The sequence below is a fragment of the Jaculus jaculus genome, chromosome X (genome assembly GCF_020740685.1).
Source record: "Jaculus jaculus isolate mJacJac1 chromosome X, mJacJac1.mat.Y.cur, whole genome shotgun sequence".
Lineage (NCBI taxonomy): Eukaryota > Metazoa > Chordata > Mammalia > Rodentia > Dipodidae > Jaculus > Jaculus jaculus.
In genome coordinates, this window is record NC_059125.1 from 126,091,269 (window position 1) to 126,163,357 (window position 72,089).

Consider the following 72,089-nt stretch of genomic DNA (forward strand, 5'->3'; position numbering starts at 1 on the left):
ACAGTGGGTAATGATACCTACACAAGACCTGCATAATAGGAAGGAAAAAACATAATGGCATCAAAATTTAAGAGATTCAATGGAGGGGGGATTTGGAAGAAGGAAAGGGAGGGTGATGGGAGGTGATTATGACCATCAAACAATTTTAAAGCCGGGCGTGGTAGCATGTGCTTTTAATCCCACCACTGGGGAGACAGAAATAGGAGGACTGCCATGAGTTTGAGGTCACCCTGAGACTACATAGTGATTTCCAGGTCACTCTGGGCTAGAGTGAGACCCTAACTGTGAAACCAATAATAATAAGAATAATAACAATAAATAAGCCTGGTGCGGTGATGCATGCCTTTACCCCTAGCACTCAGGAGGCAGAGATAGGAGGTCGCTGTGAGTTCGAGGCCACCCTGAGAATACATAGTGAATTCCAGATCTGCCTGAGCTAGTGTGGGACCCTATTTTGGAACCCCCCCAAAAGAAAAAAAGAAAAGAAGACAAAAATTAATAGAAAAAAAAATTAAGCCATTTTCAGGACTAGAGGGATGGTTTAGCAGTTAAGGTGCTTGCCTGCAAAGCCTAAGGACCCATGTTTGACTCTCCAGATCCCACATAAACCAGAAACACAAAGATGAGGCAAGCGCAAGGTTACACATGCCCACTAGGTGGTGCATCTGGAGTTTGAGTGCAGTAGCTGAGGCCTTGGTGTGGCAATTCTCTCTCTCTCAAATAAAAATAAATAAATTTTAAGTTATTTCCAGTTGAACTCCAATTATGTTTACACATACACATACCAAGAAAAGACTAGACAGAGATATAACAAAACATTAACAGTGAGTGATATCTTGGGTGACAAGTCCCATGGGAGATTTTTTAACTGTCTTATTTTCCCAATTATAAGCAATGAGTATGAATTATTTTGATTTTTAATAAGCACATTTTAAAAGCATGATGGGAGGAAAACATTTTCTCCCCAAGCCCTTCAAATATTTCAAGTTAGAAAGGAAATTCTGAGATGACTTGATCAAGTGGTTCTTAACCCTAGGAACCCCATTGCTTCCTTGCTATTTACACTATGTTGTAATGTACCTTTTCCCACACCGAAACGAATTTCAGAGACAATACAACCTACTTAAAATTCCACGTAACATGATGTGCATTCTTTAATACCCATTAATTGTTTATTGGTCCCATTGTCCCTTCACCCCTCAGGGATACTGAAACCCACAGAAGTTCAAATAAAATGGTATATAGTATCAGCATAGAAAATTATGTACACCCTTCTGTGTACTTTAAGTCATTTCTAGAATACTTGTGATGATTAACACAATGTAAATCCGATGTGAATAATTGTTATGCTGCATTGTTTGAGGAATGACACAAAAAATCTGTATGTGCTCAGTAGAGATGAAATGTTTTTACAATACTTTCCACCCAAGGTTAGTTGAATCTGTGGATATGGGGCTCATGGATATTCAGGGCCAACTGTCCTAACTATACCAGAAAGTGAAAAAAATTAAAAAGAGTAATTTATATGATAACATATGCTTTAATATAGAAGTACCTGGTGGGGGGCTGGAGAGATGGCTTAGAGGTTAAGGCACTTGCCTATAAAGCCAAAGGACCCAGGTTCAATTCCTCAGTACCCATGTAAGCCAGATGCGCAGGGTGACGCATGCTTCTGAAGTTTGTTTGTAGCAGCTAGAAGCCCTGGAGAGCCCATTCTCTCTCTCTCTCTCTCTCTCTCTCTCTCTCTCTCTAATAAATAACTTAAATTAAAAATATATTTCAAAAGAAATACCTGGTGAGAAAGATTATACTAAAACACATACAAAGTATGAGATGTCTCACCAATTATCTGTACCCTTACTGTTAAATCAAACCACTATATACAGACTCATACAGGTAGGTTGTGTTAGCAACTTACATACTCATGAACTGCACTACTGCCAGTGACATGAATAACTCGTGCTAAGTTTTTGAACAAAATAAAATACCATCTTTCCCCAATTTACATAAGTGTTGCATTCCTGCAAATTCAGTGTATATTGACACCATAAAATCATTTTGTGTTTGTGAAATTATTAGGAACAGTTTTTTGTTGTTTTTTTTATGTTTCTTCCACCTTTTATATTGTATAGGGCATTTAAAAGTTTTACAGGTGCATATTTATATTTCCCATCTGCCCTTCATATTTATCCAAAACCTAAAATCCTTGAAGACTTTCTTTGACTTGGACTTGCATACTTTAAAACTAATGATAATCAGTGTTTCAGCCTTAGAGGCTATTTTTAAATCCTATTGCCTGACTACAGCAAGAGATTCCTAGAATGTATTCTCTAAAGTGCCGCAAATGCCTTTGGAATTACTGGAAACATAGTTCTTCTATAGTAGTACCAAGACATGAGAACAAATTATTTTTTTTAAAAAGTCTACTGTGATCCCTTGGTGATTTTCCCTAGCCTGGCCCCAGCTTCAGGAGGATAAAACGAACTGAGCTGGAAGAAAGGACTAACAGGGCCAGGCCACAGAAAGCAAGAGGGAGGCTAGGTTGCTAGGTTACCACTCGAACCAATCCAAGTGGTCCCAGAGAGGTACCATATACAGGACAGGTCCTTCTCTCTGGCTCACTAAGTTAAGGACTCTCTCAAAGAAAGGGGGGGTCAAAAGGTGGGGGAGGGGGCGATTACTCACACTAGGCACAAGAAATGAGGCAGAGAAGCACAAAGAAACAGACAGCCCTGTATTTCTAAAACCATTAAAGTCCTCCTTCATTAATGGGCTTCTCCTCGAAAGAAAGATTTCTTTATTAAGAAATTCCAGAGTGAAAAACTCCCAACACATACACATATGTAGGCTCACACAAAAGTGCAGAGGTTTACATATTAAATTGCATTTAAGTTAGAAAATAGATTTAAAAACAAAATACTTTTCCCCCAACAAGGTAAAGAGATTTGGTCAGTAGGAAATGGGGCCTCAGGGGTAAAGGCAGGATGGTCAGGATGGGAAAATGGAATTTAGCTGCTATAGAACTCAACCCCACTCCTGGGGAAGACTGCAAAGGGTAGGGGAATGATGATCTCAGCTAGAGGTAAGAGGGAACCAGAGCGCCCCCCCCCCCAAAAAAAAAAAACATAAATTTTCCCTACCTTCAGAGTTTATATATATCACAGCCAACCATCCTGGCTTGAGGAAGTGGGGTGGGTACACAAGGAGGCATGAGAAATGGAGAGGAAGGGGAGAGTTGGAGGGAGTATCAGCCATTGAAAAGATCAAGCAACATAAGGCCTCTTTCCCTAGGGAAAGATCAATTCTCAGACTATATGAGAGTCCCAGTTGGTACAGGGTATGAATGGGACAGGTTTTCAGGCCAAGGTATTAAACACAGAAATTAATAAGACCACTCATTTTGCACTAGAGAACAGAGACTTCCATTCTGATCCTCCCCATCAGAAAGCGAATGCTCTTCTGACTCCCCTAAGTGACAGCAGGAGAGTCCCCTGAGGTAAGTTGAGGAGGGAAAGAGACTCCTCCTGGCCCAGGAGAGAAGATGAGCTGCTGAGCACTGACTAAAAGGGGTGGGGGGAATCCCAGGAAGGACAGCTTGATGGGGAAAAAAAAAAAAACTAGTTATTTCCACATGGTCAAAAATTGCCCTCATTTTTTTTTTTTTGAAGTAACTAAAATCTAACTGCAAGAAGCAAACTAAGAGTGTCAGCAAAGGAATGGGAAAGGAGAAAGCAAATAGAAGAGGTGTCTGAGTCAATCTCTCTCCCAGTAGCTGTCTCCCTCAGGAATGCTCAACTCAAATCCTACAGCAAGCAAAACAGAAATGAGGAGAAAATCTGGGAAAAGCCAAATATCAGTAACTGGGAAGTGTGTGATAGGAATTGGTCAGGAGTCTTGGATACAGACCATCTGCTAAGAAATACCTGGTATCATTTGTAAAAAGACCACTAAATGAGGGCTGGAGAGATGGCTTAGCAGTTAAGTGCTTGCCTGTGAAGCCTAAGGACCCCGGTTCGAGGTTCGGTTCCCCAGGTCCCATGTTAGCCAGATGCACAAGGGGGTGCACGCGTCTGGAGTTCGTTTGCAGAGGCTGGAAGCCCTGGCGCGCCCATTCTCTCTCTCCTTCTATCTGTCTTTCTCTCTGTGTCTGTCGCTCTCAAATAAATAAATAAAAAATTTAAAAAAAAAAGATCACTAAATTAAATATTTCTAAGGGGAGTCTCTGGCAAGCCTGCTTTAATACCACTGTCCATCCATTAAAAAGAATATCCTAATAAAGAACTTGTTCTTAAGGAAATACAATCCTTCTACCCTCCCGATCTTGTTCACACTGTATACTGCTAGAAAGTCTTGTCTTCCCAGTCCAGAATAAGATAAGCTTCAGCCCAGAATGTAAGCTAGATCAACAGAGAGTTTGAATTTGAGAGCCATCTCTTCACCCCAAGGTACACTGGAAAGAAAATGGAAGTATGGGCAGTAACAAGCAACCCTTTTCACCCTCATCCCCCACCCAACACACAAACACATCCACATCCCCACAGTGGTACTTGAAATGGAAGGGGAAGGAGGAAGCAGGCAGTTTGCATTAGACACAGTTTAATTGCCTTCAAATAGATTAAAAGTTCTGGTTCACACACCCTCCCCCATCCCCATAAGTCATCCAGACAGGACCCTGGCTTAGAAAGAGAAAAACACAGGTGCTCTAGGAAATATAGCCACATATAATACATAAATCATCTTCCCTGAAATAGTGCAGGTCCTGAGCAGATCTGACTGGGGGCTACAGCCCACCCCCAGGGTAAAGTGGCTCTGGGACTCTGCCGGTGGAAGTGCTGGAAGAGTGGGGCTTGAAGGAAGCCCCTGGTGTGGTTACCATTGCCCGAGTTGGGCCGAGGCCTCGTAGTGGGATACCCGGGAGGGCAGCAGTGCTGGGCTTTCCCTCACTCAGCCGAGGCTTAATGGAAGTACTGGTTAACCTTTTTTTTTTTTTTTACTTTTTTTTTCTTTTCTCTTTTTTTGGTGGGGGAGGGTACATAGAGGGAGAGGAGAGGTGAGCCTCTCTGTGCCTTGGTTTCCCCATTTGTGCAGTCAGGTCCTCTGAGGGCCTCACACAAGGAGTCTGAGGGAGTAGTGTTTAAGTGAGCACTGAGGCATCCTCTGAGGAAAAGGAACCACCAAAGTGCAGACTTTTATTACTGCCATCCCTGCTCCTAATGGGAGCAGGAGTCAAAAGAAGAAAATTAAAATGAGCTCATGAGAAAGGAGGGGAGATGAGACAGAGAGTATGAAGGGCTATGCTGTTGGCATCTCATCAATGCTTATTGAGAATAACACAGGCATTGAAAAGTTTCTGAAGAATCTACAAGAAATGTAAATTGTTACCTCTACTAGGACTACTTACATATATCTACTAAGGAAAGAGTGGGACTTGGATGTTAAGAGAGTTGACAAGGGAGAAAGGAGGAACTACACGAATACATACAAGTGAAAGGTACCTGCCCTATTCCTAAAAGGATTGGCTGGCAAGGCTGGCACTTTGTAGCCAGAGGAATCCTCCAACCTCACGCTCCAATCTTCTTCAATTCTGAAGGAGCCAAGAAATCAGTTAGGATTCCCTGGCCAGAGGTCTATATGTCTGCCTCTGGACTGGGGACATGCAGCAGCTGAAAAGGACTTGAGCCAGTCGCAAGAAATCTTTAGCCCCAGAATAGGAGCAACGGCCCTCAGCAGGAGAGCTGGGATCTGGAGGAGAGAGCCGAGTCCAAAGAGACGTTGTGGCTGAAACCATGAGAAACCAGTGCCACGCCCCAAGAGACCCATTTTTCCAGTTGCTAGAGGTGACTGACATCTTCTGCCACTGCCTTGAGTCCAGAATTTAAAAAAAAAAAAAAAAAAAAAAAAAAAAAAAAAAAAGCTTGCAGCAAGAAAATGCCAGTGTGCAATTGGATGAATTAAAAAAAAAAAAAAAAACAACGATAGTAACTAAGGGACAGCTTATTTGCTCTCTGTCTCAGGTTTATCTTCTCCCCTGAAGTCTCTCATAGCCCTAATTCAACACAAACAAAAGTCTCTTCCATAGTTAAGCTACTTCTCAACTTCAGCTTCCTGCTGTGGTGGCTCTGGGGGCTCTGGAGGTGGCATCTCTTCTGGAGTGCTGGTGTCCTCCGGCATCTCAGAGTTCATATGTTCTGCTGGAGCCTGAGGGAAAAAATGGATATCAGATTCAACACAAAACTCTCTCTCTTTCTCAAAATCTAAATGCAGATAATCCAGACCTGAATTCTTCCTTGGAAGCCCTCGACAACAGTCACATTAAAGATGTGCAGTCATGGGCTGGAGAGATGGCTTAGCAGTTAAGCACTTGCCAGTGAAACCTAAGGACCCCGGTTCGAGGTTTGATTCCCCAGGACCCACGTTAGCCAGATGCACAAGGGGGCGCATGCGTCTGGAGTTCGTTTGCAGTGGCTGGAGGGCCTGGTGTACCCATTCTCTCTCTCTGTCTCTCTCTCTGCCTCTTTCTCTCTGTGTCTGTTGCTGTAAACTAACTAAATAAAATTTTTTTTAAAAAGATGTGCAGTCACTGCTACCAAATTCCGACCCAACACCAGGCTATCCCCTTCTCAGCAGAAGGCAACTGAAGCTTATTTGAGATCTATGCTTAACTGTTTTTTATGAGCAGGTGTTTCCATTATTATTCATGATAATAGAGGTCACAGATAATTACAGACATGCACACCCATCACAACACAGTATTATAATATACTTGTCTAACAAGGCCTGACCCAATAGTTTTCAAACCTATTTCTATTATAACACAGTTTATTAGAATCGTGATTTCAAATCAAAGAAGGTGTGGCATCAGATGATATATATGGTTTAAAATGTCCAGTAAGTGATTCAACTGAGCATTACTAACCTACATTATTATAATTTAGGACAAGACTCATGAGAAAAATGATACGCAAAAATGATGACAATAAAAAAGAAAAATAAAGCCGGGCGTGGTGGCGCACGCCTTTAATCACAGCACTCAGGAGGCAGAGGTAGGAGGATCACCGTGAGTTCAAAGCCACCCTGAGACTACATAGTGAATTCTAGGTCAGCCCGGGCTAGAGTGTGACCATACCTCGAAAAAAAGAAAAAGAAAAGAAAAATAAATGATGGGTTTGGTAAGCACCTCAGTCAGTAAATTGCCATGAACACCTGGGTTCAACCCCCAGAACCTATATTTAAAAAGCCAGGTGTGGTGGCATATGCTTGTTATGTCAGTGCTGGGGAGACAGAGACAGAAGAACTACCAGGGCTCATAGCTATCCAGTCTAACCTACTTGGCAAGCTCAAAGACAATGAAAGACTATCTGGAAAAAGTGAATGGCACTTGAGAAATAACACTCAAGGTTGGACTCTGACTACCACATGCATGTACACATACATGTACATACATGCGCCCACATACACATACATACACACACAAAATGATGAGAATGATAATAAACATGAATGTGCTGTACTCTTAAAAAGTAAATTAAGCCGGGCGTGGTGGTGCACGCCTTTAATCCCAGCACTCAGGAGACAAAGGTAGGAGGATAGCCGTGAGCTCAAGGCCACCCTGAGACTGCATAGTGAGTTCTAGGTCAGCCTGGACTAGAGTGAAACCCTACCTCAAAAAATCAAAAAAAAAAGAAAAAAAAATTGACAAAAGAGAATAATAATATAGAGTATGCACATGAAAGCAGGATTTTATTTTAAAACAAAGTCCAAGCCTATTAAAAATTGATTAAAATTAATACATAAATTTGGCACAAGATTTTAGGATACAAGGTTAATAGACAAAGATCAGCTGTGTTTCTATACACTCCCACTGAACAAACCAAATAGGAAATTAGGAAACAACTTGGTTTTACAATATCAAAAATGTAACAAAAGTATAAAGCTTATACTTTGAAAACTACAACATGTTGTAGAAAAAAATCAATCAATAAAAACACAGTTTATGTTTCCTGGTGAAGGTTCTCTTTCTAACTGGCTGCCCTCTCATTATATCATCACCTTGCAGGCAGGCAGGGATACCTGAGATCAAACCCAGGGCCTCAAGCTACACTAAAAAAAAATGTCAATGACTCAGAAAACTGAGTCATGTTAGGATAGCAATATGTCTCCCAATTGATCTACAGATTCAATGCAATCTCTATGAAAATTCCAGCCAACATTTTTGTAGACACTGATAAACTGTTCTTAAGATTCATACATGAATTTGAGGGGTCCAAAATAACCAAAACAATCAAGAAAAAGAAGATTAAAGGGCTTGAATGTTCTGTTTGCAATAGTATGGGCATAAGAAGAGACATATTGATCAATAGAATAGAATTTAGAGTCCAGAAACAAATTCACATTTATGATCAGTTGATTTTCAACAAATATGCCAAGATAATTCAACAGAAAAAAAGAATGAAGAGCCTTTTCAACAAATGGCACAAGGACAACTGGATATCTACAAGCAAAAATTTATAAATATATAGGGGCTTGGGAGATTTCTCAGTGGTTAAAGGCTCTTGCTGGCACACCTACTGAACTGAGATGGATTTCCCAATACCTTTGTAAAGTTGGATGCAAGATTGCACCTGCCCCTGTACTCCCAATATGCCTATGGCAATGGGAAGGAAAGTCAGAAGAATCAGGAAGCTTGTGGCCAGCTAGACTAGGGAAACAACAAAGGAGACCCCATCTCAAAACAGAAAAGGATTAATGACCTCAAGATGTGCACCACAGCACACATACACAGAGAGACACAAAATTTAAAAATTATAAATTAATAAAATTTAGAGTAATAAAAATTAACTAAAAATGGATCAAAAAACAAAGAGCTAAAACTATAAAACCCTTACAAAATAGGCATGAATCTTCATTACTTTGGATGAAAATTTTTTAATAATAGTACAAAAAGCACAAGCAACAAAAGACGTAGAAATAAATTTCAATACATAAAAATTTAGAACACAGGGCTAGAGAGATGGCTCAGTGGTTTAAGCACTTGCTTGCAAAGCCTAATAAACTGGGATCAGTTCCCCAGTACTCATGTAAAAAAGCCAGAGGCACAAAGTGGTAAAATGCATCTGGAATTTGTTTGCAATGTCTAGAATCCCTGGTGTACCCATAATCTCTCTCTCTCTCTCTCTCTATCTCTCTATGTGTGTGTGGGGGGGGGTATGTGTATCTCTGTTTGCAAATAAATAAATAAAATATTTTTTGAAAAAAATTAGAACATAGCCATGTGTAATGGCATATGCCTTTAATCCCAGCACTTGGGAGGCAAAGGTAGGAGGATCCCCATGAGTTTGAGGCCACCCTGAGACTACATAGTGATTTTCAGGTAAATCTGGACTAGAGTGAGACCCTACCTCGAAAAACCAAATATATATAGACCCTGGTACAAGGCTTGATTCCCCAGTACCAACGTAACCCAGATGCGCAAAGTGGCACCTGCATCTGGAGTTCATTTGCAGTGGCTGGAGGCCCTGGTGCACCTATTCTCTCTCTCTTTTTTTCTCTCTCTCCATCTTTCTCTGTCTGTCTCTCTCAAATAAATAAAGAAAAATAAGCCAGGCACGGTGGTGCACGCCTTTAATCCCAGCACTTGGGAGGCAGAGGTAGGAGGATTGCTGTGAGTCCAAGGGCACCCTGACACTACATAGTGAATTCCAGGTCAGCCTCGACTAGAGTGAAACCCTTCCTCAAAAACTGAAAAATAAATAAATAAATAAATAATTTTTTTAAAAGAAAAATAAATAATTTTTAAAAAGAGATGAGGCTAATCAAAATTTAAAAGGACATAAATAAATCATATACGAGCCAGGCGTGGTGGTGCATGCCTTTAATCCCAGTACTTGGGAGGCAGAGGTAGGAGGATCGCCGCAAGTTCGAGGCCACCCTGAGACTACATAGTGAATTCCAGGTCAGCCTGGGCTAGAGTGAGACCCTACCTCAAAAAAAAAAAATCATATGGAAATCTACTTTTCTGGAAAATGGAACACTCAGGAGCCATAGATTGTTACTAGAAAATTTTCAGTGCCAGGGATGGGATACCTTCCAGTGAGTTGTTGGTCAGGGCAGTCCCTGATGCCCCAAAAACATTACAGGCCATTCCGAGGCTCTCAGTTTCCCACCAGGAATAGATGGTAAGACCCTATTACTGAAGACTCCACATACTTAGGCTACAAGGCCACTGAGAAATCCTGCTGGAACTGAGTTGATAACCTCCTCCATGTAGACCAACTGACAGAAACCTGGAAGAAGCCATTCTGCATGCAGTTCAGTGGGAGAAAGAGAAATCACCAGTGAAGATACTCAACAGTGGACACTGCAAGCCTTATATTTGGCCAGCCAGGCCAATGAGCCAATGGGTGCAATAGTGGCATGTCTGTCATGTTAGAAACCAACTGCCCTCTAATTGGACTGGAGGCCCGCTCCATGGGAAGGAATACATCCCTAATACTGAAAACCTAAAAGTGGGGTAGTCATGAGCCCTAGGGGTATAATGTCTGCTGCTGTCTGGCTAAATGTATATACTATGTTCATTAAACTGCCCAGTTAGCACTTCTCTTAATGTTCATGCCCATATATTAATGCTACTCTCACTTTTGGTAGAAAACCTTCTCTTTTCAGATGGCAGTGACCTTGGGATGACCCAGAAGGCATCATGGCACTGGGAAGAAGTGACAGGAGTGCTCATCACTGAAATATCTCTATCACACCTTCCAAGGCTCAGGGTCCATTGCAGAAGAGGTGGCAGAAAGAATGTAAGAGCCAAAGGAAGGGTAGGACTCCTTACACCATGCTCTCCCAAGACACAACATGGCCTGGATATCCATGACATCACAGTGCCTGACACTACCTACACAAGACCATCATAAGAGGAGGAAAAGATCATGACATCAAAATAAAAGAGAGACTGATAGGAGAGGATATGCTAGAGAATGGAATTTAAAAAGGGAAAATGAGGCAAGGTAGGGAATTACCATGGGATATTGTTTATAATCACGGAAGCTTCTAATAAAAATAATAATAAAATAAAAAATATTGAGAACTAGAAAAAAGAGATAGAAACAGCTAAATGTACAAATGAACAAATTATAGTATATTCATATAATGTGATAGTATTCAGCTATATAACGGAATGAAGTAATGGCCCAGGCTACAACAAGGATGAGTCTTAAAAATATTATACTGATGGCTGAGGATGGTGCTCACTGGTAAAGTACTTGCCAAGCGTGCAGGTTCTATCCCCAGGCAATAAATTATATACATATGTATAAAATTTGGGTGTATATATACATATGCATGCACACACACAGATGTAAAATAAGGCAGTCATAAAATACCATATCATTATATGATTTCATTTATGTAAAAGGTATAGAAGAGGCAAATTGTTTGCACAAGAAAGTGGATTTGTAATCACACTAAGATGGAGTTTACAGATCTGAGCGGAAAGGGTATGCAAGCAAGGCTTTTTAAAGGGCAGGATAATGAAATGCTTTTAATTGTATTGTGATGAGAAAATTTAAAAAAAGAAAAACTCTTCCACCAAAGTAACCATGTCAAGCTGGGCCTGGTGGTGCATGCCTTTAATCCCAGCACTCCGGATGCTGAGGTAGGGGGACTGCCATGAGTCAGACCAGCCTGGGCTACAGAGTGAGCTCCATGTCAGCTTGGGCTAGAATGTGACCATGCTTCAAAACAACCCCCACCACAGAAATCCAAAGTAACCACAACACTAACTCTAGCAGGGTCCCCTGGTTTCATCTTTGCTCTAATGACATTTTATGCTTCCCTCATCAAGCTACTTTCCACACACTGAGCAACGACATGTTTTCTTGTTCCTTGTCCCTCATGACAATAAGCTCCTTCAAGGTAAGGACATCATTTGCTTTGCTCAATGGTGTACTCCCAGAACCTAGAAAAGTGACTGGCACAGAGTACCTGCTCAACATATGTCAATGAAATGAATAACCCTTAATCTACTACTTCAAGGGCACGACGAACTGAAGGAAGAAGCAGAGACAAGGACGCTGTGGAAATTAGGACCGAAAACTGTACAATCATATTTCTAAGCTCTAAAGGTAGCCTGCAAGGATCAGCCATAAGTCAAGTGCTTACTGGGCTCTGTGGCAAGAGGCTGCTACTGGTCTCTTGAGTACTGGGAGGTCGGCTTCCACTTTCCTCCAGTGGCAAAATACCCCTTCGATCCAGCACACTGAGAGAGACAGGAGAGTTAATCAAGAACTTTGCAATCACCCCTCTTCCAATTCAGCTCACTGAACCTTGCTATGTTCATTAGGGAACATAAACACGTCCTTCGGCAGTCTATCCTATGTGATTTCAGCACATGTCTCCTAGCTCACATTCACTTTTTTTCTTTCACAAACCAGTGAATGTCACATTAACCAGGGAACAAGTAAATAAAATAGCAACAAAAGATTGGGCTGGAGAGGTGGCTTAGCAGTTAAGGCACTTGCTGGCAAAGCCAAAGGACCCAGGTTCTATTCCCCAGTACCCACATAAAAGCCACATGCACAAGATGGCACATGTATCTGGAGTTCATTTACAGTGGCTAGAGACCCTGGCATGCCCATTCTCTCTATCTGCCTCTTTTTCTCTCTTAAAGATTTTTTAAAAGAAAGAATAAAATATCATCTCTTCAAAATAACCAGCCTATGTGACATGCCCTTAAAAGATCTTTGATACCAATTAGCTCCATTTAGAAGAATGCCTCAGAACAGATAATGGGATGGGTTGAGCTGTTCTTCACAGGATATTTTAGTCCCTTGAGTACCTAGGGGGCAAGGGACCACAAAGCACTTCACAGCAGTTCTTCACAATGTTGCCATGGCTGTAGGGATTCTGCACACGATTCTTCCCTGTCCACGATCCTTTGATCTACAGGATAAAAGACAAAGTTTACATTAAAAAATTATGCTGAAGAAATACATGCAGCATGGGATGATGAGAAGTTGAATGAAGCAGATAGTAGCAATGATTGTTACAACATGAATGTACTAAATGTCCCTGAGCTGTATTCCGGGCATGGTGACACATGCCTTAACCCAACACTTGAGAGGCAGAGGTAGGAGGATTGCTGTGAGTTCAAGGCCACTTTAGGACTACAGGATGAGTTCCAGGTGCTAGTGTGGACCCTACAAAAAATGATTATGATATTGAGCATGGTGGTATAACCCTGTAATCCCAGAACTTGGGCAACCAAAGTAGGAGGACTGAGTTTGATGCCAATTTGAGCTACATAGTGAGACTCTGTCTCAAATTTCCCCTAAAATAAATTAATTAAATAAAAGTTAAAAATTAGCTAAGATGGTATGTTTTATACCATATATATATATATATATATATATATATATATATATACACACACACACACACACACACATATATATATACACACACATACACACACATATATATACATATATATGTGTATATATATATATATATATATGTATATGTATACGTATATATAATCAAAATTAATAGGAAATATAGGGGCTGGGGAAACAGATTAGTTGGTCAGGTGTATTCTGCAAAAGCATGAGAACCTGAGTTCTGATTTCCAACACTGATGTAACAAGCTGGCTAGGCTAGCACATGCCTGCACTCCCAGTACTAGGGAGGTGGAGACAGGAGGAATTTTGGGGCTTGCTGGCCAATCATTCTAGAAGAATCAGTAAGTTCTAGGTTCAGTAAAAGATCTTGTCTCAAAAAAAAAAAAAAAACAGGTGGGGAGAGATAAAGGAAGCTACTCAACATCAACCCCTGACCTCCACACATATGCTCACACTCACACATACGTATGTGGACCCATTTGTAAGTACATAATGCCCACATGAACATGCATACACACATGCACATAGACCAAACATGCATATACATGCAAAAATACATACATATACAAAAACGTTTATAAGAAAAAACAGATAAATATGTACTATTTGTAATAAAAACACCATACACATAGCCGGGCATGGTGGTGCATGTCTTTAATCCCAGCACTCAGGAGGCAGAAGTAAGAGGATAGCCATGAGTTCAAGGCCACCCTGAGACTACATAGTGAATTCCAGGTCAGCCTGGGCTAGTGTGAGCCCCTACCTCAGAAAAAAAAACACCATACACACACACATACACACACACAGATTGAGACAAGTCTCTAACACTTTAAATCACACCATTAAAATGATAATATCTAGAAAGTACAGAGATTTTATTTATTTGTTTGCTTGTTTTCTCACCTGTATTTTCTTTTTTTTAATATATTTTTTAAATTTTTTATTTATTTATTTGAGAGCAACAGACACAGAGAGAAAGACAGATAGAGGGAGAGAGAGAGAATGGGCACGCCAGGGCTTCCAGCCTCTGCAAACGAACTCCAGACATGTGCGCCCCCTTGTGCATCTGGCTAATGTGGGACCTGGGGAACTGAGCCTCGAACCGGGGTCCTTAGGCTTCACAGGCAAGCACTTAACCGCTAAGCCATCTCTCTATCCCTCACCTGTATTTTCATATATATTACTTGGCAACTTTAAAAAATATTTTTATTATTTATTTATTTGGGGGGATAAAATAGAGAGAGAGAATAGGCACACCAGGGCCTCCAGCCACTGCAAACGAACTCCAGATGCATGTGCCACCTTGTGCATCTGGCTTACGTGGGACCTGGAGAATTGAGCCTCAAACTGGGGTCCTCAGGCTTCACAAGCAAGTGCTTAACCACTAAGCCATTTCTCCAACTCTACTTGGCAACTTTTTCAAAACAAGAATTTATTCAGTGCAACTGTCCTCCTTGGATTCCAAATACAAAAGCATCAACTACCCATTTTCGTTGTGTGCTGTTTGTTTTTTTGAGATAGGGTCTTGTATGGAGCCCAAGCTGGCCTCAAACTCACTATGTAGCCCAGGCTATCTCTGAAATTGAGATCTTCCTGCCTCAGTTACTCAAGCAAGTAAGTGTGTGCCAACACATTAGGCCTTCAACTAACCTATAAGGACCTATGATTATGAAAAGGTCAAACACTGCCCACTCAACTTTTCAGCCTCTTCCTAATACCCTATAGGCACTCTGCTCCAAACCTGGTGTCTGCTTGTCTTCCACACCTTCTTTGTTTGTTTGTTTTTTTCGAGGAAGGGTTTCATTCTAGTCCAGGCTGACCTGAAACTATGTAGTCTCAAGGTAGCCTGGAACTCATGATGATCCTCCTACCTCTGCCTCCCAAGTGCTAGGATTAAAGGTGTGTGCCACCATGCCCAGATACACCCTTCTGATTTAATAATTGCCCACACCAAGTTTCTGCCTGTGTCCACCTTCCAGGCCATGGAGATTTTGTTCTCTAGCAGGTAATAAGAAAAATGGGCTTTGGAGAGAAGAGTGTGTGCTGAGAAGAGAAAGTTGACTCACGTCTTCATTGGTTGTCTGGTTGAGAGCCACGAGGAAAGTGTGAAATCCAGTCAGTCCCACAACAGACCACAGTGTGAAGAAGCAAATGAGAACTTCTAGAACAGTGAGATTACGTTAAGGAATGTGGAGGAAGTCACACCAGGAAACTGGATGCCTCAGTCCACATGCATGGCACCAGTCATATCATATTTTCTACTTGGAACAAATATCACAGAAAACCAAATACTCATATATAACAATAGATGGATCCTAAGCTCACTGGATAGATACTTTATGAAAGGTGAAGGATTTCTGTTTATTCAGCATGGCTACATCTCTAGCATTTCTAATATATTTAAGAGTGTGGGCCTGTTTGTCAATGGCTTTCTGAATGGCACGTTAAGGAAGGAGCCAAAGCTACCCAATGTTGGTCATCACTGCTAATAGAAATCCCGTGCCCAAAAATAAACTTTGTAAATAAAAAGTTAATGGGCAAAAAACAGTATGTGGTTTATCCAAAACTCTTCTAAATCTCCTTTTCAAAATGATATTTGGAAAACTATATAGTGGGAGAAATGCAGGGATTTAAAAAAAAAGAAAGTGCTAGAAAGTAGTTTAAGACAGCTTTGAAGGGACATACTGCCAGGGGAGGATATGTTCCAGGAGTTTCTTTCAATGTCTCCAGAAAGCCAATTTTCAAAGATTCTGTGAAATTGGGAGGAGGAATAGAGAGAAAAAGTTAGTGACTTTAGTCAAAACTACAAAGTACCGTAGTGTCTCCCCACTTCCTTCCCTCCCTACCCCGCTATTCTTTGACAAGAAAGAAGCTCCTGCTGGGGCAAGGGTGAAAGATTCTCACCCCCAAGCTGGCAGACTTGTAACTGAATTTACATTTACGATGCAGGGCCAAGCACCAGACTAGAGTCAGGCTAAGTCAAGCAGTGGGTTCCCTTCCCTGTTCCCCAGCTTCCCAGTAGGATGTTTAAGGGAATTATAACTGATAAAAGAACCTAGAAATAGGAAGAATCCTCTCCTCACCTGGAACACTCCCTTACCCAGGAAGATGACTTGATCAAGACTACTCACTTAACTCTACATCCCACCTGTCCTTAGCTTGTGTATGGTGTGCGTACATGTGCGTGCACACGTGTGTGGGTGTGCATTTTCTATCTCTCAAGTACACCATGAGCCATGAGCTACTAAAGGCATTTCTGTGATAGTATCTCTTATACCACCTTGCTCAAGAGAGGATTCACAGAGGCAAAATATATTCCTAACGTTTTGCATCAACCACCCGTACAGTGGATCTGGACCAGTAATACCAGTAATTACACCCCAGTATACAGCAGACGGCCAGAAAGAAGGCCAGCATGCTCCGTAAATACCTACACATGTGAGCTGATTGAAAGAAACTCAAGCGGATAGCAGCACTCATTTCTTTCTTTCCTTTTTTTTTTTTTTTTTTTTTTTTTTGAGCTAGGGTCTCACTCTAGCCCAAACTGATCTGGAACTCAGTATATATATAGTCCCAGGGTGGCCCCGAACTCATGCCAATCCTACCTCTGCCTCCCAAGTGCTGGGATTAAAGGCATGCACCACATCTGGCTAGTAGCACTCATTTCTAACTGCTTCTCAGATGCCTTCCTAATGGCAAAAGGGTCACCAGAAACCTAACGGGTCCCCTAAGCTGCCTTCAAGTCTTTTCCTGTCCCACTCCCACTCCCACAACAGACACATCCTTGCATACTCACTGAGGGCCACGTAGACGATGTTGAAGGCGAAGACATAAATTGTGAGGAGGGAGAGAGAAAGAATGAAGAGGTAGAAGTAGCGGTAGTTCCTCTTTCCAACACAGTTCCCCACCCAGGGGCAGTGATGGTCGAAGCGCTCTGTGCGAGAAAGAATCCAATGGCAGACCTCCAGACAGGAATAGCCCCACCACCCACAAAATACCTAATCCAGAGACCCAGGGGGCATCACCCAAGTCAGTTGAAAATAAACCCAGTTGTCATTCTTTATCCAAACATTTTCACATTTGATCCTCATAACTACCCTGGAAGTCAGACAACAGGACTACTCTTGTGGTCATTTTACAGATGGAGAAACTAAGGCTCTGAGGAGTCAAGTGACCACTCTGCCAATCAAGTGCTAAGGCATTGCTTTTCCAAATACAAACCTTAGCAGGTGGGTCTACTAAAGCCAGGCATAGGTGAAAATAACCAAGGGAATTTTGAAAAGTAAGTAGTGTGATTTTTCTTGACCCTTATTTATTTAAAATATAAATCTATGCCAGGCATGGTGGCACATTGTTTAACTGCACTGGGCGGGGGGGAGGGGCAGAGGTAGGAGGATCGCTGTGTGTTTGAGGCCAACCTGACACTACATAGTGAATTCCAGGTCAGCCTGGGATACAGTGAGATGCTACCTCAAAAAGCCAATGTGTGTGTCACACACACACACACACACACACACAATATCTTAAATTTTGATGGCATAGCTTAATGGAACAGAAAGAAGACAGAAACACACTCAAGTTGAACACATAACAATTTCAAGACAACTTTATAAGAAGTAGTATACTTTCATGAACTATTATGAGACAGTTAGGAAAATAAGGTTACACTTTCTCCTCACAATACTTGTCCAGATAGATTAAGAATTATAGGTAAGAACAAACTGAGATCACCAAATACCTACAAAGAATAGATATACTTTTAATTTTTTAATTTATTCATTTATTTGAGAGAGAGATAATATGGGCACACTTGGGCCTCTTGATGCTGCAAATGAACTCCACATGAGTACTGGGTAATTAAATCTGGCCAGCAGACTTTGGAAGCAAGTGCCTTTACTGCTGAGCCATCTCCCCAACCCCAAGAATAGATATACATGTATTCTCTGTAGGGAGAAATATAAAGAATTGTTTTTCTTTTTATTTTCTTTTTTGGTGTTTTGAGGTAGGGTCTCACTCTAGCCCAGGCTGACCTGAAACTCACTATGTAATCTCAGGGTGGCCTCGAACTCACTGCAATCCTCCTACCTCTGCCTCCTAATTGCTGGGATTAAAGACATGCAACACGAGGCTGGAGAGATTGCTCAGTGGTTAAGTCACTTGCCTGTGAAGCCTAAGGACTGAGGTTTGATTCCCCAGTACCCACGTAAGCCAGAAGGACCCATGCATCCAGAGTTCGATTGCAGTGGCTAGAGGCCCTGGTGTGCCCGTTCTCTCTCCCTCTTTCTCTCAAATAAACAAAAATTTTTAAAGGCATGCAACACCACACCCAGCTACTGGAGAAAGATTTTCAAAGCACAAAAGTAGCAGAAGAAAACACCAAGGACAAAGGAAAACCAATTTGACTGTATGAACTTAAAAAATATTTTTTTTAGGGCCTGCAGAGATGGCTTAGTGGTTAAGCGCTTGCCTGTGAAGCCTAAGGACCCCAGTTCAAGGCTCAGTTCCACAGGACCCACATTAGCCAGATGCACAAGGAGGCGCACACGTCTGGAATTCATTTGCAGTGGCTGGAGGCCATGGCGCGCCCATTCTCTCTCTCTCTCTCTCTCTCTGTCTCCTCTCTGTCACTCTCAAATAAATAAATAAATAAAAATATTTTTTTAAAACCAGGCGTGGTGGCACACGCATTTAATCCCAGCACTCAGGACGCAGAGGTAGGAGGATGGCTGTGAGTTTGAGGCCACCCTGAGACTACATAGTGAATTCCAGGTAAGCCTGCACTAGAGTGAGACTCTACCTCAAAACAACAACAGTGAAAATACACATACGTGTGCGTACACGCACACACACACACACACACACACACACACACACACATATATAATTAAAAATACTAGGGAGCAAACTGGATGTCGTGCCAAGTGCCTTTAATCCCAGCACGCAGGAAGCAGATGTAGGAAGATCGCTGTGAATTCAAGGCCAGCCTGGTACTACAGAGTGAGTTCCAGGTTATCATGGGCTACAGTAAGACCCTATCTCAAAAAAAAAAAAAAACACTAGGGAGCTTTAGCCTACTCTTGACTTCTCATGGGCAGGAGCTCATTATACTCTCTCCTCTTTCCTTCTCTTAAACTAATAAAATCTCTCTAAACCTTTAAAAAATACTACACTGGGGCTGGGGAGATTATTTAGTGACTAAAGGGATTCCCAGCAACCACAAAAATGTGGGGTGGGGGCTGGAGAGATGGCTTAGTGGTTAAGACACATGCCTGAGAAGCCTAAGGACCCAGGTTCGATTCTCCAGGTCCCATATAAGCCAGATGCACATGGTGGTGCATGCGTCTGGAGTTCGTTTGCAGTGGCTAGAGGCCCTGGCGGGCCCACTCTCTCTCTCTCCCACACCCCTTCTCTGTCTCTAATAAATAAATAAATAAAAATAAATATTTTTTAAAAATTGAAAAAAAGTGGGGTGGGTATGCAGGCCCACCTATAATCCCAGCACTTGATGCCTGAGGCAAACTGGCTAGCTACACTACCACAGCCTGAGTGCTGGTGTTATAGGTGTGAGCCACCATACCCTGCAGCACTCCTTTTTTATGACTGAAGAATAAATATCACAATGTATTGACAATGTTTGTCTATTTGCCTACTGATGGGCGCTTGGGTTGTTCCCACCTTTTGGCTATTGTGATTAATGATGCTAATAACAGACATTTTGCGGGGGGGGGGGGATTGAGATAGGGTCTCACTCTAGCCCAGGCTGACCTGAAATTCACTATGTAGTCTCAGGTGGCCTGGAACTCACGGAAATCCTCCTACCTCTGCCTCTCAAGTGCTGGGATTAAAGGCATGTGCCACCACGCCCAGCTCAACAACAGGCATTTTTGTTTGTTTTGGACGTGGGGTCTCACTCTAGTCCAGCCTGACCTGGAACTCACCCTGCAACTCCAGACTTGCCTCAAATTCATGGTGATCCTCCTACCCCAGCCTCCCCAGTACTGGGATTAAAGGTGTGTGCCATCACGCCTGGCTCTACAAGCATGTTTTTTTGTTGTTGTTTGTTTGTTCATTTTTTTTTTGTTTGTCTCCCTCTAGCCCAAGCTGACCTGGAATTCACTCTGTATTCTCAGGGTGGCCTCAAACTCATAGCGATCCTCCTACCTCTGCCTCCCAAGTGCTGGGATTAAAGGTGTGAGCCACCACGCCTGGCTCTACAGGCATGTTTTGAATCCTCTTTTTGTTTTAAATTCTTATGACCACTTTTATGGGGTAAATTATACACACCTGGCTTGTTCATATATCGAAACCCTAGCCTCCAACATGGCTATATTTAGAGATAGGGCCAGTAAAATTAATATTAAAGTTAAGTTAGGATAGTGCTCTAATTCAACAGGATTGGTATCCCACTAAGAACAGTATGAAATACCAAGAATGTGTGAGTACAGAAAAAAGCCACCATGCCTGGCTTTTTTAAAGTATGTTTTTAAACTTTATATATATATTTTTTTATTTGAGAGAGAGAAACAGGAGAGAGAGGGAGAGAAAGAATGGGTGTGCCAGAACCTCCAGCCACTGCAAATGAACTCCAGACTCATGCGCCCCCATTGCATCTGGCTTACATAGATCCTGGGGAATTGAACCGAGGTCCTTTGGCTTCGCAGGCAAATGCCTTAACTGCTAAGCCATTTCTCCAGACCATGCCTGACTTTTAATGGGTGCTGAGGACCCAAACTCAGATACTTATATGAACATGACAAACACTTTATCCACTGATTCATTTTCCCAGCCCTCAAAAAAGAAACTTCTTGCTGGGCGAGGTGGCTAATGCCTTAAATCCCAGCACTCGGGAGGCAGAGGTAGGAGGATCGCCATGAGTTTGAGGCCACCCTGAGACTCCATAGTGAATTCCAGGTCAGCCTGGGCTACAGGGAAACCCTATCTTGAAAAACCAAAATAAAAAAAAAAATTATCGGGCTGGAGAGATGGCTTAGCGGTTAAGCGCTTGCCTGTGAAGCCTAAGGACCCCGGTTCGAGGCTCGGTTCCCCAGGTCCCACATTAGCCAGATGCACAAGGGGGTGCATGCGTCTGGAGTTTGTTTGCAGAGGCTGGAAGCCCTGGCGTGCCCATTCTCTCTCTCCCTCTATCTGTCTTTCTCTCTGTGTCTGTCGCTCTCAAATAAATAAATAATTAATTAAAAAAAAATTATCAAGGATCCCCAGAACCCACATAAAGCAGACATGGTATCCAGAGTCTGTAATCCTAGCATGCCTACAGCAAGATGTAAAGAAGGCCTAAGCAGCAGGAAACAAAATAGACGATCAAGGCTAACACCTGAGGCTGTCCTCCGACCTCCACATACACACAGTAGCACATGTGTACCTGCACTCACATATACAAATAATACACAAAACACACACGTGCACACATACATACACACATACACACACAAATAAAATTAAATAAATAAAAAAAGTTTGAGGGCTGGAGAGATGGCTTAGCAGTTAGACACTTGCCTGTGAAGCCTAAGGACCCCAGTTCGAGGCTCGATTCCCCAGGACCCACGTTAGCCAGATGCACAAGGGGGTGCACGCATCTGGAGTTCGTTTGCAGTGGCTGGAAGCCCTGGCGCGCCCATTCTCTCTCTCTGTCTCTGCCTCTGTCTTTCTCTGTGTGTCTGCCACTCTTAAATATATGAATAAAAATGAATAAAAAAAGTATTTGAAAAAAAATTTTTTTGAGACAGGGTTTTTCCTATGTATCCTAGACTGGCAATGAACTCACAATCTTCCTTTCTCAGCCTTCCCAGTGCTGGGATTACAGAAGTATGTGACCACACCTGACTGAGTTTAATATTTTTTTATTATTTATTTATTTATTTGAGAGTGACAGACACAGAGAGAAAGACACATAGAGGGAGAGAGAGAGAATGGGCGCGCCAGGGCTTCCAGCCTCTGCAAGCGAACTCCAGATGCGTGCGCCCCCTTGTGCATCTGGCTAACGTGGGACCTGGGGAACCGAGCCTCGAACCGAGGTCCTTAGGCTTCACAGGCAAGCGCTTAACCGCTAAGCCATCTCTCCAGCCCAAGTTTAATAATTTTTAAAGTATTTTTTAAGGCAGAGACTCACTATCCCAGGCTAATCTAGAACTCACTCTGTAGCCCCACGCTGGCCTCAAACTCACAGTGATCCTCCTACCTCAGCTTCCCCAAGTATTGGAACTAGAGGCATGCACCACCATGCCTAGCTGAGCTTAACAATTTTGATTGCAGTATTATAATATTAAATAAAATGAAATAGTGAATACCTTCTAATGACAGGAGACCCTTTTTTAATTTTTTTTTTATATGAGAGACAGAAAGAATGGGCACGCCAAGGCCTTTGGCCACTGCAAAACAAACTCCAGATGCATGTGCCACCTTGTGCATCTGGCTTATGTGGGTCCTGGGGAGTTGAACCTGGGTTCTTTGGCTTCACAGGCAAATATCCTAATCACTAAGTCATCTCTCCATCCCAGGAGACTCTTAAATAAACTAGAATATAACTTTATAATAGGTTATATGGTCATTAAAATAATATGTTGACAATGTTTTAAATTTTTAAGTTTATTTGTGTATGTGTGTGCATGCACATACCCATGCACATTTGTTTTTTTTTTTTGTTGTTTTTGTTTTTGTTTTTCCAGGTAGGGTCTCACTCTGGTCCAGGCTGACCTGGAATTAACTCTGTAGTCTCAGGGTGGCCTTGAACTCAAGGCGATCCTCCTACCTCTGCCTCCCAAGTGCTGGGATTAAAGGCATGCGCCACCACGCCCGGCTTCCATGCACATTTGTACTCCAGAGTCTCTTGCTACTACAAACCCCATCTGGCTTTATGTGGGTGACTTGGGACTTGAATCAAGGTTGAAAGGCTTTGGAAACAAGTGCCTTTAATCACTGAGCTACCTCCCCAGCCCCTGAAAATTTTTTAAAGATACAGATAAAGCCGAGTATGGTGGCATACATCTTTAATCCCTGAGTTTAGAAGACAGAGGTAAGAGGATTGCCATAAATTCAGGGCCACCCTGAGACTGCAAAGTAGACTCCAGGTCAACCTGAGCTAGAGTAAGACTCTACCTCAAAAACCCACAAAAGTCAAAAATTTTTTTAAAAAAAGTAAAAATTAAGATACAGACAAAAAGGGAGCTGGGGAGATAGCTCAATGGGTAAAATACTTGTCTCATGAGTATGAAGACCCATTTTTTTTTTTTTTTTGGTATTTCGAGGGAGGGTCTCACTCTAGCCCAGGCTGACCTGGAATTCACTATGGAGTCTCAGGGTGGCCTCGAACTCATTGCGATACTCCTACCTCTGCCTCCCGAGTGCTGGGATTAAAGGCGTGCGCCACCACGCCCAGCTCAGGACCCATGTTTAATATCCAGAATCTTCGTAAAATGCTGTGCATGACTGTGTGGGTATACAATCACAGCACTAAGGAGGTAGAGAAAATAGGATCATCCCCTGGGACTATCCTGTCCAACTAGTCTAGCCTAACTGATGAGCTCCAGGTCAGTGAATCATCCTACCTCAAAAAGAGGTGGGTGGTGTGCCTGAAGAATGCCACCAAAGGTTGTCCTTTGGTATCCACACACATGCACACATGTGCATGCACACACACACACACACCACACATATACATACACCATATACACACAGATCCACAACTTGTAGGAAAAAGCTCAAGATAAAATTTTAAATGGAGGACTGGAGAGATGGCTTAGTGGTTAAGCGCTTGCCTGTGAAGCCTAAGGACCCCAGTTCAAGGCTCGATTCCCCAGGACCCACGTTACCCAGATGCACAAGGGGGCACACGCATCTGGAGTTCATTTGCAGTGGCTGGAAGCCCTGGCGCGCCCATTCTCTCTCTCTGCCTCTTTCTCTCTCTGTCTGTTGCTCTCAAATAAATAAAAATAAATAAACAAAAAATTAAAAAAAAAATTTAAATGGCAAAAGTAATATCAAAATGTCATCATCAGAAGCTGGAGAGATGGCTCAGTGGATGACAGCGACTGCTGTACAAGTATGAGGACCTTTTGGATACCCAGAAGCCACATAAAAAGCCAGACATTGCCAATGTCCTCCCCGGGCCTTAGCATGAGTCACACACATGCATACACTACACACATACACACCAAATAAACTGTTTAAATTCTTTAAAGAAAACTCATCATCTGTTGTAACCAGGATGAAAATCAGTTCTGAGGTTCCCCAAAGAACTAAAAATAGAACTACCATATGACTCAGCTATACCACTCCTGGGCATATACCCAAAGGAATCTAAGTCAGCATATCACAGAGAACCTCTCATATCACATTTACTGCTGCACTATCCACAACATCCAAATTATGGAAGCAGTCTAGATGTCTAGCAACAAATTAATACAATGGAATTTAATCAGCCATAAAGAAAAATGAAGCCATGGCATTTGCAGGAAAGTGGACAGAACTAGAGATCATTATGTTAAGCAAGATGAGCTAGACTCAGAAAGACACATTTTCTCCCATATGTAGAATATAGATTCAGATGGGAATGTAAAATTATGTAGCCACCATGGAGGACAAGTTGGTAGTTCCTCAGAAGCTTAACAGAGAAGTAAGAAGTATCATTCATATGAACGTATATATTGAAAACAGAAGAGGGACTATTTGGGAGAACAAAGGGCATTAGCAGGAGTGAGGATGATATGAAGGGTAAATATGAGTAAAGTGTAATATATACGTATGAAAATGTCATGATGAAACCCAGTATTTTTAGAGTAAAAATTAATCAAGGGCTAGAAATGTAACCTAGTGGGAGAGTGCTAAGCTACCGTCTACAAGGCCTTGAGTTCAACCCCAGGACTGTAAAAATTATTGATAAGTTTTTGATGAGTAAAAAACTAAAGACTCTTGTCATGTGTGCACATATTTGATAAAGGAAGGGGACAGTAAAATGAAGAGTGGGTTTAAGAATTTAAGTTTGTTTTTAAAAAATATTTTATTTATTTATTTGAGAGAGAGAAAGAGAAGCAAAGAGAGAGAGAAGGGAGAAAGAATGAGAAGGTGTGTCAGGCCCATAGCTACGGAAAATGAATTCCATACATATGTGCCACCTTTTGCATCTGCATTTACATGGGTGTTGGGGAATTGAACCTGGGTCCTCTGGCTTTACTGGCAAGCATCTTAACTGCTAAGCCACCTCTCCCAGCCCAAGATACTGTGTTTTATTTAAACTTTTTTAAATGTTTTATTTATTTATTTGAGAGAGCGAATGGGCACACCAAGGCCTCTAGCCACTGCAAACAAACTCCAAATGCTTGTGCCACCCTGCATATCTGGCTTATTGGGTACAGGGTAATTGAACCTGGGTCCTTTGGCTTTGCAAGCAAGCACCTTAACCACTAATCCATCTTCCCAACCTTTTTAAAAATATTTTATTTTATTTAAATTTTTGTACTCATTTTCTAACATAAGCATATGTTATTTTAATTATTTTTTTCATTTTATTTATTCATGTGAAACAGAGTGGTACAGGTGAAAGAGAGAATGGGCATGCCAGGGCTTCCAGCCACTGCGAACCAACTCCAGACACATGCACCACCTTGTGTATCTGGCTTTATGTGGGTGCTGGGGAATTGAACTAGGGTCTTTGGGCTTTGCAGGCAAGTGCCTTAACCACTTGGCAATCTTTCCAGCCCTTAATTATTTTTTTAAAAAAATGAAAAAGAAGGCTGGGAGATAGCTCAGTGGGTAAGAGTACTTTCTTCACAGGCATGAGGACCTGAATTCAATCCCCAGCACCCAAATAAAAAGCAAGAAATGGATATGCAAACCTGCAACCCCAGCAATGAGGGAGGCAGACACAAACAGAGATCCAGGTTCACTGATTGACTCTGTGTCAGACAAATATGGTGGAAGAATAACTAAGGAACCAACTGACAGATTCCTCTGGCCTCTGTATTCACGTACACAGGGTGCATGCAACTGCACGTACACACATGCATACATCACACGTACATACACCAATTTTTTTAAATAAATAAATAAATAAGAAGAAATCAGGGCTGGAAAGAAAGCTTAGTGGTTAAAGATGCTTGCTTGCAAAGCCTGACAGCCCTGGTTTGATTCCCTAGTATCCACATAAAGCCAGATGCACAGAGTTGTGCATATGCCTGGAGCTGTTTGCAATAGCAAGAGATCCGGGCTGGGGAAATGGCTTAGCGGTTAAGGCATTTGCCTGAGAAGCCTAAGGACCCTGGTTCAACTCCCCAGGACCCACGTAAACCAGATGCACAAGGGGGCGCATGCGTCTGGCGTTCGTTTGCAGTGGCTGGAGACCCTGGTGCACCCATTCTCTCTCTCTCTGTCTCTACCTGCCTTTTTCTGTATATCTCTCTCTCTCAAATAAATAAATGAAAATAAATATTTAAAAAAAAAAAAGAGATCCTGGCACACCTGTTCTCTCTTTCTCCCCACCCACAAATAAATAAATTAATTAATATTTTAATCCCATTTTAATATTTATTACTGATTATTAATAGGGATAAAAATATTTTATACTAATCTGACTTTGCTAATTTCTGAACTGCCCATATTTCTAGTTAGATATATATACTTTTAAAAATCAATTTGCGGGCTGGAGAGATGGCTTACCGGTTAAGTGTTTGCCTGTGAAGCCTAAGGACCCCGGTTGGAGGCTCGGTTCCCCAGGTCCCACGTTAGCCAGATGCACAAGGGGGCGCACGCGTCTGGAGTTCGTTTGCAGAGGCTGGAAGCCCTGGCGCGCCCATTCTCTCTCTCTCCCTCTATCTGTCTTTCTCTCTGTGTCTGTCGCTCTCAAATAAATAAATAAATAAATAAACAAATAAATAAAAATTTTAAAAAAATCAATTTGCAATTGGGCATGGTGGCACATGCCTTTATTTTAGTTGTTTTTTTTTTTTTTTTTGGTTTTGTCTTGTTTTGTTGTTTTTGTTTTTTTCATGTAGGGTCTCATAGCTCAGGCTGACCTGGAATTCACTGTGTAGTCTTTTAGTCTCAGGGTGGCCTCGAATTTACGGCAATCCTCCTACCTCTGCCTCCCGAGTGCTGGGATTAAAGGCGTGTGCCACCACGCCCGGCAGCACATGCCTTTAATCTAAGCTCAGGAGGCTAAGGTAGAAAGATCACTATGAATTCAAGGCCAGCCTGGGCTACATATAGAGTATGTTCTAAGTCAGCCTGAGCTACAGTGAAATCCTGCTTCAAAACACACACAATAAAATAAAAATCAATTTGCATGAGTTCTTTACACTTAAGAATATTAATAGGCCGGGCGTGGTGACGCACGCCTTTAATCCCAGCACTTGGGAGGCAGAGGTAGGAGGATCGCCATGAGTTCAAGGCCACCCTGAGACTACAGAGTTAATTCCAGGTCAGCCTGGACCAGAGTGAGACCTTGCCTCAAAAAAAAAAAAAAAAAAAAAGAATATTAATAGGAGGGCTGGAGAGAAAGCTTAGCAGTTAAGCTTTTGCTTGTGAAGCCTGAGGACCCCGGTTCGAGGCTTGATTCCCCAGGACCCATGTAAGCCAGATGCACAAGGGGGCGCATGCATCTGGAGTTCGTTTGCAGTGGCTGGAGGCCCTAGTGTACCCATTCTCTCTCTCTCTATCTATCTATCTGCCTCTTTCTCTCTGTGTCTGTCTCTCTCAAATAAATAAATAAAAATAAACAAAAACTATTATTAGGGCTGGAGAGATGGCTTAGCGGTTACGCGCTTGCCTGTGAAGCCTAAGGACCCCGGTTCGAGGCTCGGTTCCCCAGGTCCCACGTTAGCCAGATGCACAAGGGGGCGCACGCGTCTGGAGTTCGTTTGCAGAGGCTGGAAGCCCTGGCGCGCCCATTCTCTCTCTCTTCCTCTATCTGTCTTTCTCTCTGTGTCTGTCGCTCTCAAATAAATAAATTTTAAAAAAAAAACTATTATTAAAAAAGAATATTAATAGGAGAGGAAATTCTTTTTAAATGGTTGATTTATTTATGAGAGAGAGAGAACATGAATGTGCCAAGGCTAGGTGCATGCACCACTTTATGCATCTTTTACATGGGTACTGGGAAATCAAACTCAGGCTGGCAGGCTTTGCAAGCAAGCATCTTTAAACACTAAGGCATCTCTTCAGCCTGAAATTCTTTTAAAAAATATTTTGTTTATTTATTCATTTATTTGAAAAAGAGAAAACGTGACTTGGCATGCCAGGGCCTCTAGCCACTGCAAATGTACTCCACATGCATGTGCCACCTTGTGCATGTGGCTTTACATGGGCACTAGGGGATTGAACCTGGGCCCTTTGGCCTTGCATGCAAGCACCTTAACCACTGAGCAATCTCTCTAGCTCCTGAAATTATTAATGAAACCTTCACATCAGGCTTCTTTAAAATACCATTTCCTAATCTATTTAAAGTGAGTTTTTATTCATAAAATCTTACCTACATATATCAATTTTGGTCATATAGAACAAGATATATCTCCTCAACTTTAGTTTAAAGAATTAAATAGTAAGTGGAAAACAAGATCCTTGGGCATGGTACCTGGCATACAGAATGCTAGAATTATGGCCAATGATAATATCAGCAACATAACACATACACCTATTGAGAAGCACACTGGCTGCCAATGAATGACCTTTATCAGAGTTCACAATACAGTAGAAAGTGTATACAATGAAACTGCAAATGTGAAGACCCAATATAGACTGTACTCCTATGCAACCACACTTTTAGCAGCAACAAAGACAGAAGAAAACACGGGCATGGACATCAGACCTGTTTCAGCATCAACTCATGCCAATTATAGGAACTTACAAAGGTACTTCACTATTTTTTCATCTGTAAAATGGGGATAGACTTATTTGAGGAGCTGCTATGAACCTTAAATGAGAGAGGGGGAAAGCATTGAGCAGTGTCTAGAGTATGTACTAGGAATGTAATGAATGCTAACATAGTTCTTTTGGGGAACAAACTTTTGTCATAGGCCTTCTTCAATACTGCCCTCTAGTGGACTACGATATTCTCCCCCATGTAAGGTGGGCCCCTTACATGGAGGAAAAGTGAGATTTCTAAAACAGTTGTATTTGCACATTTACCAAAGAGGTTTTAGACTAGAATACATTTAAATTATGATTTGAGCTACACGGTACGGTTGTGTGCCACCGGATCTTCTTTCCTAACTAAATCTAACTTCATTCCCATCTGTTATCTCACCTCCATTGACTTTTCCCAAAATTGGTGACAACTCTGACCCCCTTATCCAACCCAGCCTTTCCATAAGTCAACATGCCCTTGGTTTTACTCACCCACACAGTTGTCACAGATGCTGCAATGGGAAGCCCGGGGTGGCCGGAAGATCTTGCATGTATAACAGTATTTCAGTTTCACAATCTGGTTGTTTATCTGGAAATTCTTGATACGAGGGGGTGGTCTCTGGCCCTGAGGTACTGCACCATTGGTAGCTTCTGCAAATCAGTAAAATTCATTTCTAGTCATATTTGAGCCCAAAGTCTCAGCAGCTCGCCAAAAGCAATGGGGGTCATGAAAGGTTCCTTTGGCCCACTCTTCTACAAGTGAAAACTTTCAGACAAAATTTTCAGCTTCATACAGCATCCCTCCAAATTCGATTAAATGTCATACAGTTCTTTTATGCACAAGTGAATTAAGTTGTTCATTTTTTAAAGCAGATAACAAAAAGAAATATTCAAAAAAGAACAATGCCACGCCAGGTGTGGTGGTGCACACCTTTAACCCTAGCACTCGGGAAGCAGAGGTAGGAGGATCGCCATGAGTTCAAGGACACCCTGAGACAACAGAGTTCAAAAGTATAAATCCCAAATTAGATGGCCCACAAGCTTCCATGATTCATCTGTCTTTGCCTCCCATCTCACCACAGGAAGGCTGGGATTAGACATACACTACTGCTTCCAGCTTTATGTGAGTTCTAGGGATCTGAACACAGATCCTCATTGTTACATGGAAAGCATTTTATCCACTGAGCCATCTCACTAGCCCCACAAAAAGTCTTTTTTAATAGTGAAAAGTACCAGACATGGTGGCACACACCTGTTATCCTAGCACTTTGGAGATAGAGGCAGGAAAATTACAAGATCAAAGCTAGCCCTGGCTACATAGTGAGTTAGAGGCTCTGCCTAGATGACATAAGAACTTATTCTCAAGAGATTTAAAAAAAAGCATGGGAGGTGGGAATATGCTCAAAATACATTATATGCTAATATAGAAATATCTTTATGACCATGTAAAATGAATATATGTCAATTAAAAATATTATCAAAAACTAATTTTTTAAGTGAAAAATTAAAAGTAACTTCAATATCACAATAGAAGACTGGTTAAATCAATTATGATGCATGCACAAAATGGAATATTACCAAGCCATTTAAAATAATATAAGCAGGGCTGGACAGATGGCTCAGCAGTTAAGGTGCTTGCCTGCAAAGCCAAAAGACCCAGGTTCGATTCCCCAGGACCCACATAAGCCAGATGCACAAGGCGGCACATTCATCTGGAGCTCGTTTGCAATGGCCGAAGGTCCTGGTGTGCCCATTCTCTATCTATCTATCTATCTATCTATCTATCTATCTATCTATCTATCTGCCTCTTTCTTGCTCTCTCTTTCTCCCTCTCTCAAATAAAATAAATAAAATTTTTTAAAACATAGTTCAAAAAATAAAAATAGTGTAGGCAAATGAATGATGACACAGGAAAATATAACAGATCACAAAGTGAAAATGTATGCTAAGAAGCTTAGAATTGGAATGATAACTACTAAAATAAGAACAATACAAGCTTGCAAAAATAGATAACATAAAATATAAGTAAGGAAAGATAAAATCACTAACAGTCTTTCACCTCAGAGATGGTCATACATTTAGTGTATTTTCTTCTAATATTCTCTTAACACATAAACATTTATTACTTTTGAGAATGTAAGACCACATAATTATAATGATTTTGAAACATTTTAGTTATTTATTTGAGAGAGAAAAAGAAACAGATAGAGAATGGATGCACTAGGGCCTTTAGCCACTGAAAATGAACTCCAGAAGCTTGTGTCACCTTGTGTAACTGGTTTTACGAGGGTCCTGAGGAATCAAACCTGGCTCCTTTGGCTTTGCAGGCAAGCACCTTAACCACTAAGCCATCTCCCCAACCCTTTTGAAAAAAATTTATTTTTTGTTTTAGAGAAAGAAGCATATATAGGGCTGGAGAGATGGCTTAGCGGTTAAGCGCTTGCCTGTGAAACCTAAAGACCCCGGTTCGAGGCTCGATTTCCCCAGGACCCACGTTAGCCAGATGCAGAAGGGGGCGCACATGTCTGGAGTTCATTTGCAGTGGCTGGAGGCCCTGGCGCGCCCATTCTCTCTCTCACTCTCTATCTGCCTCTTTCTCTGTCTGTCACTCTCAAATAAATAAATTAAAATTAAAAAAATAAAAAAGAAGCATATATAGAGAGATAATTATAATTGTGTTCTAGGTGTTATTTACTTAATATACTATGAACACTTACTCATGCTTGTTAATATTTTCTAAAACAGCATTATGAACAATGTTCTATGATAGGTATGTACTTTGGTTTATTTAAGCATTGCATATTATTAATCACTTAAAATGTCTCAGGATTTTACTATTTAAATGGCATTGTATGAAAAAAACTTAATTATCGACAAAACCTAAAATCCCCTTTAATCACTCAATCTGTCCCTTTTCCCTTCTCCAAGAATATATTCATGTGTTAAAATTAATTTCTGAACCAGAAAGAAAAGTATATTGAAGTCTAAGAAGTAATGTAAAAAGTTGCTAGCATTAAAATAGCTATATTCATATTAAAGAGAAAAAGAGGAAACAAAGGCTACACTAAAAACCCTTCTATAGTAATTTGTTTTAAATATCTGCTTGTTTCCTCTAGCTAAACAAACTCTTAGAGATGCTTTATTGCTAGGTCAAAGGGTAGGGCTCCTTAAAGCCTGTATGCTCAGTGCCAAATGGCTTCCCAGACAGATTGCATGAATTTGCATCCCTGCCCATCCACAGCATATGAAAGTTCCTGGCTCATTGCGCCCTCACCACACAGTCTATAATAATTCTAAAAACAGAGTATTTTTCAATTCACTTTGATTTTAAAAATATCTGCCATATGGAACATTTTTCCTTTTTTGTGGAGTGGGATAAGTGCTGTGAAATCAAACAATAACAGTGCTCCACAAATCTGAAGAAGATGGGGATAGCTATCCGTCAGAGGATGATAAAAGTACCAGCATGCCACCTTAATGGTTCTGTCCATCTGCTTTACATCAGACACAGAGTTCATGGTTCGCTCCCCCAGGAGATGCTATGGGGCAAAGGAATTACATGACTTCTTTATACCCATCCACCCATAGCATCTCCAATACAGGGCTGAATATAAACTGACAGAAACTTGCTGACATAAATATAATATTAACTCAAAAATATACTCTTCTACAGAGAGCACTGTGTTAAATGCAGAGGGCACACTATAACAGCTGGAGTCTGGCCCCTATGCTTAGTGATGGGGCAGAAAACAGTGAACCTTGTTGACAAGCTGCCAGGAGATGCCCAAGACAAGTAAGGTACTGCCTTGACACTCAGTCTCCAGGTGTGAATAGAAAACAAGTCTAAAAAAACAAGCCAGGACTGGAGAGATGGCTTGATGGTTAAGGCACTTGCCTGTGAAAGCTAAGGACCTAAATTCAATTCCCCCCAGATGCACAAGGTGGTTCATGAGTCTGGAGTTCATTTGGAGTGGCAGGAGACCCTGGTGTGCCAAATCTCTATATATATATAATAAATAAAAATAAAATATTTAAAAAAAGAACAAGCCAGATGGAGAAAACAATAGTACTCATGACTCTTCCCTCACTATCTTGCCCTCAAATATCCGAGGTTAAGTAAGTACCCAGCTCTCCTCTGGACTCTGCTGAGCCAACACACTGTGCTTCTGCCTTCTTTCACCTATTTTCACATTCACCCTACCCGAATATAGTTTTAGTTCACATGTGTGCAAACCGATTTCTCCTTGGATAAATTTTCCCCAAAAAAAGAAATATACTAACTAGGGAAAAACAGCTTGAAAGAAACTCAAGGGCTGGAGAGATGGCTTAACAGTTAAGGCACTTGCCTACAAAGTTTAAGAAGCCAGGTTCGATTCCCCAGTACCCAAGTAAGCCAGATACAGAAGGTGGTGAATATGTCTGGAGTTCATTTGCAATGGCTCGAGGCCCTCATGCATCCATTCATACTCTCACTCTCTTACTCTCAAATAAATAAATATTTTTTAATTTTTATTTATTTGAGAGAGAAAGAGAGAGATAGTAAGAGAAAGAATGGTGCCCCATTCTGTGTGAGAAGGAAAATACTTAGTATCAGAGGCCAGTAAGTTAAAAAGGAGATATAAAGGGAAGAGAAAGGAAGGGAGGAGGGTACTTAATAGGTTGGTATTGTATATATGTAACTACAATGATTGAGAGGGGGAGGTAATATGATGGAGAATGGAATTTCAAAGGGGAAAGTGTGGGAGGGAGGAAGGGTATTACCATGGGATATTTTGTATAATCATGGAAAATGTTAATAAAAATTGTGAAAAGAAGAAAAAAAAAAGAATGGTGCCCCAGGGCCTCCAGCTACTGCAAATGAACTCTAAATGCATGTGCCACCTTGGGCATCTGGCTTATGTGGATACTGAGGAATTGAACCTGGGCCCTTAGGCTTTACAGGCAAGCACCTTAATCTCTAAACCATCTCTCTAGTCCCAATATTTTTTTATTAAAAAAAAAAAGCACAAAAGCATAGAAGTCTTTAGAGTAGCCTCAAAAAATTAAAGGCTAGCAAGAGATAGGCATTTACCAACATAGCTACTCAGTCTTACAAGTTCTGGGTCACAGGGTGTGGGATATAGCCCAGTGGTAGAGTACTTACCTAGCATGACCAAGACCATGGATTCAATCCCCAGTACTCAGGGCTGGGGAACAAAGCAAGTACTGAGTCCCTTTTACTACTCTGATATGTACACTGACCCAAGCTACTCAGTTAACAGTCATCAGAACTGTTTTCAAAGCTACTGCTGCTGGTCTGGTGAGTTTCCACTTGCTCCTAGTACTTGCATCATGCACTTCTTTCCAACTGCGAAATCCCATAATATCCTCTCTCCAGCCCTGGAAGGATCTTCTTAGATTCATGAAGCCATCATGGCTCCTGGTGGTGTCATATTTCAGTCATTGCCTCAAAGATTTCTTACCCTGACCTGCAGACTACACAATCTCGAGCCTGCAATTGCTTCATTACCTTTGAATTCTGCGTAGTTCTTGGCACCATGGGTACCCCTTCTCACCTGGCATGATGCCTTTGGTCGAGGAATGCAGGAAATATTTCAGCCAGTCTATGAAACCCTGAAATTGTATCCAAACTTGTAGGCATGTGCATGTAAATAAGAACATTTTATGGGAGCCAGGCATGGTGGCACATGCCTTTAATTCCAGCACCCGGGAGGCAGAGGTAAGAGAATCACCATGAGTTCGAGGCCATACAGTGTGAATTCCAGGTCAGCCTGGGCTAGAGTGACATCCTACCTCAAAAAAATAAATAAATAAAAGAAGGCTGGAGAGATGGCTTAGCAGTTAAGGTGCCTGCCTACAAAGCCTAAGGATCCAGGTTCGATTCTCCAGGTCTCACATTAGCCAGATGCACATTGTGGCACATGCATCTGGAGTTCGCTTGCAGTGGCTAGAGGCCCTGGTGCACCCATATCTCTCTCTCTCTCCCTCTGTATCTAATAAATAAATTCATAAAATGATGAAAAAAATGTAAAAAGAATATTTTATGGGGAGAAAGTTTATAGCTTTCATCAACAAAGCAAATATGCCTCTCCTCCAAAAGTGAGAAGCCATCCTCTTGGAGAACAATTCACCCAGACCTTGATAACAAATCCAACCAACATGGGGGGCAGGCGGAAAACCAACGCATGTGGCTTTATAAGCTTGCTCTACTTGCCTTACTAAATTCAGAATGGTCACGCAGGATCTTAGAGAGAAAAAGGCTAGGAGAGTAGGCTGTGAATTTACAAATTCTATGATGATGACTCTCCTCACTACTGAACAGGGCCACCCACTGCACAGCAGTTTTCCAGCTGGTTAGGAGACTTACCTATCTCCATTTCTATGAAAGCTGCTTCGTCTGGTAGGGCCCGAGGAATCACGCCAGGGTCGCTGAAACTGGTTCTCAACAGAGTGGCCATGGAGAAAAGAAAGAGCATGGCAGCAAACACAGGAATAGCAGGAGACAGCTGAACCGCCAGGTAGCGACACCTGAAGAAAGCAAGTAATTCAACATTGCTGTATACTCTACCCATCTCCGGTTGTTAGAAGTACATCAGTCTGGTCTCCACAACAAAATCAACAGCGCCTCAAGGGCAAAGACTGTGCTATTTACTTCCTTGGAATCCTCCAAACACTTAAGATGTGGTTCTGCACACGGTATTACCTCAACACATTCTTAGTTGACTGATGTCACCTAGGACATACAAAAATATTCTCAAGGGAACTCCCTTGATACTCCCAAGATAAGGCATAGCTCCTGTCAGCCCTCTAGGAACATCTTGTCTACCAGAAAAGGTTCACATTGCTACGAACAGGGAAGCAAAGGAGCCTGGATTTCCAAGTTCCACAGGATGCTGTCACTCTGGGAACTTCTGGGGCTTTTCATAACCTCTAGTCTGGCTTTAGGACGGAGCTTGATGAGGAGGGAAAACATAGGCTCCATCAGGAAGCTGGCCCAGCAGTGTCACACAGATGAGATCTCATCATGTTTCAAGACCAGTGAAAAGCTTCAGGGCTGCTGACTCTACAACACCCACTCCTTTGCTCTCCTCCGTTAACTCAGCTAGTGGATGACGAATGACCACCAGTGAAGAAATAAGAAAATGGTAGCTCCCTAGCACTCCTTCCCAATACCATGTTTACTTCCCTCTCCATAATGCACTCTTTCCTCTCTGGATAGCCCAAATGTACACTCATCCTTCAAGTCCTAGAGATACCATTGTCATCACAGTTTATAGAGTGCTTAATCACATACCAGGCACTGCAATAACCTCTGTAAATGCTTTATCATGTGCAATTCCTACACCAAAGCTACAAGGTGGAGTCTCATACCTATTTGGTGGAGGAAGAGCCTAGAACTTAGAGAGCTTACCCTCTTCAAAACTCCTATGCTAACAGGCACTTTTTTTGTAATTTTTAATTATATATATATATGTACAGAGAGAGAGAGAGAGAGAGAGAGAGAGAGAATTGACATGACAGGGCCTCCAGCCACCACAACTGAACTCCACATGCATACATCACCTTGTGCACATGTGTGACTTGGCGCACCTCCATCACCTTGCGTGTCTGGCTTACATAGGACCTGGAGAGTCAAACCTGGGTCCTTAGGCTTCGCAGGCAAGTGCCTTAACCACTAAGCCATCTCTCCAGTCCCTAAGTGGCACTCTTGCTTCTCTCCTTCCTGTAGCCTCAGCACCAGAGAGAGCCCTGCATTACTTCCTAGCCATTCCTCAGTATGCCAATCACATTTTTCCCAACAGGCCTTCACTGGCCAGCAATCCTTGGGTTTAATTTCTTGTTCTACCAACTCCTTGGAAGTCTCCTTATTTGTAAAATGAGGACAGTAACAGTAACTTCATGGAGTCACTGTGTGGATCAAATACACTAATATAAATAAAATGCAGTGCTCAGAACTGCATTTGACTCAAAATAAATAAATAAATGTCATCAATTAACATTCTCATCATGATTCCATTTTGCTTGACCTTCATACAAGGAAGGGAACATAGAAGCTACCAATAAATACTTGTTCATCTGAACTGAATATCAAATCAAATAAATGGGAATATGTGATGAGAATTATCACTGACCTATTTTTGTCATCCTCCTCCTCCTGAGGCACATTTCTCTTTGAAAACAAAACAGAGAGCCTCGTTGGAGGGAGAGTATAAGTGGATAAGCAAAGGGCAGAAGGAGAGTAGAGAAAGTAAGCTGAGGAAAAGGCTTACCTCATCAGCATGGGGAGTATGCAAGGTGCAGTCTATTGAGGGCAAATGTTTAACCCCGGGTTGTGTATTTGCTGAAGTTTCACAACAACCCCCAGGGAATCCTCCCTGCCTTCCTACCACACACACACACACACACACACACACACACACACACACACACCTGCATGGGGCGATGGAAACCAGTCTATAATGAAATCACACATATTGAACATGCAAGATGACTTTAGTGGCTTTGCGTTGTCTGGTTTGTTTCTTAATACAATCCTTGGTCTTAGCTTGCTTTTCAAAAATTTCCTTCAATCTCCTAAAAGCCAAGAATGGGAGTGGGGACCAAGAGCTGATGAAGCTGGCAGCTGAGTTCGAGGTTTAATTAAAGTTCATGTGCATCACTAGTTTGTGGATTATCCTCGTTTCCATTCCTCCCCTTCACGTAACACATAATTAAAGTGAATTCAGAAATAAAAATCTTCGCCACCTGCCAGGGACCCAAAGGACACAAGAGAAGCATGAAGCCATGTTTCATGAACAAGCCAAATGCAATCGCCACACTACCAGCACACAGCCATCTTCTAGTCCTTGCTTATTGTAAGGTCACGCTTGAAACAAAGAATCAATGTCTCCAGGACTCTAACTACCCCAATGTACACTCTCCAATCAAAAGCCTTTAAGAATCAGAGCTGATTAGCCATCAAAAGAGGTTTATTTCATTTTATTTGAAGGAAAAAAGATACAGCAAGTAGAACCACCACCAAAGAAAACTTCAAAATTAATCCTGCTCCTCACATAATAGAACGACCAAAGCTTAACTAAGTCCAATTCCAACACCTGCTATAGACCAGACAAAGGGCAACTTAGATTTGAATTATGCTACACCATCAAGGATAAAGGTCTCTGTAGTCTCCACACAGACCATCTTCTGCACCTGCTATAACAATCCACTCTATGTCAACAAGCACACAACAGTCTCATTGTATTGTTCTCCGCTAGAGATGAGGCTACTGGCAGCCAGTTGTCTCTAGCGGGTGGGTGTGGTTGGAAAGGCAAATGTAGGACCAACAGGCCTTTCTACTTGGAATAAGAGGAAACTTCAAGGGCCAGAAGCTAAAACCAATATCAACAACCCATAGTGTCTGTCTCCTAAAGTTATGTTTAAGAAAATAACAGCCCCTTAAGCCAGCACAGTGATGAATGCTTATAGTCTCAGCTACTTGGGAGGGTGAGGCAAGAGGATCACTTCCACTCACAAGTTCAAGACCAGCCTAAGCAGCATAAATAATCCCCATCTCAAGGGGAGGGGATATGATGGAGAATGGAGTTTCAAAGGGGAAAGTGGGGGGAGGAAGGGCATTACCATGGGATATTGTTTATAATCATGGAAGTTGTTAATAATTTTTTTTTAAATCCCCATCTCAGAAAAATAGTCTTCTAATGTGGGGGGGGATATATTGGTCAAAGGATGCATAATTTCAGGAGGAATAACAAATTCAAGAGATTTGTCAGGCATGGTGGCACACACTTTTAATCCCAGCATTTGGGAGGCAGAGGTACGAGGATCATCATGAGTTGGAAGCCACCCTGAAACTACATAGTGAATTCCAGGTCAGCATGGGCTAGAATGAAACCCTATCTTGGAAAAAAGAGAGAGAGAGAGATTCACTGCACATTAGTGAACTATAGTTAGTAATAATTTACTAGATACTTCAAAACTATCAAAAGTAGATTTTAAATTCTTAAGTTCTCACCACAAAAACTTAAATATATGAAGTAATGTATATGGACTAGGGAGATTGCTTGCAGCAAGAGACCCTATCAAACCCCTATTCTCTCTTTCTTGCAAATAAATAAGTAAGTAATATTTTTTAAAAATAGTACATATGTTAAATAGCTTCATTCAGCCATTCCACAACATATACATACAGAAAAATATCATGCCAACCACCTCAAATGTAATTTGTATTTTTTTTGGGGGGGTTCCAAGGTAGGGTCTCGCTCTAGCCCAGGCTGACTTGGAATTCACCATGTAGTCTCAGGGTGGCCTCGAACTCATGGCAATCCACCTACCTCTGTCTCCCAAGTGTGGGAATTAAAGGCATGTACCACCATTCCTGGCTGTATTTTCTACTTTAAAAAATTTAACCTTAGTTTGGTTCCATAATTTCAGTAAGTTGTAGGTCTGTCTTGGACAGGAATAGGCTATATTATGATGTGGTGGTGATTCCCAAAAGTCAAAATAACCTCAAATGTCACTAATTTGTCTTGGGAAAAGACGAAATCTGTCATCCATGAACATAAGCTAATTGTTTTTGAAGCTTCCTAGTACTTTCCATCTATATCATTTCTTGGAATAATGATATCAACACACTCCCGAAAACAGAAGCCTCTTTTGTCTTTGAAGTACCAGGAGGCCTTCCTCCCTCCAGGGAGTTAGAAGTTCCCACTTTCCCTTTACAAATAAACAAGCCTTCATCCCTGCTACCTGAAGGGACATCATCATTGTGAACTGCTCTTTACCAACCTCTTGACTGGCCTCAGGCTGATCTAGAGTACTGGATTCCCAAATGTTCCCATGGGCCACGTGGTGGTACTGACCAGCAGTATCCAGCAGTGCCAGGCTAGGCTGGTACGTCATGTCCCATCCCCCACTCCTAGCATGCTAGTTCATTGGAGGAATGATGGTAATGACACAGACTTCAATACACACACACACACACACACACACACACTCCTCAAAAGTGCTGATGAGAGAACAAAGAGATTCCATGTCAGAGGTAAGCCTCACAGACTGGAACCTTGGTGTTCTATGTAATATTCTGTTTTTACATCCCCAGTAGCTTTCTTTCTACAAATTAAGGTTTGGTTTATTTTTGTGTTGGTACAACAAATCAGCCAACAAGTATTTATGGGACTAGCAAATGAACAAGAGAAAAGCTAGTTGTTTTGTTTGAGGAAAGCATAACTAACATATGAAATAGCTAAAGCATAAGATGAAAAACATAATCAAGTGTTACAATAGTGATTTGGACTCTCAGCACGGAAAGTGGTCAGAAAAGAGTTTTCTTGGAGAGCTCCGGGCTGTTGAAACTGCTCCAGTAGCAGCTATTAAGATGGCTTTAAGAAAGAGCTGTGCTTGAAACAGCAAGAAGGTCCCAACGACTAGAACCCTATGATGCATTTTGGTCCAACATGATAGGAATAGCACTTTGCTTTAGCCCTCCCCCATTGGGATGTTTTTTTTTTTTGTTTTTGTTTTTGTTTTTTTCTTGTTGTTAGCATCTGTAGACAGAGTGTTTGTTTCCACAAAATTCATGTTGAAATCTTAACCCTCTATGTGGTGTTATCTGGTAGAGGGGCAAGGCCTTTGCCACATGATGTCACCTAAGGCTCCACCCTCATGAAAGAGTGACTCATTACAAAAGAAATTCCAGAGAACCCACATGCTCTTCTGTAATGTGAGGACACAGCCACCTCTAAGCTATGAAGCAGGTCCTCACCAGACCCTGGTCTGGCAGCACTCTGCCCTAAGACTTTACAGCTTCGAAAACAGGGAGACATAAATTTCTGTTGTTGGCGCTGAGAGGATGACTCAGTGATTAAAGGTGCTTGTTTGTAAAGCTCAACAGGCTGGGTTCAATTCTCCAGTACCCATGTAAAGCCAGATGCACAAAGTGGTGCATGTGTCTGGAGTTCGTCTGCAGTGGCAAGAGGCCCTGGCTCACCCGGTCCCTTTCTCTACTCTTACTCTCTCTCTCTCTCTCTCTCTCTCTCTCTCTCTCTCTCTCTCTCTCTCCACCCCCCCTCTCTCCCCTTGCAAAAAAATATTTTTAAAAAATAAAAATAAATTTCTGTTGCTTCCAAACTTCCCAGTCCACAGTAGTTTGTGACAGCAGCCCCCCAAAGACCAAGACTTTCCCTCTAGAGCACAATAAACCAGTAAAACCACCCATGAGACAGTTGCTAGATTGCTCTGAGGAAAGTCAGAGTCTGCTAAAAGGAGGAATGTTTCCTTTAACACTATAAGCAAAACTGAAAATTAGCCTCCAGCCTTTCTGCTACATGAAGGTCAGAGGAAAATGCATAACCCTCTTTTGCTTCAGTAAAAATGGAGAAAATTAACCAAACAGGCATGTTCACTTCTGAGGTCTTTCCAGAAGAGATTCAAATTTGTAGTCAGGCAAATCTACACAGTGACTGCCAAATGTTAGTTAAAATAACAAGTTTCAATTATAGTATACCACAGTTTAAGAACCTAGAGCAATTCTCTGCTGCCAACTATATTAAGCCCTGAACTCTACAGGCCAGTATTCTAAGGCCTTCCATTAACTAGCCTTATCTAACCATCATCACAAGGCTCCTGACTTCTCATTGCTCCATTCCAGAAATATCTAACTAATTACTCTGAATTAACTAGCTTCCTGCTATTGCAAGAGATATAAGGTGCCTTCTTTATTCTTAAACACAATGCTAGCTTTGGTATCTCTAAGGAGGAAGACTTAAGAGGTTTCTTCTCTCCCTCAATATCTCAACTCATGTCAGCATGCTGGGGGAAATCTCTGTTCTTTGTGCTAACTTTCCCCAAAATAGAGGATAACATATCTAGTACTCGTGGTCATCCAGCATGATGAATCATGCCCATAATCCCAGCACTCAGGACCTGAGATAGGAGGATCATGTATTTAAGGTCAGCCTAAGAGAGTTCCAGGTCAGGCTGGTCTATATAACAAGAACATGTCTGAAACAAACACACAAAAAAACTCATTCTTGGGCTGCAAAGATGGCTTAGCAGTTAAGGTGCTTGCATACAAAGCTAAAGGATGCCAGTTCAATTCCCTAGAACCCACATAAAGCCATATGCACAAGGTGGTACATGTGTCTGGCATTCATCTGCTGTGGCTAGAGGCTCTGGTACACCCACTCTCTCTCTCTGTCTGCCTCTCTCTCTCTCTCTCTCTCTCTCTCTCTCTCACACACACACACACACACACACACACACACATACACACACACACACACACAAATAAATAAACAAAATACTTTTTAAAAACTCATTCTTGCTGGGCATGGTAGCACATGTCTTTAATCTCAGTGTTTGGGAGGCAGAAGTAGGAGGATCATCGTGAGTTCAAGGCCACCCTGAGACTACATAGTGAATTCCAGGTCAGCCTGAGCTAGCGTGAGACCCTACCTCATAAAACGAAACAAATAAAAAAAAATTCATTTTTGGGATGGAGGGATGGCTTAGTGGCTAAAGTGCTTGCCTGCAAAGCCAAAGGACCCAGGTTCTATTCCCCAGGATCCATGTAAGCCAGATGCACAAGATGGTGCATGTGTCTGGAGTTCGTTTGCAGCAGCTGGAGGCCCTGGTGTACCCATTTTTTCTCTCTCTCTTTCTTTTCTTTCTTTCTCTGCCTCCTTCTTTCTGTCAAATAAATAAATAATATTTTTAAAAAGGAGAGTTAGAGGGATGGCTTTGCAGGTTTGATTCCCCAGGACCCAAGTAAGCCAGATACACAAGGTGGCACATGCATCTAGAGTTTGTTTGCAGCTGCTGGAGGCCCTGGCACACCCACTCCCTTTCTCTTTCTCACTCTTTCTGCCTTTTTCTGTCAAATAAATAAATATGAACTATTTAAAAAAATAAAAGGACATTTGGTTAAGATGGAGAGGTGGGAAACATGTCAAAGCAGCCTAGGGGAGTAAAAGAAAAAAAAACAGAAAAATACAATCTTCTACTAAAAAGTGAAGGTGTATAAGAAATTATCAACCACAGTAGAGAAGTAACAGAGATCCAGAGCTTCTAGAGACTGCAGAAGCAGCTCCACCAGCATCAGCACCAAGTCAGTGAGGCCACAGCTACTTGGCTCCGCCTGAGCCACAGGAAAAAGTCAGGTGGGAGGATTTTCCACTCATACCAGCCTCCTCACAAACTCAAGAAACATGAAGGGGAGGATGGCAGGGACCAGCAGAGTGGCTCATGAGAAAGAGGATTGTGAAGACAAGCAGGAGAACTTTAGCCACCATCCACAGTCTCCCCTTTCCCAACCGCCAACACAAGTGCCAGCAAGCATACCAGAGACCTGGGGAAGGGAACTCACATACACAGCACCTGGCACAGACTATCAGAGCAGTGACCCACCAACCCAGCCAGACTACCTGAGCCCACAGCATCGCAAAGATGGACCCAAGCAGACATGCAGCATAATTGAGACAAAAGCCATGCCAAAAGATAACTGGGCTTACACAAGCTCAGTACCCGCCAAAAAAAGTCTGATATATAGGCTTGCATCAGAAATACTAATTGCACCTTCTATGTCAGGGTAAATTATGTGTTAAATCTGATGGATGGTTGATTTGCCATTCTTTAATAAGCTATGTTTTGGGCTTGTCCTTTGTTGCTTCCTGATTTATAGTGCTTTTGTCTCCTCTTCTGTCATTCATTGGAGAAGGGTCTTACTCAGTCACAAGCTTACCTTGGAACCTTATACAGAACAGAAATTTCAGCCTCTCAGTTGACAGGATGAAGGGTGTGGGGCAACACACATCCTTAGGGACTGTGACTTTGTTAGAGGATCTGTTTGTCATAATACCTACCCTTGCATAAATACTCTGTCGGTCTTCATTAAATGTGTATATTGTTCAGTTAAATTTTAGAATTGGCCTATATTTTTTCTACCCAGCCTACTAGAATACTCTCATAGCAGGCAAAGCATACACCTAGGGTCACTTTTATGGTTACTCTGAGAATCTTAAGAGCAACACCTAGCACCTTAAGCTCCTACCCTGAAGATATATGACGTCAGGTTAAGTGATACATCTAATAATACTGCAGATAATCAGAAAAACCAAGAATTGGGCTAGAGAGATAGCTTAGCAATTAAGCACTTGCCTGTGAAACCTAAGTATCCCAGTTCAAGACTCGATTCCCCAGGACCCACGTTAGCCAGATGCCCAAGGGGGCATACGTGTCTGGAATTCATTTGCAGTGGCTGGAGGCCCTGGTGCGCCCATTCTCTCTCCCTGCCCCCTGCCTGTTTCTGTCTGTCACTCTCAAATAAATAAATAAAGATATTAAAAAAAGAAAACCCAAGCATTAAATTCATCCAATATGCAAAAAATCTCTATATTATAATACAAGAAACACAAAAAACCAAGACAATATAAACCCACCAAAAATTATAAATCCATCAGAAATGAATCCAGTGACACTGATTTAGAGGAAATGCCTGAAAAAGATTTCAAAAGAATGATTATAAATATGTTCAAAGAAATCAAAGGAATCAAAGAAGATACAGGAAACTAAGTTAATGAAATAAGAAAATCAATACAAGACATGAATAAGGAAATAGAAATAATAAAGAAAAACCAAACAGAAATACTAGCAATGAAAAACACAGTAAGTCAAATTTAAAAAAAAAAAAAAAACTTTGTAGAAAATCTCACCAGGATAATGGATGAAGGAGCTAACAAAATATCTAAACTAGAAGACCAGGTGGCAGATCTAATAGAGCCCAGCAAAGAGAAAGACAAACTAATAGGAAGGTATGAATGGGAATTTCAAGATATTTGGGACACTATGGAAAGATCAAACATAAGAATACAGGTTATAGTAGGAGGAGAAGAATTTCACTTCAAAGGCATAGTAGGCATTCTCAACAAAACTATAGGAAAAAACTTCCCCAAGTTGGGAAAGCAATGCCAATGCTGATACAGGAAGCCTAATACAAGACACTATCTTAGGGTAAAAGGTTGTAAAACAGTGTTTCAGGGCTGGAGAGATGGCTTAGCGGTTAAGCGCTTGGCTGTGAAGCCTAAGGACCCCGGTTCGAGGCGCGGTTCCCCAGGTCCCACGTTAGCCAGATGCACAAGGGGGCGCACGCGTCTGGAGTTCGTTTGCAGAGGCTGGAAGCCCTGGCGCGCCCATTCTCTCTCTCTTTCTTTCTCTCTCTCTCTCTTTCTCTCTCTGTCTCTGTCTCTTTCTGTGTGTCTGTGACTCTCAAATAAATGAATAATAATAAACTAAAAAAAAAAAAAAAGGCATGTGCCACCATGCCTGGCAAAACTAAAACAGTGTTTCAAGCAAATGGTCCTAGAAAACAAGAAGGGGTCACTATCCTAATATCTGACAGGGTATACTTCAGACTAACATTAGTTAAGAAAGATATGGAAGGTCACTTTATATTGATTAAAGGAACACTCCAACAGGAGGGCCTTACAATCCTAATATATATGAACCTAACATGGGGGCTCCCAATTTCATCAAACAAAAGCTATTAGAACCAAGGTCACAGATAACACCAAACACAGTTGTAGTGGGTGACTTCAACACCCCACTCTCATCAATTGACAAGTCATCCTGGCAAAAAATAAACAGAGATGCATCTGGATTAAATGAAGTCATAGCACAAATTGACATGACAGATATATACAGGACATTTCATGAAAATGCTGCAGAACACACATTCTTTTCAGCAGCACATGGAACATTCTCGAAAATAGACTATATATTAGGACACAAAGCAAATCTTAACAAATACAGGAAAATTGAAATAATTCCTTGTACTCTATCTGATCACAATGGGATCAAACTATAAATCAATAGCAAGAAAAGCTGTAGCACATACACAAAATCATGGAAACTAAACACCACTACGAAATGATGAATTAGTCAATGAAGAAATTAAGAAGGAAATCAAAAAATTCATAGAATCATGGGCTGGAGAGATGGCTTAACAGTTAAGCGCTTGCCTGTGAAGCCTGAGGACCCTGGTTCAAGGTTCAACTCCCCAGGACCCACATTAGCCAGATGCACAAGGGGGCGCATGCGTCTGGAGTTTGTTTGCAGTGGCTGGAGGCCCTGGCGTGCCATTCTCTCTCTCTCTGTCTCCCCCTTTCTCTCTGTATGTCGCTCTCAAATAAATAAATAAAAATAATTTTAAAAAATTCATAGAGTCATATGATAATGAGAACACAACATACACAATTTAGGACACAATGAAGGCAGTCGTAAGAGGGAAATTTATTGCTTTAAGCACCTATGTTAAAAAATTAGGAAGGTTGCAAGTAAACAATTTAATGCTTTACCTTAAGAGTTTGGGGGAAAAAAAGAATAAGGCAAACCAAAAATCATTAAAAGCCAAGCATGGTGGTGCACGCCTTTAATCCAAGCACTTGTAAGGCAGAGGTAGGAGGATCGCCAAGAGCTCAAGGCCACCCTGATGCTACATAGTTAATTCCAGGACAGCATGGATCAGAGTGAGACCCTATCTCGAAAAACAAAACAACAACAAAAAAATCATTAGATGGGAAGAAGTAATAAAGATGAGGGCAGAAATTAATGAAATAGAAACCAAAAAACAATCCAATGAAACAGAGAGTTGGTTCTTTGAAAGAATAAACAAGATTGATAAACCCTTAGCAAATCTGACCAAAAGAAAGAGAGAAGTGATACAAATTAATAAAATGAGAAATGAAAAAAGGCACCATCACAACAGATGCCAGAGAAATTCAGAAAATCATAGGAACATACTATAAGAACATCTAATCTGCTAAATTTGAAAATCTGAAAGAAATGGATGATTCCTTGATTTGTATAACCTACCTAAATTAAATCAATGTGAGATTAACCACTTAAATAGACTTATAACAAGTATGGAGATCCAAGCAGTTATAAAAATCTCCCAACTATGCCAGGCATGGTGGTGCACTCCTTTAATCCTAGCACTTGGGAGGCAGAGGTAGGAGGATCACCATGGGTTCGAGGCCACCCTGAGACTACATAGTGAATTCCAGGTCAGCCTGGACTAGAGTGAAATCCTACCTAGAAAAACAAACAAAAATCTCCCAACTAAAAAAATTCCAGTCCCGGGTGGATTCACTGGTGAATTTTACCAGACTTTCATGGAAGAACTAACACCAATGCATCTCAAACATTTACATAAAATAGAAAAGGAAGGAATACTGCCAAACTCCTTCTATAAAGCCAGCATCACCCTGATGCCAAAACCAGGCAAAGATAGAACCAAAAAAAGAAAAAGAAAGAAAATGACAGACAAATCTCCCTCATGAAAGAGATGCAAAAATTCTCAACAAAATATTGGCAAACAGAATCAAAGAATATATCAGAAAGATCATTCACCTCGACCAAGTAGGCTTTATTCCAGAGATGCAGAGATGGTTCAACATGCACAAATTGATAAATGCAATACATTATATAAATGGACTGATGTTGACAAAAATCACATGATCAGCTCATTAGATGCAGAAAAAGCATTTAACAAAATCCAACATCCCTTCACAATAAAAGTCCTACAGACCAAGCACTCAGGAGGCAGAGGTAGGAGGATCACGAGTTTGAGGCCACCCTGAGACTACATAGTGAATTCCAGGTCAGCCTGGGCCAGAGTGAGACCCTACCTCAAAAAAACAAAAAATAAAATAAAGTCCTACATAAACTGGGAATAGAAGGAACATATCTCAACATAATACAGGCTATTTATGACAAACTTACAGCCAATATAATACTAAATGAAGAAAAACTTGAAACTTTTCCACTAAAATCAGGAACAAGACAAGGGTGTCCACTGTCTTCACTTTTATTTAATATAGTACTAGAAGTCTTAGCCATAGCAATAAGGCAAGAGACACACATAAAAGGGATACAAATTAGAAAGGAAGAGATCAAGTTATCATTATTTGCAGATGATATGATTCTATACATAAAGGACCCTGTTAGAGCTGATAAACACTTCATGAAATTACAAAGCTTTTGTACAGCAAAGGACACTGCCAATAGAGCAAAGAGGTAACCTACAGAATGGGAAAAAATCTTTGCCAGCTATACATCCGACAGAGGATTAATATCCAGGATATACAAAGAACATTAAAAAACTAAATAATAAGAAATCAAACAATCCAATGGGCTACAGAACTAAATAGAGAGATCTCAAAAGAAGAAATAAAGATGGCATATAAACATTTAAAAAACTGTTCTACATCCCTAGCCATCAGGGAAATGCAGATTAAAACTACATTGAGATTCCATCTCACGCCTGTCAGATTGGCTACCATCATAAAAACAAATGACCATAAATGCTGGTGAGGATGCAGAAAAAGAGGAACCCTTCAACACTGTTGGCGGGAATGCAATTTGGTCCAGCCATTGTGAAGTCAGTGTGGAGGTTCCTGAGAAAGATAAAAATACATCTACCTTATGACCCAGCTTTAGCACTCCTAGGCATATATCCTAAGGACTCATCTTACTACCTTAGAGATACTTGCTCAGCCATGTTTATTGCCACTGTATTCACAATACATAGGAAATAAAACCAGCCTAGATATCCCTCAACTGATAAGTATATAATGAATATGTGGCACAGTTATAAATTGGAGTTCTACTCAGCGATAAAGAAAAATGAAATTATGAAATTTGCAGGAAAACGGATGGATCTGGAAAGGATTATACTTAGGAGGTAACCAAGACCCAGAAAGCCAAATGTCACATGTTCTACGTGAGTAGAAATAAAACTCAGTAGCAGAGGCTAGTAAGCTACAAAGGGGATATAAAGGGAATCGAAAGGAAGGGGGTACTTAATAGGATGGCATTGTATATATGTAAGTAGAAGAACAGATTAATGGGGGTAAAAAGGCCTAAGTGAGGTCAGGGGAAGAGACTGAGTAAAGGAAAGGTGGAGGGAGGGCTAATAAAAATCTAAAAGGATATAAATAAGTCATATGGAAACTTACTTTTTTAGACAATGGAACACTTGAAAGCCATATATTGTTACTAGAAAATTTTCAGTGTCAGTGATGTAATTAATACCTTCCAGTGAGTTGCTGGCCAGGGAGGTCACTGATACCCCCAAAACATTACAGGTCACTGACAAGGCTCTTGGTTTCCCACCAGGAATAGATGGTAAGACCCTATTGCTGAAGACTCCAACAGGTGTAATAGTGGCATGTCTGTTATGGGAGAAACCAACTGCTCTCTAATTGGAGTGGAGGCCTGCTCCATGGGAAGGAATACATCCCTGATACTGAAAACCTACAACAGGGATTGTCATGAGCCCTAGGGGTGTAACGTCTGCTGATGTCTGGATAAATGTATATACTATGCTCATCAAACTGCCCAGTAAGCACTTTTCTTAATGTTCATATTCATATATTAATGCTCCTCTCACTTTTGATTAGAGAAGCTTCTTTTCCGACGGCAGTGACCTTGGGATAATTCAGAAGGCACCATGGTACTGAGAAGAAGTAACAGAGGAGTGCTCAGCATTGAAATATCTCTATCACACCGCCCAAGGCTCAGGGTCCATTGTGAAAGAGGTGGTGGAAAGAATGTAAAACCCAAAGGAAGGGTAGGACTCCTTACAACATGCTCCTCCAGGCACAAAATGGCCTGCATATCCATGAGCTCGCAGTGACTGATACTACCTACACAAGACCATCATAAACAGGAGGAAAAGGTGATGACATCAAAATAAAAAAGAGACTGATTGAGAGGGGGAAAGGGTATGGTAGCAAGTGGAATTTCAAAGGGGAAAGTGGGGGAAGGAGGGAATTACCATGGTTATTATCTACATCATGGAAGCTGTCAATAAAAAAAATTAAAATTAAAAAAACTCATTCTTGCCTATAGTTCCAGCTAACTGCAAAGGTGAGAAAAGAAGACCAGTAGAATTCATGAATTCAATGTCAGTTAGGCAGCATAGAAAGATCCCCATCTCAAAAAGAAATACTATAATCTTCTGGGGTTAGGCATGTAACTCAGTGGTAGGTCACTTGCTTAGCATGTGTGAGGCCCTGGGTGAAAGACAGAGAGATCACAATATTCATCTACATTAAGTAAAAATAAGAGCTTTATTTATTTATTTATTCGTGAGAGAGGGAGAGAGAATGGGAAAGCCAGGGTCTTCAGCTGCTAAAAAAGAAATCCAGATGTATGTGCCCCTTTGTGCACATGTGCAACATTGCGCACCTGCATCACTGGCTTACATGGGACTTGGAGATTCGAACAAGAGTTCTTAGGTTTTGCAGGCAAGCGCCTTAATCACTAAGCCATCTCTCCACCCCTATAAGCATATTTTTAAAAATAGATGACAGTATGAAAGTCATTACCACAAAAGGTAATGGAGGCTGAAAACATATAGAGGAATTCCAAATGACGGTACTATAAAGAATTATGAGGGTTGGGCTGGAGAGATGACTCTGAGGTAACTCAGTTAGTAGAGGGCTCAGTTAGATGTAGCTCAGTTAATAAAGGGCTTGCCTAACATGCATGATGCCCTCCCTGTGTTTGATCTCCAGCACTGCATAAACCACATATGCCTGCAATCCCAATAGTCAGGACGTGGAGGCATCAGATCAGGAGTTCAAGGTCATCCTCAGCTACATATCCAGATCATAGCCAGTCTGTATTATATGAAACCTTGTCTCAAGAAAAAGTATTATACCATGCTGGTATCCAAAAGGCCATTATATTTTCCTAAAACTGTCATTTGGTTGGCCAAGTCATGGACTAGTCCTGTACTTCCTTACAACTGGTACTTCCTTAAAACTGGGAACTTCATATTGTTAGTTATGTTTTTTTTTTTTTTTCTCTAGTATGAGGATCACTCATAGAGTAACAATGTAGGGAACACACCTTGCTTAATTTTCCCCCCAGCAATTCTCATCCTGCCAGCCAGGCCTAGGAGTGGCCACAGAGACCGTGATCCCTCATTAACACACAAATCTCCTTACATCATAAGTTCAAACTTGGAGATGGGCCACACTATTCCCGCATGGCTACCAGAATGCTTTCAGTTTTCCACAATGATGCTTCTATTTCATAGGAACATGACATTGGGAGACCCAAATAACTTAAGTAACACACACACACGAACTAGCTCGTCTATTCTAGAATTTGCACTATACACAACTTTAGTAAATGGAATGTCTTCACAATTCCATAGCCAAAAAATGAGCACCCAAATAGATTTTGATGAAATAACCTCACTTCTGTGGGCCTGGTTTCCTCACCACACCTCCTCAAAAAAGAATAAGAGAGTCTTTAAACCATTTTAAAGCTCTACCATGCCATCTATGAGTCAAGACTGAAATTTCAAGTGCATCCTGAATGTACTCTTTTTTAAAATATTTATTCATTTCATAGAGGGGAGGAGAAAGAGTATGTGCACAGGGCCTCCTGCCTCTGCAAAGAAACTCCAGATGCATGCACCACTTTGTGCATCTGGCTTTACATGGATACTTGGGAACAGAACCTGAGCCTGAAGTCTTTGGCAAGCAAGTGCCTTTAAGTGCAGAACCATCTTCCCAGCTCCAAAATGTATTCTTTGGCAACATTTTTTTTATTTTTTGAGATAGGGTTTCACTCTAGCCCAGGCTGACCTGGAATTCACTATGTAGTGTCAGGGTGGTCTTGAACTCACAGCGATCCTCCTACCTCTGCCTCCCAAGTGCTGGGATCAAAGGCATGCGGCACCACATCTAACAGGCAAATTTTTTTTGACCACTCCATGCAAAGCCTAGCCAAGATCACCACAGGGGGTTATACACATAAAAGATAAACCTTGACCCTGAAAGAGTTCACCTCCAGCTGTATTGGACAAGTGAAAAAGTATTGTCAAAATAAAACCCATAACTACAGCCAGGCTGTGTGTGTGGTGCAGACCTATAATTCCAGCCCTCAGGAGGTAGAGGTAGGGGGATCAGGAGTCCAAAACTAGTTTGGACTTCACAGCAAGCTAGAGACCAGGTTGAGCTACTTGAGAGCTTGTCTCAGGAAAAAAAAAAAGAGAGAGAGAGAGTGAGTTAAGAACCCAAGAAATGTTATGTGGTTATTTGGTAGAAAAAATGACATATACAAGTAAAAGAACTAAGAAGAGAGGAAATTTTTGCATAAGAGAAATGGTACAATTACTAAACAGTGTTATAAAAAATTTTTTTTCAGTTTATCCAATTTAGTGACTTCTCTGCCAATATGCACGTCAAAAGCACCCATGGGGTCCAGTCTGGCAGAAACTGGTCTGACAGTGTCTTGGTACAATTTCCTCCATATAAGACAGCACAACAACAACATAAACACGAATCATAGAAATAAGCTGCTTCTCTTTACGGGTCAAGAGTCACACAACCATTCTCACCACAAGAAAAGTCTGGGGACCATGACTCCATTATAAATAGTCATAAAGTTAAAAGAGAAAGCTAAAAAGCCAATTCCAGAAGACAGTGTGCTTTATTCTTTCACAAGGACCACACTTTGCCAGGAAGTTGAATTTGACCAAATACCACAGCAGTAGCTGGACACAGGTTGTCAATGTCATTCAGCTATGGTGTCCTGACATAAACTGACAGGGTTTGAGCAGAAAGGCCTAAAAATGGTGCCTGTGCTGAAAGCTGAAACACACACACACACACACACACACACACACACACTCACTCACATTTCCTAAATACCTCACCCTTTGAGTTAATAAGGGAATCCTTTTTACTTAAGCATTGTACAAATTTCACTCGACTTTTAAGGTTACAAATATTGACCATGAATATAATTACATTTAAATACAGGTACTTACTGATAATATATACTCTCCTTTTGTGTGTATTTGACTCTTTCAGCTAGACATAGAGCTACTCAGAATGTCAGACTTTCAGAGTTGTAAGAAGTTTAATGACTATATCCCGAATTTCCAATCTGTGGCAACAGCCTTGAGGGATAGCCACCTAGCTTCTTCAGAAATACTTCTAAGAATGTGGAGCTAAGTGTTCCCAGGAGAATACAGTCTACTCACTGAAAATTACAGCTCTCTCCTTTGAAAATTCCTAATGTGTAAAGGAAAAATCTAAAAGTATAAGACTATCTGTTGACACTAACAGCAGACCCTGCATGTTTCTCATTAAGGGGCACCTACCAGATTTATCAAGCCATCTGCCTGACCCAAAACTATGCAACAGGTAGCTTTAAATCCAACCCTGTTGATCAAATGAAGATGCCGATGTGTCTCACTATTTGGACTATCTTCCCACAAGACAAAATGTAACAGCCAGAGGATAAAGGAGCTGTACTCAAGACAAAAATGAAAACAGAAAGTGATGTGTCTGTTTAAATGCTCTTACCTGCCTAAAGGCAGGAGGCTAGACTACTGGATTTCCTGAGGTCTCACTGAGTCCTTTGTATACTAGCAAGCTAGTTATTTTATTTATAGTACTGGGAATTGAACTCAGATCCTTTCTTCATGCTCAGCAAGCACTCTGTCACTGAGCCACATACCCATCTGGCGCACTGAATCCTAATACTAACATTGGAACCATATTCTATCCCCTAAACCCTCTTATACACTATGTGGCTGGGAATAAATTATAGACTCCAAAGAGAAAGAGCAACCAGATAGACTTAATTCCACATAGGCATGTTGATGTGTCTTGTACAGCCGGTCAATGGACAGACACAAGGCAGCCACGACCTAGAGTATCTATATAAAATAGTTACACACACATACATACTCACAAACACAGAATCCAACACTCTCATCAAAAGCATTCATCCTCTCTTCTTTAGTCAGATGGTCAGATTTGCACTTCCCCATTCCACTCTTAAGCTGACACATTTACTTCTTTCTCCCCTCCTTCCCCAACTCTACCGTTTAAATATTTACTCTTTCAGACAGACAGCCGGAACTCAGGGCAGCAGTACAACAACTTCACTCTTCAAATCTAAAAGCAAAACTCAAGAAATAAGCCAGATATGGTGGTGTGCGCCTTTCATCCCAGCACTTGGGAGACAGAGGTAGGAGGACAGTTGTGAGTTTGAGGCCAGCCTGGGAACAGAGAGTGAAGCCCAGTTCATCCTGGGCTACAGTGAGAGCCTACTTCAAAAAAACTAAAAATAATAGGAATCATTTTAAAGTGAGGAGTCATCTTGGAAGAAAACTCAACCTGTCTTTGTCAAACGGTAACTTGGCTAATTATAAGCTTTGTCCCCTGAGTAGTTTTCTTCAGAGGCTTTCAGGAGCATGAGTGGAACAGATCCAAGTCACAGCCTCTCTAAGGCTCCCAGACAAAAAAAGGGCCCAAAATCCATAGTTGCATGCTCTGCTGGCCGATCAAAGCAGAGGTTTCCTGGGCCCCGAACTACCAACACTCTCAGAGTATACAAACAACTCTCATCTCTGTGATGAACAATTCGTCATAAATATTTAGCCACAGCCATGGGGAAAATGAAGGGAACAGAAGAAAAGGAGAAGGGAAGAAGAATGCAGCTTTGCAATTCCAACAAGAAACAAGACAGAATGAATCGAGAAAAATTTGTAAAGAAAGGTGAAGAGAAGGAAAACAAAAGTGTGTGTGTGCATAGGCTTGCCTGACTGCATGTGCTCACTTGTACCACACAAAAGCACATGGTGCATGCACATGTGTGTACACACACACACACACTTAGCCTCTGGCCATCAGCCCAACTTCACTGCATACTCCACAAAGGCAGTGGCAGCAGTGGTGGCCACAGCAGAAACAGTAAAAGGACCTTACTTTGTCAGCTCTGTTGTAAACTGCATAAGCCCCTTCTCTCTGCTGTTACAGCCATCAAAAGGTCTGGTGAAGTAGCCCAAAAGTCACTCAGTATATGTCAGGAAAGCCTATAGCCCTTACAGAGAGACAAAAGTGAGTCCCAAGGGACTGGAGCTCTTAATTACCTGCAACATTTGTTCAAGAAGCCCTCTTCTTATCCCTCTCCCAGCACAGGAGCTCCAGTTCCAGGTCACCAATGTACACAACCCACAGCAGGCTCTATCAGGTGTGGCTTTCTGGGTTCCTCAAGGTCCTCCTCACAGTAATCCCAAAACAATTAGCACTGCTCCCATCCCTGGAGTGTAGCTCATTCTCAGCACACCCAGTAGTCACGCCAGTTCCTAGACTCCAGCTAGCCACCTCCCTGAAACAGAGACTTACACAGGCTTCAAACAGTGGCTTTCATGTTACTCATTGCAACACAAGAAAAAGAACTCCAAGGCTAGAGACAGGAATACACATAACAGAGAGTTGTTTACATTGAGTGGTTTCAGAAAAAGATCAGCTCACTTAAAAAAAGAAAAGAAAAGAAAAACCACCTATGTGCCATGCCCACAGCTCCTTTGCTCCCTTGTGGAATAGCTGAAGCTGGAACCAATCTTCAGGTTCTTAGTTCAGTCGGCCTTTCAATTTAACATGCAGGTAAGAACTAAGAACGAGGGCCTAAGGAACTAGGACCCTGAGGAGCAGATTAAATGTGCATTGTCAAGTGGGGTTATAGCAGTCGTGGTTACTCCGACACTTGGGAGGGGTAGAGTAGAAGCAACCTGTCACTAAGCTGTCACTGAAAGGAGGTGAATTACTAAGACAAACTTCCTTGTTTGTCAGGGATAGACCCAAATCCGTGCTAGAAATTGATATTAAAAGTTCTTGGTCGTTTTAGGAAGAATATATTCTGCTGTAACCACAAAGCAGTGAATTAAGTTGGCACAACAACAGGCATTTTTCAAGAGGATAGCAAAATTATTGCAAGGACCTGCCACAACAACCCATGAAAGATGCGATTCTTCCCTTGGGCCCAAAGTAACCATAATCAGGCAACTCTACTCAATGGAAACTCACTCGAAGGCAAAGAAGAGTGTACATGTCCCCAGGATCAGGAAGAGGGTCAAGTAGAAGATGCCCTTTTGCCGGGCCATCATGACGCGACCATCACAGCAGAAGGTGTTTCTGCCTGGGAGTTTCTCCCATTTCCGTGTCACCTTCTTTCTTACCACCATCACAGACATGATTGCAGTTCCTGGTCCCAAATGGGCTTTGTCACTACACGAGAGAAGAAACAAAAGCTGAGCCCAGCTTTGAAATCACATCTCCTACTATTGTTGTCACTGCGTCAACCATCATCCAAAGTCCAACTTGCAGCCCTAAGAAAAAGCAAAGGGGGGTAAAATGAGACAAGAATAAGAAAATGCGATTGAAACCTCATTTCCCAGAGAAAGGTGGCCACTACCTCAAGGAGTAGGGATGGGGAAGTAGGAAAATTGTTATTTCTAATCTGTGTTTGTCCTCTAAAGGGGGGAAACAAGGAATAGTTCTCCAACAATAAGGGGACTAATGTTTTTTAATGAAATCCTGTTTCCAAACAAGTGCTGCTAATTTGATTAATTATAAAACCTTGGAAGTAGAAGGGATGATAGGTGGCCATCCCAGTTGCTTTAGTTTGTAAATGAGTAAACTGAGACCAAAGAGTGGGAGTAACATATTCAGGGTCACACAGCAACAAAGCTGAGGGGGGGAGGGAGAAAAAAACTGTCTACTGACTTCCAGTCCTGGGCACTTTCAACTCCACCACAATGTTCTTTAATCTTCATTAAGAGGACTCTAAAAATAATAGTAGAGTTTCTGTCCTTAAGTAGCCCTTCCCTCCCCTCTTCCACTTCTCTTTCTTCAATTAGCCACTCAAATGAGTCACACCAATGAAGAAGTGACCCTGGGGGTGGAGGGCTGGAGGTTCTGTCCACATGTACACACTGCAGTTACCCAAAACAGATTTCCCCTAGTCAGATCTCCTGTAACTTCCTGAGTCCAGGAAATGGAACGGGCTTAACATTTGTGGGCCTCCTCAAGAAACCACATCACAGAACTGAAGGTGAAAGGCTGGCTTAAGTAGGAAAGATTCTGAAATGGTTGGCGGCTGAGGATGGGTGGTGGTGTGGAGGGGGGCGGTGGCAGGAGCTCAGACAAGTCAGAAGGGCGCTTTCTGGGACATTTCCTAAGTACCACCTCTACTCAGCATCCTGAATTCACTCACCGGCCTAGCCTTTCTCAGTCACTGTCTGCCTTCTCCTCCTCTCAGGTGTGGGGCTGTGGCCTCTATTTACTGACACCACATGCCCCACGCTGGCAAGAATGAGGCAGAAGCCTGCAGTCTGACTGTGGAGCAAGAACCAACCAACCCCAGATCATTCCTGAGCTGGAGAGGGCAAAGGTCCAAAAGGGGACGAAGAGCACAGCAGGGAGATGAGAAGGTAGAAGGGTTGAGCAAGAGGAGTGGGGGTGCCAGGGGTGCAGAGATCACTTCCTTTGTGTGAAACTAACCTGGAAAACAATCCCCTCCTCAGAAACCGACCCAGCGGGAGAAGACAGACCAGGAAGAGGAGCCCGAGCCGGAGAGAACAAAAAATCACAATCGCTCGGAAAGCCGCGACCCGTCCAGCCAACCGAGTGCCTTGCCCGAGGCCCGAGTCCGGGGCCCGACCGCGGCCACGGGCCTCAGGAGGCCCGCCCTGGCCTCCGCCACGCCGCGGACCACCGCCCCAAGCTGCCTGGGACGCGCGCCACATCCACACGCACACGCATCCACCCGCTCGTACACACTCACACACGCCCCGCCACGTGTAGTCACCCCGGGCCAGGGGCTCGGCGGCTGCTGCAGGCGACTTGAGAAGGGCGGTGGCAACGTCCCCACGACCCGGCGCAGCTGAAGGGGACGCAGCCCGCCTGGCAGCCGAACCCGGGAGACCCCCCCACCCCACCCCCAACCCCGTATTACCTGAACGAGGGAGCCCGAACTCGGCCCCGCAACTGAGGGCAGAAAGTGCACCACTGTCCCAGAGGATCGCGTCAGCCGTCAAAGGTGGCAGCTACTTCTCCTCCCAGGCAGGGAGGCTGCCTCCTCCTGACAGGGGACCCCAGTGGTCGGGGCCCTAAACCAGCTGTGGCAACCGCCCACCGCTGGCGGAATGGAACGCTCCTCACGTCACCAGGTCGCTCCAGTAGTTGCCCGTTCCCCATTGGCTAGACAGCCTCAGCGCCTCGCTCCCTACCGCCCCTGCCCCGCCCTGTCATTGGCTAGTTTAAACGCCACTCAACAATGCCTCCGCCCACTCCCCCACCCAGCTCCCTGCCACAAGCCCACCTGCCAAGCCGCTGCCAGCCAGCCTGCCTGCCTCTCTTTGGGGCCCAGCGCCAGTATGTGAAGTGTTTCCTTCTATTAATATAGTTACGCAAAGACGGAGGCGAAGGGTAGTGTCGATGGGACAGGGAGGAGCCAGGAGAAGCCTCTCCCCCCCACACACACACACACCAACACACACATATGGTGACAAGCTGAAGCAACACTAGCTCTCAGATCTGGATGCTGGCCTCGAATGAGGTCTACCCTGGGCCTCTCCAGTCCTGTTTGAATTAAAATCAGCCACAACTTGGAAGTTTACTGTCGATGGGCATAAGGACAAGTTCTCTGTCTCCAAAGTCCCATTCAGTGGCCACCTGCATCTTTAAGGCTTTCAGAAGAAAAACAAAGGGAAGATGAACAGAATAACTATCTCCAAAACCATAGAATGATTTTGCAGTATCAAAAACTGATATTAAGGGAGTTAGAGAAATTCCACTGAGATAACAAATATTTCCAGGTAGAGAATGAGATAAAGATTTCTTGCAGGGGGCTGGAGAGATGGCTTTAGCGGTTACAGCGCTTGCCTGTGAAGCCAAAGGACGCAGGTTCAATTCTCTAGGACCCACATCAGCCAGGCACATGTGTTTGGAGTTCGTTTGCAGCAGCTGAAGGCCCTGGGCTGCCCACTCTCTCTCCTCTTTCTTGTTCTCTAATAAAAACTTTAAAAAAAGAGAAAAGATTGCCCAAAAGGTTGTAAATTCCCATTAGAATCAGAGATCTTATGATAATTAAGGCAAAATTTTTATCCAACAATTAGATTGACTCTCTCCTTATGACACTCTCTCTGCAGTCACTCCTGCCATGAGCCACTGCTACCAAACATAGTAAGTAACATCACTGAGAAGTTTGGCACATTAGTGCAGAAAACAGTTGAGAATCTCAGCATAATAGGATGGACATTACAAGGTACTAAACTGAAGTGTGCTCCTTATCTGCCACATTGTTGGAAGAGAGTGCCTATGTTACTAGCCTAAGTTTTCCTAAGCTTGACCAAAGTCTTTCTGGGGTCAGGGTAGCTGGAATTAGTAAAGAAGAGACTGCCAAAGTTCTTCCAAGCATAGGTTCTTTTTGTTTTGTTTTAATAAAGGACCGTTTCGGGCTGGAGAGATGGCTTAGCGGTTACTCGCTTGCCTGTGAAGCCTAAGGACCCCGGTTCGAGGCTCGGTTCCCCAGGTCCCACTTTAGCCAGATGCACAAGGGGGCGCACGCGTCTGGAGTTCGTTTGCAGAGGCTGGAAGCCCTGGTGCGCCCATTCTCTCTCTTTCCCTCTATCTGCCTTTCTCTCTATGTCTGTCGCTCTCAAATAAAATAAATAAATAAAAAATAAATAAATAAATAAATAAAGGACCGTTTCTTCTTTACAGTACTTGCGTCTCATATAATATGAAACAAAAAGCTATAGAATATTAATTACATTGACACTTTTATAGCACCTTTCAATCAAAAATTATAAGGTTTTAAAAATCATGACCTAATTGTCTAACAAGCGCAATGTGTTGTAATGAATTTGTAGAGGAAAGTATGTCTTTATAAAGCTTCTATTGTTCCTGAGCACTCATGCTGATTCTAATCATTGGCTTATTCCTTATGAAGCATATGATCAGCATTATTGCCTCCAATGCCACCCCTTTGAATCCTTAGGGGTGCTGGGATTACACATACTTGGCATGGAAGAGAGAGGAACGTCCCTCAGCTCCATCAGCTCTCTGGATTCCCAAGCCTGTATATACATGCAATGCCCTTAAGAATAGCAGGGTCAGCCCAGCTGCCATTCTCCTGAGTGTGAAGCAGCCAGTCAAAATGAAGCCTTCACAGAACCCAAACATACTTTGTCCATAGCTCAGGCGCAGGTGAGGCCTGGGAAGTCTTGGAATGGACGTTTGATGGCAACACATTCCTGTTCTCTGCCCCTCCCTGATCTGGGTCACGTTCCCTCTGGGATTAAGTGGCTATGCAAATCAGACTTATTTTATTACCATCTGTTATTAGTTGTGCTCACTATGAAAAGAAAACAAAGGAAATTTTATATGGATAAACATTCTGTCATTTTATGTTATCCTGAAAGTCTTAAGAGACACACAACTAAATTGTGACTATATGCTAAGATTGAATTTCCTTTTCTTTTGTCTTCTCTTTTCAGCACACATTTCTCATTGTATGCATCCAAAGCTGTATTGGCTCTTCTGAAGGGGAGCTATACTCATCCAGTAAGCACTAGAAAGGCTAATGGAATCAAGGTATAGCCCTCCATTTAAAAGATTCCTCATAACAGAATGGAAAAAAATCTGGGGTATATTTTAAAGAATCTGTCTCCAGCCGGGTGTGGTGGTGCACGCCTTTAATCCCAGCACTTGGGAGGCAGAGGTAGGAGGATTGCTATGAGTTCGAGGCCACCCTGAGACTTCATAGCGAATTCCAGGTCAGCCTGGGCTACAGTGAGACCCTACCTCGAAAAACCAAAAAAAAAAATAATAATAATAATAATCTATCTCCAGGGCTGGAGAAATGGCTTAGTGGTTAAGCCATTTGCCTGCAAAGCCAAAGGACTTTGGTTCTATTCCCCAGGACCTACATAAGCCAGATGTACAAGGTGGCAAATGCATCTGGAGTTCGTTTGCAATGGCTGAATGCCCTGGCATGCCCGTTCTCATTCTCTTTCTTCCCCCACCCCGCCTCTTTCTGTCTCTCAAATAAAGAAATAAAGAAATAAAACATATTTTTTAAAAATTGAAAACTAGAATTTGTCTCCATATTTATGGTCATGTGGTGTGTGTATGTGTGTGTGTGTGTGTGTGTGTGTGTGTGTGTGCAGGTAAGTGTAACATACTGTCAAATGGACCCAGATCCTGAGTGCCAGCACTGGTTAGAACTATCCTATCAATATTGTTCCAATGACTATTCAGTACCACAGTTAAGAACAGACACATCAATTCAGTCCCTACACTGCAGCTGAGTTCATCGTGGCTCAGCCCTCCCAGGCCTCCTATACTCACAGGTCCCCTCACCCACCCAACCCCTCCCCACCCTACCTGCTTGACTTACACTCCTCTCTGTACGGTCTAGCTATAAAATACTATAGTACATATTTGTACAATCAATTGATGAGTAAACAAACCATGGACTCCCCAGCCCACACTGGAGCAGTTAGTATTATTAAACAACAGGTGTTTCTCTGAGGCCTGGGCTGCTATTGCTAATATAGAAGAAGCGGGATGGTATGCAACCTAGAAAGATCCTAAGTCTCATGGCCAGGAATACCTGGGCTAACCCTTGGAAAGCAATTCATGCATTATGAGCCCATTTTCTCCTCTATAAAATAATGCTAAGATAGATGGCCCTCTATATCAACCAATGGCAGATCAAAAATATTCAGGATGGGCTGGAGAGACGGTTTAGTGGTTAAACTCTTGCCTGTGAAGCCTAAGGACCAGGGTTCAAGGCACGATTCCCCAGGACCCACATTAGCCAGATTCACAAGCTCTCTCTCTCTCTCTCTTTCTCTCCCTCTGTTTAGAAATATTCAGGAAAAGTTGTACCTGTCTTACACTTGGACACTTTTTTTTCCTGTTATGCAAACAATACAGTGTAATGCCATTTATATTGTAGTCACAGTATATTCAGTACAATAAGTAATGTAGAGATTATTTAAGGTTGTGCATATGTGAGTACTACTCCATTCTACATGAAAGACTTTCATATCCATGGGTGTCTAGAACCAACCCCCCTGTGCATAATAAGGGACATCTTGTCCACTTCATAGAGTTAAAAGGGGGCTAGAGAGATGGCTCAGAGGTTAAAAGCACTTGCTTACAAAGTCTACTTGCATGTGTTCAGTTCCCCAGTACCCACATAAAGCCATATGCACAAAGTGGCTGGCTATGGTATACCAAACCCATTCTCTCTCCCTTTCCCTCTCCCTCCCAAAGCATATATATATATTGTTTTCTCTTGTTTTTCAAGGGTAGGGCCTCACTCTATCCCAAGCTAGCCTGAAGTTCACTAGATTCTCAGGATGGCCTTGAATTTATGGCAATCCTCCTACCTCTGCTTCCCAAGAGCCGGGATTAAAGGCGTGCACCACCACACCCGGCTTCTCTCTCTATCATAAATGCTTAAAAATATTTTTAAATGTTTATATACAGTTTACAAAGGGAAGAAGAGATAATACATACTAAATGTCTGGCATGTAGGTCAAAATAATCAATGCTGAACGTTACAGTAACTTCTAGGTGACTGTCATATCCTTCCTGTCTCGTTCAGCCATGCTGACTGGGGGTAGAGAGGCTTCACTTTGTAGAGCCCATTGCATTCATGAGCCACGGTGTTTGCACAGCCTCTAAATTCATCACTGAATTTCAGCCTTCTCTGACTAGCTGCTTCATTTTCTAGTCCCTTTTCCTGATTAGGAAAGGCTTGGGCAGTAATCTTGTTCTAATCAAACAGCTTTTTCTTTTTTTGTTTTTTTTGGTTTGTTTGTTTGTTTTTTCACCCAAGTCCACTCTTGGTGAACCAGTGAGTTTATTGGGGTTACTTACGGAAGCATGAATGACTCAAAGGCCGTTGCATCACTAAAAAGGCTACCCCAACATAGGTGCATCTCTGGAGCTCACTGCACGACTTACAGGCAGCTCAGCTCAGTCAGTCTCTCCCCAACAAAGGCCCGTGCTTTAACACCATCTTCTCAATGAAGCCTCAACAATGCTGTCACTTTCTCTGTTTCAACAGGTGAGAAAGAAATAGAACTTCTTTCATTAAGTGCCTCCTGGGTTCACAGCACTACGCTGAAATTGTTGGCTCCTCTCTGAGAATGAGCAGCATTATTAAGATGCCCACACATGAAACCAAACACACAAAAAGCCAATAAAACCTGCCTGCAGTGACAGAGAAAGTGTTCATCCAATGCAATTGAACCTCTATTTCAAAGTCGAGAAATCAAACCACTCCTCCCACCTTTTCCTTTTTGTTAATTTGTAGGGGTTTTTTTGGGGGGGGTTGTTTTGTTTGTTTGTTTTTTTTTTTCTCTTTTGGGACAGGGTCTTGCTATGTCGCCCAGGCTGAACTCAAACTATTGATCCTCCTACCTCCCTAATGTTGGAATTCCAGGCAAGTACCACCATGCCCAGCCTCTAAGCCTGTGTTTCTACCTCTGTCCTTAGCTGCTCCTGACAGTTCCCAATTTGGTTTTACCTCTGCACTGTGCATTTGTGACTCCAACGATGATGGCTTTAGGTGCTTTTCTTGAACACTCAACTCTGAACCTAAGATTAACCTCTCATTAAGCAAGAACCAAACCAGCAGCAAAATAGAGAACATTTATTGAGGACTTTCTCTGAGCCAGCAGTTGTAGTAGGTGCTTTATACAGATAAAGTTCCCAGATTAGGGTCTAAACTGGTCCAAGTGAGAGCATTTGATACTGCCTTGGCACATCCCTAGTCTCTGACTCGGCCCAGTCCTCTCATTCCAGGAGCTGACCTCAAAACACTGTGCAGTCCAAAACTATAAACTGGTTAATCAGTCAACCATCAGGTATGTATTGAGCACCTACAGTTTGCCCAGCCTGTACTAGGCATGAAGGGAAATACCAAAGGAATATATGACATGATCCCAGCCTCCAAAGAACTTAAAATATTCTAAGGGAGAAAAGACTAACACCCGTGCAGTCATTAAAGATAAATACTAAACACTGCAGAGTCAAATTCTCAATGATACATAGCAGAGTCTCCAATCTCTTAAGGGAAGCTTGACTCAAAAGGTCGCACTCTACCTAAGACTTAGCTCACACAGCAAGCACAAAGTCCTGTATTTGAGCCATAGCACCACATAAACTGAGCACAGTGGCCCATGCCTGCAGTCCCAACACTCAGGAGGCAGAGATGGGAAGAGCAGAAGTTCAAGGCCACCTTCAGCTACATAGTGAGTTCAAGGCCAGCATGATCTACCTGAGAGCCTGTCTCAAAAGAGGGGTACTCTCTTAGAATAGTGATGACTCAGTGGCATACCATTTGTCTAGCATGTGTCAGGTCCTGGGCTCCATCCCCACTACTGAAAAAAGGGGTTGTACCCTATTAAGTGAGATTGGTAGAAGAATACACTGGTTTGATAAAAATCAGTAGGGGGATTGGGGAGATGGCTCAGCAGTTAAAAACACTTGCTTGCTAAGCCTTGCCATCCAGGGTTTACTTCCCTAGTACCCACATAAATCATGGCACACACATCTAGACTTTGTTGGCAGCAGCAAGAGACCCAGCCATGCCCATTCCCAACCTCTTTCTCTCTCTCTTATAAGTACATTAAAATAAGTAGGATGATTTGGCAGTATCTCTCAATATTTTTTATTTTTTGTTTTTATTTATTTATTTGAGAGTGACAGAGAGAGAGAGAAAGAGAATGGGCATGCCAGGGCCTCCAGCCACTGCAAACGAAACCCAGACGCATGCACCCCCTTGTTCATCTGGCTAACGTGGGTCCTGGGGAATTGAGTCTCGAACCGGAGTCCTTAGGCTTCACAGGCAAGCACTTAACTGCTAAGCCATCTCTCCAGCCCATCTCTCAATGTTTTTATATTACTTAACCATTAATAAATAATCCAATGTCTACCTAGAAATACCCAAAGGTAATCACTAGAATATTGCAATTAAAAAATCAGTAAACAAAAAGTTAATTAGCAAGCTAGAGAAATGGCTTAGCAGTTAAGGCACTTGCCTGCAAAGCCAAAGGGCTCAGGTTCGAGTCCCCAGGTCCCACATAAGCCAGATGCACAAGGTGGCAGACACATCTGGAGTTCATTTGCAGTGGCTAGAGGTCCTAGCATGCCCATTCTCTATCTCTACCTGCCTCTTTCTCTCTTTCTCAAACAAATAAATATTTTTAAAAGTTCATTAGCTATTGTAGAATACTATGAAGATATTAAGAATAATAAGATAGGGCTGGAGAGATGCTCACTACTTAAAAACACTTGTTTGCAAAGCCTGATAGCCAAGGTTCAATTCACTAGTACCCATGCAAAGCCAGATACACGAAGTGGAGCATTTGTCTGGCTAAATAACAATATTTTTTTTTAAGTAATGAGGAGCTGGCCATGGTGGCGCACGCCTTTAATCCTACCACTCAGGAGGCAGAGGTAGGAGGATCACCGTGAGTTCAAGGCCACCCTGAGACTACATAGTGAATTCCAGGTCAGCGTGGGCTAGAGTGAAAGCCTACTTCGAAAAACCAAAGTAAATAAATAAATGAATAAATAAATGTAATGAGACAGAGATGCAGAGAGTTCTCAGTGGTTAAAGGTGCTTGCTTGTGAAGTGTTTAATCTCAGCACTCTGGAGGCTGAGAATCTCATGAGTTTTAGGCCAGCCTGGGCCACAGTCTGAGTTCTAGGCCAGATTAGCCTAGAGTGATTCCCTACCCCCAAAAAACTATAAGATTAGGTAGGGCTGGAGGTTTGGCTCAGTGGTAGAGCACTGGCCTAGCATGTGTTGAGGCCTTAAATTCAGTCCTGAGCACCACAAATAATGAGATTCCCCAGTGAATTACTTATTTTCATTGTTGTGACAAATACATGACAAAAGCAATTTAAGGAAGAAAGGGTTTATTCCTGCTCACAATTTGAAGGGATACTGCAGGGAAGGGATAGTAACAAGGAAGTGAAGTAGCTGGTCACACTGATCCACAGTAAGGAAGCAGAAAGCAATGAATGTGGATGCTCAGTTATCCTTTTCCTTTAATTCAGCCTAGGACTCCAGTCCATTGAATGGCACCACCCACACTCAGGGCAGGCCTTCCCACCTCAATTAACCTCAGCTTATAGACATGTCCAGAAATTTGTTTCCATGGTGATTTAAAATCTTATCAAGTTAACAAATGAAATTCACCATCATAGCCAGAGGCTGAGGTAGGAGGATCACAAGTTCAAGGGTAGCCTAGGTAACATACAGAGACCTCATTTCAAAAAGTAATAACAGGGCTGGAGAGATGGCTTAGCGGTTAAACGCTTGCCTGTGAAGCCTAAGGACCCCGGTTCGAGGCTCGGTTCCCCAGGTCCCACGTTAGCCAGATGCACAAGGGGGCGCACGCGTCTGGAGTTCGTTTGCAGAGGCTGGAAGCCCTGGCGCGCCCATTCTCTCTCTCTCTCTCTATCTGTCCTTCTCTCTGTGTCTGTCACTCTCAAATAAATAAATAAATAAAAATTTTAAAAAAAAAAGTAATAACAAAAAAGGACACATAAAGGGTAGAGAAAAGAAGGGAAGAGGAAACTTAATAGGTTGATATTGTATATATGTAATTATAATGATTGTAATGGGGAGGTAATATGATGGAGAATGGAATTTCAAATGGGAAAGTGTGGGGGTGGGGAGGAAGGGAATTACCATGGGATATATTTTATAATCATGGAAAATGTTAATAAAAATTTAAATAAATAAATAAATAAAAAGTAAATAAAATATAATATAAAAATAAAAATAAAGTAATAACAATACTGATGAGATGATAGCATATATAAAGAAAGGAGGGGCTGGAGAGATGGCATAGCATTTAAGGCTCTTGCCTCCAAAGCCTAACAACCTAAGTTCAATTCCCTAATACCCACACATAGAGCCAGATGCACCCAATGGTACATGCATCTAGAGCTTGTTTACAGTAGCTAGAGGCCCTGGTGTGCCTATTTTCTCTGTCTGCCTGACTTCAATTTCTCTCTGCTTGTAAATAAGTAAAAATATATTTTAAAAGAAATGAGTATAGTATGGCTTTTCTGTATGTGTATATATTTAAATGAAAGTTTTACATTAAACTATTCTCTTTAAAATTGAATACATATAAAAAGTATCTAAACATTAAAAAAAATCAACTTCTCTAAAGTAAAAGATTATGATGTACATGCATAATTTTATGTATACCTAAACTGTCTGGTAGGATATTTATCAAAAATTTACCCTTGGGTTGCTACTTTGGGGGAGTTGTTTTCTATTTTGGTTTTGCTTGTTTTTGTAATATTGCAGATAGACCCAGGTACTTGTGTGTACAAAAGCTCTACCATGAAGCTGTGTCTCAAGCCCAAGTTTTATGTTTTACACTCATCCAGTGTTCACGTTGTTATAAGGTATGAAGAATTAACAATATAGTATGAAGTTTCATAGTGTAATGGTTAGCACTCTGGACTCTGAAGAATTAATAATAAAGACTAAGACTGGGTATCTATCATTTAATATGGCAGAATGACTATATGTATTTATCTCCTATTTTCTCTGACACAATTTTAGAATTATAGGATAGACAGAGATTGAAAAGGTATAAGCCCACAATAAAAATGAAAAGAGGGGCTGGAGAGATGGCTTCACAGTTAAGGCACTTTCCTATGAAGCCTTAGGACCTACGCTCAACTTCCCAGAACCCCTATAAGCCAGATACACATGGTGAAACATGAATATGAGGTTCCTTGGCAGCGGCTAGAGGCCTGTGGTAGTTTGATTCAGGGGTCCCCCATAAACTTAGACATTTTGAATGCTAGGTTCCCAGCTGATGGAGATTTGGGAGTTAACTCGTCCTGGAGGCAGTGTATTTTGGGGGGTGGGCTTATGGGTGTTATAGCCAGTTTCCCCTTGCTAGTGTTTGGCACACTCTCCTGTTATCCATCTTATGTTAGCCAGGGGGTGATGACCCCCCTCTGTTCATGCCATAGTGTTTCCCTGCCATCATGGAGTTTCCCCTTGAGTCTGTAAGGCAAAACAAACCTTTGTCCCCACAAGCTGCTCTTTGTTGGATGATTTCTACCAGCAATGTGAACCTGTCTACAGCAGTAAAGTTGGTACTGAGGAGTGGGGTTGCTGCTAAACACCTGACTGTGTGGCTTTTGGCCTTTTGGAGCTGATTTTCAAAAGAAATGTGGAAACATTTGAAATCCTGACCTAAGAAACACCTTGTAGTGCTGTAAGTACTGCTTGATGGACTATTCTGATCAGAGTTGAAAGACCTGAATGCAGTAAGAACTATGGACTGTGAGGATTGGTTCCTGAGGGTGAGAAAGAGATTTGCCTGGACTAGGCTAGAAGCAGTTTGTGTGAGAGGCTTGCTGTTATGCCCATGTCCTGAGAACTTGTACAGGGTTGCTTTGCATAGAAACAGACTGATGTGAGCAGAGGGATATGGCACAGAAATAAAATGAAATCTTTGGGCCAAAACTGCTGCCTGTTCTGCTGCAATTGTGTGAGAGTTGACAACCATTGAGATTGGCCTGCTAACCTGCATTGGGACAACAGAAAGAATGCAGTCTTTTGGAGGGACCTGAATGCTGAAGGAGTGTCCTGTTCTTCAAAGACTTAATCCCAGCACTCGGGAGGCAGAGGTAGGAGGATTGCCGAGAATTCAAGGCCACCCTGAGACAACATAGTGAATTTCAGGTCAGCCTGAGCCAGAGTGAGACCCTACCTCTAAAAAAACAAAAAAAAAAAAAGACTCTTTATTTCCCCTTGGATTAACAAATTAGCACCCTACCTGGTATTATGGAGTATGGCAATGGAGGAAAGAGAGGGTCAATGAAATTGCAATGTAGTCTTGTGTTTTGGAAATGGCCATGGGCAGTATGAAGCAGGTTTGCTGGATGCCTGGCATGGAGACCTGATGGAGCCATGAAAATGAACTATGGGTTGCAGTGAAGACCCAGTGGAGATGCCAAAACCATAAGATGGTTGCTAAGGAGAGCTGATGACCCCAGATGATGTTTTCCGGTGAGTAGCCTAACTGGAAGGGCAAAATTGGAACTCCAGAGACTTTTTGCTGGATAGAATTATCGGACTTGACTGACTAGAGTTGTTGGACTTGGAGCTACAGAGTTTGATGTTTGCCCTATTTATTTTAAATCTTGAATTGGTTGAATATTTCTTGGCTATGCCCAATGCCATCTCTTGCAGTGTGAATGTTTATTCTGTGCCATTATGGGTTTAGGGGGATGTTTTTGGTATTATGGCTCAGTTAAAAGACCATGGGCTATGGGAATGTTTGAACATCATTACGGATTGATAAAAAACTATGGGGACTTTTAAACATGAACTGAAAGCATTGCATTTTAATTTTTTTTTTTTCGAGATAGGGTCTCACTCTAGCCCAGGCTGACCTAGAATTCACTATGGAGTCCCAGGGTGGCCTCGAACTCCCGGCAATCCTCCTACCTCTGCCTCCCGAGTGCTGGGATTAAAGGCGTGCGCCACCACGCCCGGCCAAGCATTGCATTTTAAATCATGGGTGGTTATCAGTTTATGGAGGCCAGGGCCAGAATGTGACGGTTTGACTCAGGTGACCCCCATAAACTTAGGTGTTTGAATGCTAGGTTCCCAGCTGATAGAGATTTGGGAATTAATGCCTCCTAGAAGCAGTGTATTGTTGGATACAGGCTTATGGGTGTTATAGCCAGTTTCCCCTTGCCAGTGGTTGGCACACTCTCCTGTTCTTGTTGACCACCTGATGTTGGCCAAGAGGTGATGTCCACCCTCTGCTTATGCCATCATTTTCCCCTGACATCATGGAGCTTCTCCTTGAGTCTGTAAGACAAAATAAACCTTTTTTCCCACAAGTTGCACTTGGTTGGATGATTTCTGCCAGCAATGTGAACCTGATGACAACAATGTCCTGGTGCACCCATTCTCTCTCTCCCTCTCCCTCCCTCCCTCCCTCCCTTTCTCTGTTCCTCTCTCCCTCCCTCCCTTTCTCTGTAATAAATAAATAAAAATTTTAAAAATTTCAAAAAGGAAACAAAAGATCAGATGAGAATATATTTGAAAGTGAAAGAAAACAGAAATAGGGCTGGAGATATGGCTCAGGAGTTAAGGTGCTTGCCTGTAAAGCCTAATGACCAGACTTCAATTCCCCAGTACCCATGTAAAGCCAGATGTGCAAAGTGGTGCGTGTGTCTAGAGTTTGATTGCAGTGGCTAGAGGCAATGATGCACTCATTTTCTCTCTTTCTCTCAGCCAAGCATGTGGCACACGCCTTTAATCCCAGCACTCAGGAGGTCTAGGTAGGAGGGTTGCTGTGAGTTCAAGGCCACCCTAAGACTACATAGTGAATTCCAGGTCAGCCTGGGCTAGACCAGACCCTACCTTGAAAAAAAGAAGGAATTAGAAGGAAGGGTATTAGCTAAATCCATGGTGACTAAAGCTGATTAAAGAGCAGACTACTTCAGAAGGAGGACTCTGGGAAAGGTGAAAATCAGCCAAAGCAATGGTATGATTAAGAGCTAGGAATACTGAAGATACAATAAAGGCAGAGAATGCAAAAAACACACTGGGGGTATAAAAAATTTCAAGGCAAAGCAGAAGCTGTGATAGGAGAAGTTCATGGTTCAAATGTGAAGAATTGGTTCAAATTAACACAAGAAATGGACTTCAGGAAGAACTGAATTTACTCTGAGCAATAAGCAAAAAGAAAATGAAGCAGGAAGCTAGCACAGACATGGTAAAGAAGGCATATATTTAGTTTATTCACAGCAAAAAGTAGGCAATCACCAAAAGCGCTATTTTCCAATAACATAAGCAGCTAGAACTCAGGATGATAGAGAGCGCTGGATGGAGGTTGTGTCGTTGGAACTATAAAAGAGAAAATGTAATCATGGCACAATCTTTGGCTTTGTGCTGAAAATATTTATATAATCATAATAAACTAAACACTATCTTTATTGGTTTTCAACTTTCTGGAATCCAGGCTAAAGAAAAAAAAATCACAAGAAAGGTAAATGTGATTATAAAGTAAACAGCAAAAGCAAACAAATTTAGTGTTAAAGCCTAGGGAGGTACAGGCTGGGGCATGGGCTCAGCAGGTAAGTGCTTGTTCTGCAAGTATAAGGGTCTAAGAGGCCCTGAGACTGGCCAAAGTTCTATTCCGCAACACTCAAGTACACTCAAGTAAACAACTGGGCTACACGCTGTAACCCACATCCTAGGGGGCAGGGTGGAGATTACAGGATTGCTGGAGTTTACTGACAGCAAGGGTGGGGGGAATGGCAGAAACAGCAGCTCTGAGTTGAGTGACAGACTCCTTTTCAAGGAAACAGGCACAAAGAGGACGCCTGCTATTCTCCCCCAGCTTCTGCGCACATGTGCACAAAGCACACACATCACACACAACACTACATACTGCACACACACACAAAAAATGGGGAAGTGGGCTGGAGAGATGGCTTAGCTGTTAAGCGTTTGCCTGTGAAGCCTAAGAACCCTGGTTCGAGGCTCGATTCCCCAGGACCCACATTAGCCAGATGTACAAGGGGGTGCATGCATCTGAAGTTCGTTTGCAGTGGCTGGAGGCCCTGGCGCACCCATTCTCTCTCTCTCTGTCTCTATGTGTCTTTCTCTCTGTGTCTGTAGCTCTCAAATAAATCAATAAATAAATAAATTTTTTAAAAAATGTTTTTAAGGCTGCATGTGGCCACGTATGTATATAAAAAAGGCCTCTAGTCTGCTGTGGGGGGAGGGGACAGGGGGGCAGAGACCAGAGAATCCCTGGAACTCCCTGATGGACAGCAGCTCCAGGCTGAGGAAGAGACCCTCTCTAAAGGAAATGCACAATTGAGTGATAGAGAAAGACCCCTGAAGTTCTCCTCTGGCCTCTACATGAACACACATAGGACA

At 42.2% G+C, this 72,089-nt stretch overlaps 1 protein-coding gene across 2 annotated transcripts; it reads right to left on the reverse strand.

Moving 5' to 3' along the window:
• Positions 1 to 5,901: 5,901 nt before the first annotated feature.
• On the reverse strand, positions 5,902 to 58,289 carry Zdhhc9 (zinc finger DHHC-type palmitoyltransferase 9). Of its 2 annotated transcripts, none has more exons than XM_004653955.2 (10): positions 58,071 to 58,289; positions 56,141 to 56,341; positions 35,614 to 35,774; positions 29,739 to 29,897; positions 17,191 to 17,328; positions 16,096 to 16,144; positions 15,461 to 15,563; positions 12,833 to 12,936; positions 12,157 to 12,253; positions 5,902 to 6,198 (listed from the first exon to the last, which is right to left on the reverse strand). In XM_004653955.2, exons 2-10 carry the CDS (start codon positions 56,305 to 56,307, stop codon positions 6,085 to 6,087), a joined length of 1,092 nt encoding a protein of 363 aa, XP_004654012.1. In that variant the 5' UTR covers positions 56,308 to 56,341; positions 58,071 to 58,289; the 3' UTR covers positions 5,902 to 6,084. The 2 variants fall into 2 exon arrangements, with proteins under 2 accessions (XP_004654012.1, XP_044996794.1); XM_045140859.1 differs by having other exon boundaries at positions 56,141 to 56,442; positions 58,071 to 58,288.
• Positions 58,290 to 72,089: the final 13,800 nt, after the last annotated feature.

Coding starts and splice junctions, on each gene's coding strand:
- Zdhhc9 (XM_004653955.2), bottom strand. CDS start 56,307: ATGTCTGTGATGGTGGTAAGAAAGAAGGTGACACGGAAATGGGAGAAA. Junction 12,254..12,832: donor TGTGGTCCCTTGCCCCCTAG/GTACTCAAGGGA, acceptor TGTCTCTCTCAG/TGTGCTGGATCGAAGGGGTA. Junction 6,199..12,156: donor GCCTCTTGCCACAGAGCCCA/GTAAGCACTTGA, acceptor TTTTTCCCTCAG/GCTCCAGCAGAACATATGAA.